The sequence below is a fragment of the Zalophus californianus genome, chromosome 1 (genome assembly GCF_009762305.2).
Source record: "Zalophus californianus isolate mZalCal1 chromosome 1, mZalCal1.pri.v2, whole genome shotgun sequence".
NCBI lineage: Eukaryota > Metazoa > Chordata > Mammalia > Carnivora > Otariidae > Zalophus > Zalophus californianus.
This window is the reverse complement of record NC_045595.1, coordinates 215,995,315-216,067,403: the sequence shown is the minus strand read 5'-3', so window position 1 is coordinate 216,067,403 and position 72,089 is coordinate 215,995,315. Positions and strand designations below refer to the sequence as shown.

The 72,089-nt window shown below is 43.9% G+C and overlaps 2 protein-coding genes across 2 annotated transcripts; one reads left to right on the top strand and one right to left on the bottom strand.

Moving 5' to 3' along the window:
• Positions 1-11,993: 11,993 nt before the first annotated feature.
• On the top strand, positions 11,994-71,162 carry LOC113917679 (aryl hydrocarbon receptor-like). The gene is made up of 14 exons (XM_027585587.2): positions 11,994-12,116; positions 12,405-12,616; positions 23,981-24,168; positions 28,483-28,551; positions 28,882-29,003; positions 55,032-55,121; positions 59,707-59,833; positions 63,117-63,259; positions 63,872-64,074; positions 64,919-65,028; positions 65,178-65,319; positions 68,089-69,074; positions 69,651-69,838; positions 70,859-71,162. Exons 1-13 carry the CDS (start codon positions 11,994-11,996, stop codon positions 69,830-69,832), a joined length of 2,697 nt encoding a protein of 898 aa, XP_027441388.1. The 3' UTR covers positions 69,833-69,838; positions 70,859-71,162.
• Positions 51,272-52,107, bottom strand: LOC113916181 (V-type proton ATPase subunit e 1). The gene has a single exon (XM_027582107.1). It carries the CDS (start codon positions 52,045-52,047, stop codon positions 51,802-51,804), a length of 246 nt encoding a protein of 81 aa, XP_027437908.1. The 5' UTR covers positions 52,048-52,107; the 3' UTR covers positions 51,272-51,801.
• Positions 71,163-72,089: the final 927 nt, after the last annotated feature.

Sequence of the window (72,089 nt, the reverse complement as noted above, 5' to 3'; positions counted from 1 at the left end):
GCTTCTGGATGGGGGGAGGGCCAGATAGACCAAGTACAAGCTTCTGAGCTCTTCCCTGTCCAGGAACACTCATGTTTTCTCTCTATGGACAAACTACAGAGACAGATGTGAAATGTCACTGCCCAGGGAAATCCATTTGAGTCTTGGGGTGTAGGGGTTTTACAGAGAAAGTCTGGTCACATAGGCACATCTGGCTCCAACTAGCCATGGTAAATGAAACTCAGGACCCCAACAATGAAATCAAGTGCACCTCATCAATCTTGATGTTTATGCAAAGTAATTCTGACAAGTTGATGTGGCATGGCCCACTGCTCCAGATGTACACAATAAAATCATCAACAGTTAGCATAAAGAACTCTCCCAGGGTCACATCCGCCAGAATTGAGCCAGTCATGATTTCAGGCTCCTGCAGATCGTGCAAAGACTGAGCAACCAGACCTGCTGTGTTGGCTGTTTCTTCACAATCCATGCGCTGACCCGGGTCAAGGCCTTTCCACAGCAGAGTGTAATAATGACTTGGTCATTCTGATTTGTTTTCTTTTTTTGCCCACTTTTCTCTTTTCTTCTTTCTTTTTTGTAATCTTTTTCTCTCTGGAAACTCATAGAAATGTGTCCTAATCTGGGGTGTCATTAAATGCCACCATAGTCAAGATATTTTGTTCTGTTCTTATTTGCTGTTTATCCATCTACCGAGTTTTTTTTTTTTTTTTTACAATTGTATTTTTATATCCACTATATCTACTTGGTTCTTCTTTATAAGTTTTGTGTTGCTTTATGTTGCTATGAGCCCCTTATCCCTTGACAGATACTATTATACATACTTAGAACCTGAACTGCCTGGGACTTTATTTGCCTTCTCTACGCAGTTCTGCTCTCCAGATGCTCAGGTACTTTCCTCCCCAGCTGCTGGGGGCTGGCAGCCTTCTCTGCTCTCGCTCATGACTGTTCGCAGATGTCTTCATCAGCTCAGGCTGACATAACAGAGTACCAGACCAGCTGGCTCAAAAAGGCAGGAATTTATTTTCTCACAGTCCCAGGGGATGGAAGTCTGAGATGCGGGGTGGGGTGGGGGGGCAGCACTGTGGGGTTTCGGTGATAGCTCTCTCCCTGGCTTGCAAATGGCCACAGCTTGCACTGTGTCCTGGCATGGATGAGGGGAGGGAGGGAGGGGAGGGGGCTCTCTGGTGTCTCTTCTTACCATAGCACTAACCCCATCTCACAACCCCCAACCCTCCTCTAGGTGCTTTCATTGAGTGGAAAGTCCATGCAGTACTGAAAATGGCTTGAGAGGCCAGGAAAAGGAGACTGGCCTGGACTTTTACTGCAACTGGGGTGAGCCAGGGGGAGAGTTCCTGCTGCGGGGCTTTCTTGGTTTGAATCTCCCACCTGCCAAAGGAGGGAGCACCTCACTTTCTCACCAGCTCACACATACATGGGACAGAAGGAAAGAGGGAGATAAGGCTGGGATGCTGTCAGCAGTGCAACCTCAAAAACTGAGTCAAGACTCTTAATTACAAAATCTTCCATCAACCTGGCAAGTTTCAGCCATATTCATGTAAATAATGCTCCCTCCACTACCCACCCTGAGGAGGTCACTCCCCTCAGAGCTGGCCGTGTGACCTGCTCTCAGGGACTCAGCCCTCAGTGCCCTTCCTTCAAGTCCTGCCCTTCTCACCATGTCCAGGCACGTCTTCCCCCCTCCCACAGCAGGGTCTGGAGCACCCGGATGTCAGTGAGAGGTGCTGGTTACAAGCAAGAGAAACTCACTCTGACCACCAAAGCAAATGGGGATTTATTGAGGGGTGAGGGAAAGACAGACACCTGGGAAGACAGAGTCCAGGCTGCTTCGGGAATTGGGGGTGCCACCTTCATGTCCTCTTGCTGCTACCTTTGGTCCCTGGGTGTGTCTGCTCAAGATCTGAGTTCCAGGAAGAAAGAAACTGATTGGTCCAGCATAGGTAGTATGCCTGCTCCTTAATCCAATGACCCCGGGGGCTGGGGTCCTCATACAGGCCCACCCCGGCCTACGAATGAGAAAAGGGTGGGGAAATTCTTACAACCAACGTTGCAGGTATTATCCTCCGGAAGGGTGTGTGAGGGAAGTGAGGTTCAGAGCAGCCAAGTAAAATGCCCAAGGTCACACAAGGAAGTGGTGATGTATTATTCCTTTTATAGATTGCTGTATCAATTTGCTGATATTTTGTTGAGGATTTTTCTGTCTATGTTCGTGAGGGATCCTGGTTTGCAATTTTCTTTTCTTGTAATATCCTTGTCGAGTTTGGCATCAGTGTTATCCCGGGCTCATAAAATGACATGGTAAGTATTCCTTCTTCTATTTTCTAAAAGATTTTGTGTAATATTGACTTTAATTATTCCTTAGGTTTTTGATAGAATTTTCCAAATGAAGCCAGTTAGGCCTGGAGTTTTCTGAGTGGGAAAGTTATAAATTCAATTTATTTCTTGTAATTTTGAAATAATCACAAACTTAGAGAAAATTTAGACATACATTTGTGAGAAAGTTGCATCACTCCTGAAGATTCTGGCATGTATTTCCCACAAACAAGGACTTTTTCCCACACAACTGCTGCACATCCGTGAAAATCAGGGAGTTGTCATGGATGTAGAGTTGACACCTAATCTTCTGGCTGTCCTTGAGTCTCATCTATCATCCCAGTAACACCCTGCAGAGTGACAAGGACCCTCTGGATCCCTGCTGCACGGCGTGTCTCGTCTCCGGTTCCTGGGGACTTTCCAAGACCACAGGCCAGCTGTTTATGGAACATGGAAGGTCCCTCATCTGGATCCTCCAATATGTCCTCCTGAGTAGATTAAGATCATGTGTCTTTGGCAAACATCCTGAGTTGATGCTGTTCCCGTGTCCTAGCAGGAGACACACAGGTTCTCCTTGTACCACTGACGATCACCCAATGAAGCTGGGGTCTCCCGGGGTCTCCACCATGATGATACTCTTCCTCCTTTGAAATTACTAAGCATTTTGTGGGGAGAGGTACTTTCCAACTATATAAATATCCCCTTCCTCATAGAATTTTCAATGTAATCACTTAGGTACTTCTATCTGTATGCTTTTACGACTTCCTATTTTATTCAGTGAGTTACAGTCTGTTATCTCACTGTTTATCTTGACATTCAAACTATCTTAGACTTGACCAATAGGAGGCCCTCCACGCTGGCTCCTGTGTCTTTATGACTTGCCTCCAGTCTGTGAGCCCCTCCTTGCTTTTTTGGCACAAGATGTTCCAGGCCTCACCTTGTAATTTCCCTAACATGGCCCTGGAATCAGCCACTTCTCCAGGGAGCTCTGGTTCCTTCGGTAGAAGCCAAGATCTGGGCTCATTGTTATTGGGTGTTATAGATAGGTACTTTCTATCTACTATCTATCATCTATCTATCTATCATCATCATCTATTATTTATTATATACCTTATTATACCTTATGTATCAATATACCTTGGTACTGCTTTCTAGCTTCATACTGTTGTGGGCAGAGAATACAGCGTGTGAGGCTCACTTTTCTGCAGAATCATGTCCCAGAATTCCAGTTTCTGTCTCCCCAGGTGCTGGAGCTCACTGCTTATCATCTGCTTCTGATCAGCTGCATTCTGCCCAACTTCTCAGCCCAAGGAAACAGTGGGCACTTTGAGGGGAAGCAGCAGGAAGTCACACTCACTGAAGCCTTGGGATTCAGGCCCCTCAATTATTTGTTTCTTAGTTTAAAGCATTTTTATTTAAACTCTTAACAAGCCAAGGATAACAGAGGAACAAATGAGGGAATTTATAGTTTGATAGTTGATGCTGGTTCATTCAGAGGAAAGTCGGCCACTTACGGGCACAGGTTTAGAAAATTTTCCCAGGCCTTGAGATTCAAACATTTGCCCTTTTTGTGTGGAGAGGAGCCAGATAGCTAACATACTGTTAAGTCCTGTCTTTGTTTCCTTCAGATGCCTCCTTCTATCTCTATTCCTTGGCTCCACTACAGGCAGGTCCTGCATCCCTTATGCCTGGGTCACTTTCTTTTTTTTTTTTAAGATTAATTTATTTATTTGGTAGAGAGCATGCACATGCATGCACGAATGAGGGGAGGGGCACAGGCAGAGAATCCTCAAGCAGACTCCCTGCTGAGCACAGAGCCAGACTCAGGCCTTGATCCTGAGTGATCCTGTGAGATCATGACCTGAGCCAAAATCACCAGTTGGACACTGAACCGACCGTTGGACGCTAAACTGATGCTGAAAGCACCCCGCCTGGGTCACTTTCTAACCAAAAACTCCAGGCTGGGTAGCTGTACCACGCACTTAAGGTCAAAATAATACAAACTTACATCAATATACACAGAGAAAGGCAAGAAGAGGAACACTCCCAACTCAATATCTGAGGCTCACATAACCTTGATACAAGAGCTTGACAAAAGCATTAGCACCAAAAACCTTAAGATAACCTAAGAATAAACCTAACCAAAGAGGTAAAAGAGCCGTACTCTAGAAACTACAGAACACTTATGAAAGAAATTGAGGAAGACACAAAGAGATGGAAAAACATTCCATGCTCATGTATTGGAAGAATAAATATTGTTAAAATGTCTATGCTGCCCAAAGCAATCTACACATTCAATGCAACCCCTATCAAAATACCATCAACATTTTTCACAGAGCTAGAACAAACAATCCTAAAATTTGTATGGAACCAGAAAAGACCCCGAACAGACAAGGGAATGTTGAAAAAGAAAACCAAAACTGGGGGCATCACAATGCCTGACTTCAAGCTATATTACAAAGCTGTGATCATCAAGAAAGCATGGTATTGGCACAAAAACAGAGACATAGCTCAATGGAACAGAATAGAGAGCCCAGAAATGGACCCTCAACTCTATGGTCAACTACTCTTTGACAAAGCAGGAAAGAATATTCAATGGAAAAAAGACAGTCTCTTCAATAAAATGGTGCTGGGAAAACTGGACAGCCACATGCAGAAGAATGAAACTAGACCAGTCTCTTACCCCATACACAAAGATAAACTCAAAATGGATGAAAGACCTCAATGTGAGACAGGAATCCTAGAGGAGAAGACAGGCAGCAACCTCTTCGACTTTGGACATAGCAACTCCTTGCAACACATCTCTAAAGACAAGGGAAACAAAAGCAAAAATGAACTATTGGGACTTCATCGAGATGAAAAGCTTCTTCACAGCAAAGGAAACAATCAACAAAACTAAAAGGCAACCCACAGAATGGGAGAAGATACTTGCAAATGACGTTACAGATAAAGGGCTGGTATCCAAGATCTATAATGAACTTCTCAAACTCAACACCCAAAAAACAAATAATCCAGTCAAGAAATGAACAGACACTTCTCCAAAGAAGACATACAAATGGCTAACAGACACATGAAAAAATGCTCAATATCACTCGGCATCAAGGATATGCAAATCAAAACCACAGTAAGATACCATCTTACACCAGTTAGAATGGCTAAAATTAACAAGACAGGGAACAACAAATGTTAGTGAGGATGTGGAGAAATGGGAATCCTCCTACACTGTTAGTGGGAATGAAAGCTGGTACATCCACTCTGGAAAACAGTATGGAGGTTCCTCAAGACGTTAAACATAGAGCTACCCGACAACCCAGCAATTGCACTACTAGGTATTTACCCCAAAGATACAAATGTAGTAAAAAGAAGGGGCACATGCACCCCAGTGTTCGTAGCAACAATGTCCACAATAGCCAAACTGTGGAAGGAGCCCAGATGTCCTTCAACAGATGAATGGATAAAGAAGATGTGGTTCATATATACAATGGAATATTACTCAGCCACCAGAAAAGATGAATATCTACCATTTACATAGACATGGATGGAACTAAAGGGTATTATGCTAGGTGAAATAAGTCAATCAGAGAAGAAAAACAATTATCTCATGGTTTCACTCATAAGGAATAGCATGGAGGACAACAGGGGAAGGGAGGGAAAACTACAGGGGAAGAAAGAGAGGGAAACAAACCATATGAGACTCCTGACTCTGGAAAACAGACAGTTGCAGAAGGAGGTTGGGTGGGGAAAAGGGTAACCTGGTGATGGGCATTAAGGAGGGCATGTGATGTGATGAGCACTGGGTGTTATACGCAACGAATGAATCACTGAACATTATATTAAAAACTAATGATGTACTATTTGTTGGCTAATTGAATTTAAATAAAAAATAAAATGCAGATGATAAAAAATAAAAAGGAAATGAAAGTCAAGTCTATAATTGCTAAACAAAATATTAGAAAACAAAACAAAAAATGTAAAGTGCTATCAAAATATCAAACAATATTAAAGGGTAGTACAATGTGATCAAACAGACTCATTCTAGAAAAGCAAGATTCATTTAGCATTCAAAAATCTACTTAAGTAATTAACCATACCTACAGAACATATCATCATTTCAGTGGAGGCAGAAATATCATTGTATAAACTTAAAAATCCATTCATGATAAAAAGGAAAAACTTTTGACAAACTATGAATAGAAAGAAATTTACTTAATCTGTTAATATGTCTTCAAAACACTTACACCAAACATGATGCTTAATGTTAAAATCTTAAAATCTTTCTCCTTGAGATTGGGAGCAAGATACAAAAGGCTGCTCACACCATCCCCATTCAACGTTGTGCTGGAGATGCCACCCAGGCAATAAGGCAAGAAAGAGAAAGGTAACAGGACTGGAAAGGGGTAGATAAAGCTGTTGTTAGTTATTGATTACATCATATGAACACTAAAAAATATCCAAAGAAGTCTATGAGCAACTACTATGATTAATAATCAAAGTTACTAAACACAATTTTGTGTACAAAATCAACTGTATTTCTAAACAATAGCAACAAACAATTGGAAGATGAATTATTAAATGATGCCATTTATAATTGCTTCAAAAATACCAAACACTTAGGAAAAAACCTAATGAAATACATACCAAAAAAAAAAAAAAATCTAAGTGTTTGGGGTGCCTGGGTGGCTCAGTCAGTTAAGCTCCCAACTCTTGACTTCAGCTCAGGTCATGATCTCAGGGTGGTGAGATCAAGCTCTAGGTGGGGCTCTCTGCTCAGTGAGGAGTCTGCTTAAGATTTTTCTCTCTCCCTCTCCCTCTGCCTATCTATCTAGATAGATAGATAAATGTAAAATATTATTGAGAGACTTAAAGAAGACCCAAATAAAGAGAGATATGCCTCATCCATGAATTAGAAGACTCTATTATAAAATGTGAATTCTTCCCCCAAATTATCTGTAGAATCTAAGCAATCCCATTCAAAATTACAGCAGGTTTTGTGGAAGTCAACAAGTTCATTAAAAAATTTACATAAAAAAAATTTACATGGACATGCAAGACTAAAATAGCAAATACAATCTCAAAGAAGAAGAAGGAAGATTTACTTTGCCAGATATTAAGACTTACTAATAAAAAGCTATATTAACTCGGACAGTATGAGCATAAGAATAAACAAATAGATCAACGAAACAGAATAGTGTTCAGTGAGTACAACCACTTTAGAAAATGATTTCGCAGAATCAGGTAAAACTGATCATATGCAGAGTCTACCACCCTTAAGTCCTCCCTTTCCTAGGCATGTAACTATGGCAGGTGGAAAGATTGTACCCCAAAGATGGCTACCTAATCCGAGAATCTGTGCATATGTTGTGCTACATGCAAAAGAGAATTAAGGTTACCTTATCAGTTGACCTTGAAATAAGGAAATTATCTGGATTTATTCAAGTGGCCCCAATCTAATGAGATGAGTCCATGGAGAAGGCAGGCAGAAAAGTCTGTGAGGAGGACTGGGCTCACATTGCTGGCACTGAAGATGGAGGAAGGAGCCACAAACCAAGGCATATGATTGGCCTCTAGAAGCTGGGAATGGGGGTGCCTGGGTGGTGCAGTCAGTTAAGTGTCTGACTCTTGGTTTTGGCTCAGGTCATGAACTCAGGGTCATGAGATTAAGCCCCAAGTCCAGCTCCACACTCAGCACAGAGTCTGCTTTGGATTCTCTTTCCCTCTCCCTCTGCCCTTCCTGCCCATGCTTGCTTTCTCTCTCTCAAATAAATAGATAAATCTTAAAAGAAGAAGAAGAAGCTGAGAATGACCCCCAACTCATAACCAGCAAGAAAATGGAGACCTTGGCCCTACAACTTGTTGAATCCTGCCAACAAGCTGAATGAACAGGAAACAACTTCTCCCCTGGAGCCTCCAGAAAGAAATGCAGCCCTGCTAACACCTTCAGTTTAGCCTGATGACACCTGTATTAAACTTCTGACTCCTTACAGAACTCAAAGAGAATAAATTTGTGTTGTTTTAAGCCACCAAGTGATTTGTTACAACAGTGATTGAAAATTAATTCAGCAGAGCAAACAAAAAACAAGACATGTTCAACTACAGTCCATCCCTTGGCTCCTGAGTGTGCATGCATGTGTGCATGCATGTATATGCACACACACACCCTTTCCCTAACTGATAATTCAAAAAATGACTGCACTTACCATAATGCAACAATCCTTCTTTCAATCATAAAAGTACTCCACCTCTTCCCTTGGAAGATGGCTCAGGACTGGATCCAAATAGATCATACTGCAACAAGCCGAAGACCTGGAGGTGCTGTCCACACATCATGGAAGATGAAAATGTTGAGTTTCATGATCTTGCAACCTCTAGGTGCCACGGATTTAACAGTTACCCAGATACCTAACCTAATCAAGGAGGAAAATAAAACAATCAGAATAAAAACTCTTTCAGAAAAGGCAACATACATCCAGTCATCAGTGTTCTGAATAACACATCATGCCCCTCTGGGTAGGGAGGAAGTGAGGTCCTGATCAATGGACAGCTTCGCTGGCTGGGCTCCACCTGCATGGAAGATTTGATTTCTGTTCCCTCTGTTCTCTGTGGCCTTGCCTGAGAGGGGTGCTGGGAAGGGTTATAGCCTGGGGACAACATTCTGAGGGTGGAGGTAACCATCCTAGAGGGGACTAAACAGTAAGAGGCTCCTGAGACAGGTCACCCTCCGCTGATACCATCTCAAACACCGTTTTGATGCCAACTGATTTATTTGCTGAGTCCTGCCATGACAATTGCCCCTGTCTCTATGACTTTAGTCAGTGGCTTCTGGCCCAGCCTCTTCTCTGCCTCCAAGCAGTGGGAACAAAGAACTGAGGTATCCAGGCAGCCCCAACCTTTCCCAGAAGCCTGCTCAGGCCCCAGGCCACCACCACACCCAGATTTATGGCAGATGCAGAGGTGCCGAGAGGCAGGTCAGAACCTTCATCAGCAGCAGGCATAGCAAGAGGGGCTCAGGGTCCAGGATCCCCCTGACCCTCCAGGCTATCACATCCCAGCTTCCAGAATACTACAGTTTGATGGCCCCTCCCTAACTCTGCCATAGGGCAAATAATTCAGCTTTTGCAATTCAAGAGACAATTGCTGAATTTTAAGTGGCCCTGGTCCCTGGCCACAGGCAGAGTGCATCTCTTAAATCTCAGGATACTTTTCCAGCTGACAGCCTTCTGCCCTCAAATCAACAGGTCTGAAACCGAATGTATCAGTCTTATACTGCCTCACTGATGGCCTCAATAAAGAGCCAACACACCCTAAAAACATTGGCTCCTCCACCAAGAGTGCTAGGCCCCAAGACCCAGCGCCCTTGCTTAATAATGAACATAGCATGTCCAATCATAAAATGAAACACACATCCTGGTTCTTTTAGGAAGCCTATCTACACCCCTTATCTAATTAATTATTACTAAGTTTTCCTTGTTATAAAGTCCAAAGAAAGGGGCCCAGTTTGATATACACAATATCTACCTCACCTGTTTTTTAAAAATAGGCAGAGAAAAACACTGGAGGACACCACAGACAGGGAAGTTAGGCAACACCATTTGAACTCAGGTGGTTCTAGGAATAAAGATGCCGCTAAATCAGAAGCATAAGTTTTACAAGTCTTTTTTGAGGAAAGATTGATTGTAAAGGACTTAGAGACCCCTTTTCGGCACTCCTCGCATTAGAGAGAAAGAGGCTGTCATGTACCAATTCCCGGACCTGCTGAGGGATCGGCAGGCAGAGGGATCGGCAGGCAGAGGGATCGGCAGGTGGAGGCCATGAAACACATTCCCAGATTTTGCAGGAATTGGCCTTTCTCTCACCTGGAAGAAAGGGAAGGAGACAGAGAGAGCGAGAGAGAGAAACCGGGGAAGAAGAGCCAGTGTCTGTGGCATCACCGTGACTTTCTGACTTGTTTGGGGGTCTCCAGCTATGGCTGTGGAGGGGCTGCACCGGCACTGCTGGTCCTGGGGGGGCGGGGCATGAGAGCCCTTTCCTGCCAACTTCATCTCCTCAGCCCACTGGCTAAACACCTCCCACTGCAGTTCAGAGTTGGCCGAGGTGGCTTTGGGAAACCTGAGCGCTATTTTGAAGTCTGCAACAGCCTGGCTGCAAGGTGCTCTCAAGACTGGGACTCAGTGTTTCTGCCTCTGGTGCGAGCCAAGCTACTCATGCTGTTTGACAAAGTCCAAGTATGAGGGACAATCCTGAAAAATCAGGAGACTCCACAGCTGGCTCCTGCTACTTCCTTTCATTTTATTTGCGGCAATCTTTATAATCAATTCTGGGGTTTCATGATAAAATGATTTATAAATTTAGTTATGCCTATGCAAGCAATCATAATGAAACTGATTCCAAAAAGGGCCACGAAGGGCCAAGAAGTAAAAAACCCAATGTCCTCCGATCTGTAAGGGAGCTGTTGGATCCAGGCCCAGTAAAAATTCCTATTGAGTTTCCTCAGGCACCTCTGAAACATTAGGATTCTAGGAAAGAGAAATCTCATGACATTCCACAGCACAGGAACCTCCCTATGTTGTATACAAAATAGGAGGCCACCTTTGGTATGCCCCTCGAGGCAAGCCCCTGGTGTAGGATAACTTCCTTGCCCCTACCCCTCCCATTCCCTATACTGGAGTTGATAATGAGGACATAAACAAATGGTATAAGATTAAAGGAAAAAAGGGTGCAGGCATCATCTGACAGCCTCTGGGAAAGGAGTGATCCTCCGTGGTGTCTATGGAGCAAGGACAGGAGACATATAGAAATGGAATAAGTACTTTGATAAGATAGGGTGCACCCATTGTAAGCTGCCTTTGGAGAAAGAATAAACTTTAGATAACGTTTAAGCAGGAGTAAAAGAATGAAAAACAAGAAAACACTAATGAATAAAGAGAGTCCCTCCAAGGCTATCGGGAGGGAGATGCTTGCAACCTGATCCTGTGTCTGTGTCTCCCCACTCGCCTTTGCTGTCCTTTCCTTCAAGGACCCTTCCCCCGCTGGAGCTGGACTCGGGCATGCCTCCAGTACTCTAATCAACTTGATAAAAAGCAAAGTAGGAGTCTGATGCTGCTATGAAAATACTGAGATGCCTATTATGCTTTCTGAAGACTCTAGAGTCACTAATGTATTTTATTACTTTTTAAAAGTGTCCTTTATTATTTTCCATTTTATGGTCAGTTAAAGAAAATAAAAGCACTTCTTGTTCTCATCCCTATGCCAAAGTGAGTAGTTGAAGGTCCTAAAACAGGGGCCCTGGGATGACCTAAACATCAAGGAAGCTCAGCCCTGGGAGCTTCCCGGGAGAACATCTCACCTGTCACCCCTGAGCGCAGGAAGCCGGGAGGCATTTCCATTACTTGCATAATACCTGGCCCACAAAAACATCGGAAGCATCTCACACAGACAGACACACACACACACACACACACACACACACACACACGCACACACGCAGCCAATAGGATGAAGTATAAAGGCTTCAGGGCACAGACATACTCACCCACAGAGGCCTTGGCTTCAGGGGTCTAATGTCAGCCAGTGGCCACCGATGATCTGGAATAGACCATTCGGGCAGGCTCCTCTGGTCGCAGCATGGGGTCCCGGCGGCCCGGCGGGCGGGTCCCTCTGTCTGCATGGACCGCAGGTTGCAAGGGGCTCTTCGGTCCCCGAGTTTGCGCCCCTGCAACGTGTCTCTCCTTGGAGACCTCCCTTTCCAGAGAGCGCGTTCCCGGGCGCTGACGCCGCGCGTCGAGGGAGTCCGTTTGGGGTCCGGCTTTATTTCGCAAAGGACCCGCGGAGGGGAAGCGCGGCTCGTGGGGACGAGGACTTCTCCCGACTCCTCCCGGGGGCTCGTTCGCGGACACGAGCGCTTTCCACTTGGGCTGTGTCGCGCTGACTCGCCACCTGCGTGTATCGCACACACCTGCAGATGAGGAAACGGGCGTTTGTCTGCACACAGAACCCCCGGAGGAAAATTGGCTAATCGTGCGCCGCGGGCCTCGTGCTGTGAGGCGGACGCCCCTCGCCCCCACCCCCGCCCCTAGCGCTCGGGTTCTGGAGAAACCGGTCGGGACCGACCTGTCCGGGTGTGGCGAGCCGAACCGGCAGGCAGCCCCCCGGGCGGGGGCGCCCCTTCCCAGGCACTGGGCGGCTACGCCCTGGGCCCGCGCCCCTTTGTGCGGCCGCGGACGGGCACCATGCTGTCCACCGCGGGCAGGTATGCGGTGAAGAAGAGGAAAAAGCCGGTGCGAAGGAGGTACTGGGGTGCAGGGGCGCGGGCTGCGCGGGGCCGCGGGTGTGGGGTGGGAGTCCCGTGTCCGCGGCACCCAAGCCCTTCCCGCCGCCGGAGCTCCGCGGAATCCAACGCCGAGGGTACCGGCCTGGGGAGGATGGAATGCAATGCCAAGATTCCCCGGTCCCACCCCGGAAATCTCTCTGGGGGCCTTGCTCAGGCCTGGGGGAGCGGGATGCTAATGGCAATGGCTGTCTGAGAAGGGCGCGCGGGGGTCTCCCGGGTCCACAGTCCCGGGATCAGGGAGCACACGCGGGCCGGGGTAGGGGTCTCGAGTCACAGAGGGGTGCTGGAAGGGAAAGACCTTGCGTGGTCCCTCACCCCCATTTACAGACGGGATGCCGAGGCCCCGCGGGGTTAAGGACCCGCAGGCCGCCCCTGACCCTTCTGATCCCGGGCAGGGCCCCTTCCACGTTCCTAAGACCTGGCGCAAGAGATCTGTGTGTCCCCTCGGGCTCAGCCGACGTTCCTGAGGACAACAAATCAGAAGTCCTGTAGAGAGGACGCTCCTTGGGCAGAGTCCTTGGGCCAGATATCTAAGGGTCTTTGCGTGGCCGGGAGCGGCTGGGGAGGGGCCCGGGGGCTGCAGGACACCTGGCAGCAAGGGCGGCGGAGACGCTCCCATCCCCCCACGCCCCACCCCCCCCGCAGACCCAGGTTGGCGTCAACCGGTCTTCAGAGCGCTTCCCCAGGGACGCGGAGACCCGGGAGCCTGGCGGCACAACCCCCAGGGGCGCAGGGTTCCCGGCGCATGGGGGCGGGTTTGTGAGAAATTTCCAAAACCTCTCGAAAAATCAATTATAATTCCATGTCATTTAAAAATACATAAAATACCATGATGGAAGCCATCATGAATGCGCAAAAGGGCAAATAGCCCATGATACCATTTATATGAAATGTCCAGAATAGGTAACCCAGAAAGTAGGTCCGTAGTGGCAAGGGAGAGAGAGAGGGGGGGAGTGACTGCTAATGGGTTAGGGGTTTCCCTTGGGGTGATGAAAAAGTTCTGGAACCAGATAGTGATGATGCTTATACAACATCCTGAGTGTACTTAATGCCACTGAATGGTACACTTTAAAAATGGTTAAAATGGTAAAATTTATTGTGTGTGTATTTTACCACAATAATACATAAAAACCATGACACTTCTCAGTAGGGATACATAGGTATCCCAGAACTAAGCTCATCAGAAGTTATTTTTACAGGGCAGTGAAACCAGTCATCATTGGTTAATTGAAAAAGATGTTTAAAATGGGGTGGGGGTCTCTAAGAGTCTTACATATACTATACATTTTATTTTAAGTGAGAACACCAACATATACCAATTTGCCAGTCTTGTTCTGCTGATTCAAATCCAAGTGTCGGTGGCATCACTCTGCTCTACAAACCTTAAGGCTCTGTTTCAAAGCAGTTTATGAAGATTTGACAAATGAATCCACCCAAAGTCCTTTGAAGTTAGTTACATCCTGCAGCGCCCTAATTTTTACAAATGTAAAATGAAATTGTCCACATTTCTACATAGTACAGTGACGGGGACACAGAGACTGACATCGTTAGCAAACTACACAAAGCTGGCACAAGGTTCTACACCATGGCATCTATGTGTTTTCACTGATCCTCAGGCAACCTAGGAGGTAGAGATTTCTGTTACCATCCCCTCTTAGGGCTGAGACACCCAGGCTGGGTGGGTGGTGAGGCGGCTACCCACCTTACCTGCCGCCTCACTTAGACCGGGCCCCTCCCTGTGGCTTGTTGAAAGAGGCTGGGATCCTGCTAGAGAAGACCAGGGCAGACCTTGTGGGACAGGGTCACCTTGTGAGCAGGCTCCAAGAAGCCTTGGGAGGGGGGTGCTGAGTTATTGAGCCCCCTCCTCACTCACCTGGCTGGCTGGTCCCCCCCAGTTTGGGCCATTACGAATAAAGTGCTATAAATAGTCCTTTGCAGACATGTTTTCATTTCATTCCAGTAAGTACCTAGGAATGGAATTGCTAGGTCATGTTTAACATTTTAAGAAACTGAAAGTTTTCCAGTGACTGAGGGTTCCAGTTACTCCAAATCCCCTCCAACACTTGTTGTCACTCTTGAATTTTAACCATTTTAATATATGTGTACAAGTAATTTATTTTAATTTGCATTTTCTGATGATTTATGGTTCCTGTGATCTCATATGCTTTTTGGCCATTATTATATTTTCTTTAGTGAAGTATCTATTCAAATTATTTACCCATTCTAATTGGTTAGTAAAAGTCCTTCATGTGTTCTGGATACAATTCCATTTTCAGCTACATGTACTGCAGATATTTTTTCCCATTCTGTGACTTGCCTTTTCGGTTTCTTAATTTTGTTGAAGTCCAGTTTATCAATCTTTTTTGTTATGGCTAGTGCTTCTGTGACCCATCTAAGAAGTCTTGGCATACTGCAGGATCATAAAGATTTTCCCCTTTTAATGCCTCTGTAGGGTCTATATAACTATCTCCCTTCTTTCCTTGCTGTTGGTAATTTGCATTTTCTTTTTGAGGGGAATGGATTACTCTGGCTAGATGACTATCAATTTCATTGATATTTTCAGTTTTGGGTTTCATTTATTTCCTCCATTTTCTGTTTCATTGTTCTGCTTTCACTTGATTATTTCCCTCCTTCTACATGCTTTGGGCTTAGCTTACTCCTGTGTTTCTATCTTCTTAAGGAGGAAACTCAGATCACTTACTGTAAAATTTTCTCCTTTACTTACATAAGGTTATAATCTTCCCTCTACACAATCCTTTCTGTACCCCACAAATTTTGGCATTTTGTCCTTCATTACCATTTAGATATTTTATTTCCCTTGTGATTTCTTCTTTGGTCCATGAATTATTTTAAAATGTGTTAATTTTCACATATTTGAGGATTTTTCAGATATCTTTTTTTTTTGTTGTTACTGATTCCTAAATATCATTGTGGTCTGAGAATGTACTCTGTATGATTTCAATCTATTTAAATGTATTGAGTTATTTTATGGCCCAGCATATGGTCTCCCTTGGTGAATTTCTACATCTGCATGAAAAGAATCGTTATTCTGCAATTGTTGGGTATAGTGTTTTATAAATGTCAATCATTTATAAAACCCAAGTTAGAGGATAGGGTTCATGTCTTGTACATACTTAAAAATTTTCTAACAATCTGTCCTATTAGTTACTGAGAGAACAGTGCAGAGGTCCCCAACTCTAGTTCTGGATTTGTCTATTTCTCCTTGCAATTATGTCAGTTCTTGCTTCAACATATTTTGAAACTCTGTTATTAAATGCATATGATAGTTAATATTTTTTAACATCTTTGATATTATGAAAATATCTCTCTATATCTTTGAGTCTTCTCTGTCTGATAATATAACCACTCAGCCCCTCCAGCTTTCTTATGTCTAATGTGTACATAGTGTGTCTTTTTCAACCCTTTTACTTTAAACTATCTGTGTCTTTACCTTTAAATTGTGTTTCTTCCAGACACCATATATTCAGGTTTTGTTTTTTGGGCCAGTCTGATAGGCTCTGCTTGTTTACGTTTTTGTAATTATCAGTATGGTTGAGTTTAAGTCTGCCATCTTGCTGTTTTCTTTTTGTTCCATCTGTTGTTATTTTTCCTCTTTTCCTTCCTTCCATTGGATTTAATTCTTTTTTAGTATTTCATGTATCTCCTTTTGTGGCTTATTAGCTATACTTGTTTTATTTTTTCAGTGGTTGCCATAAGGCTTACAATGCACATCTTAACTTATTACTATCTACTTTCAAATATTAAACTATTTCATGGAAAACTTAACCACCTCACAACAATATAATTCACCTGCCCTTCCCATCCTTTGTGCTGTTGTTTTCACAAATTTTACTTCTATCTATGTTGCGAACCCCATGAGGTAACACTGCTATTTTTATTTATGCAATTATCATTTAAATAAATTAAAATCATTAAGTTTTTAGTGTCTATTGTTCATTCATTCATGGAGATCCATATTTCTATCTAGTATCATTTTTCTTCCGCTCGAAGAAACTTCTTTAATATTTTTGTAGCTCAGATCTTCGGGAGCCACATTCTTTGAGTTTTCGTTTGTTTGAAAATGTCTTTACTTTGCCCTCATTTTTATGTTTGTGTGTATGTGTTAATTTTTTTTTAATGTATTATTTGTTTCAGGGGTACAGGTCTATGATTCAACAGTCTTACATAATTCACAGCGCTCACCATAGCACATACCCTCCCCAATGTCCCATCACGCAGCCACCCCATCCCTCCCACCACCCTCCACTGCACCAACCCTCAGTTTCTTTCCTGAGACTAAGAGTCTCTCATGGTTTGTCTCCTGCCGGAGTCCAGCTCCAGCGGGGGAAGGGTCCTTGAAGGAAAGGACTGCCTCGGGGAGTGAGGAGACATGGACACAGGATCAGGTTGCAAGCATCTCCCTCCCCGTAGCCTCGGAGGGACCTTCTTTATTCATTAGGGTGTTTCCTTGTTTTTCCATTCTTCCATGTGATCTTTTTTACATTTTATCGCAATCATTTCGGATTTAGAAAACAGTGTGACCTATGAAGGTTATCTACTTTCTCCAAAGGCAGCTTACAATGGGTGCACCCTATCTTATCAAAGTACTTATTCCATTTCTATATGTCTCCTGTCCTTGCTCCATAGACACCACGGAGGATCACTCCTTTCCCAGAGGCTGTCAGATGATGCCTGCACCCTTTTTTCCTTTAATCTTATACCATTTGTTTATGTCCTCATTATCAACTCCAGTATAGGGAATGGGAGGGGTAGGGGCAAGGAAGTTATCCTACACCAGGGGCTTGCCTCGAGGGGCATACCAAAGGTGGCCTCCTATTTTGTATACAACATAGGGAGGTTCCTGTGCTGTGGAAAGTCATGAGATTTCTCTTTGCTAGAATCCTAATGTTTCAGAGGTGCCTGAGGAATCTCATCAATAGGAATTTTTACTGGGCCTGGATCCAACAGCTCCCTTACAGATCGGAGGACATTGGGTTTTTTACTTCTTGGCCCTTCGTGGGCCTTTTTGGAATCAGTTTCATTATGATTGCTTGCATAGGCATAACTAAATTTATAAATCATTTTATCATGAAACCCCAGAATTGATTATAAAGATTGCCGCAAATAAAACGAAAGGAAGTAGCAAAAGCCAGCTGTGGAGTCTCCTGATTTTTCAGGATTGTCCCTCATACTTGGACTTTGTCAAACAGCATGAGTAGCTTGGCTCGCGCCAGTTTCCCTCTCTGGTTTCATCTTTTTCACTTTTCCCTCCCTTCCCCTATGATCCTCCGTCTTGTTTCTCAAATTCCATGTATCAGTGAGATTATATGATAATTATATTTCTCTGATTGACCTATTTTGCTTAGCATAATAGCCTCTAGTTCCATCCACGTCATTGCAAATGGCAAGATTTCATTTTTTGATGGCTGCATAATATTCCATTGTGTATATATACCACATCTTCTTTATCCATTCATCTTTTGATGGACACCTAGGCTCTTTATATAGTTTGGCTATTGTGGACATTGCTGCTATAAACATTGGGGTGCATGTGCCCCTTCGGATCACTACATTTGTATCTTTGGGTAAATACCCAGTAGTGCAATTGCTGGGTTGTAGGGTAGCTCTATTTTCAATTTTTTGAGGAATCTTCATACTGTTTTCCAGAGTGGCTGCACCAGCTTGCATTCCCACCAACAGTGTAGGAGGGTTCCCTTTTCTCCACAGCCTCTCCAACATCTGTCATTTCGTGCCTTGTTAATTTTAGCCATTCCGACTGGTGTGAGATGGTATCTCATTGAGCTTTTGATTTGGATTTCCCTGATGCCGAAATCTGATGTGTCATTTGCAAATATCTTTTCCCATTCTGTCAGTTGTCTTTTGATTTTGTTGACTGTTTCCTTTGCTGGGCAAAAGCTTGTTATCTTGATGAAGTCCCCATAGTTCATTTTTGCCCCTGCTTCCCTTGCCTTCGGTGATGTTTCTAGGAAGAAGTTGCTGCAGCTGAGGTCGAAGAGGTTGCTGCCTGTGTTCTCCTCAAGGATTTTGATGGATTCCTGTCTCACATTGAGGTCTTTCATCCATTTTGAGTCTATTTTTGAGTGTGATGTAAGAAAATGGTCCAGTTTCATTCTTCTGCATGTGGCTGTCCAATTTTCCCAACACCGTTTGTTGAAGAGACTTTTTTCCACTGGACATTCTTTCCTGCTTTGTCAAAGATTGACCATAGAGTTGAGGGTCCATTTCTGGGCTCTCGATTCTGTTCCATTGATCTGTGTCTGTTTTTGTGCCAGTACCATACTGTTTTGATGATTACAGCTTTGTAATAGAGCTGGAAGTCCGGAATTGTGATGCCGCCAGCTTTGCTTTTCTTTTTCAACATTCCCCTAGAGATTCGGTTTATCAATCTTTTTATTCTTTCAAAGAACCAGCTCCTGGTTTCGTTGATCTGTTCTACTCTTCTTTTGGTTTCTATTTCATTGATTTCTGCTTTGCTCTTGATTATTTCTCTTCTCTTGCTGGGGTTAGGCTTTATTTGCTGTTCTTTCTCCAGCTCCTTTAGGTGTAGGGTTATGTTCTGTATTTGAGACCTCTCTCGTTTCTTGAGAAAGGCTTGTATCACTATATACTTCCCTCTTAGCTGCATCCCAAAGAGTTTGAACTGTAGTGTTTTCATTTTCATTTGTTTCCATGAATTTTTTAATTCTTCTTTAATTTCCTGGTTGACCCATTCATTCTTTAGTAGGATGCTCTTTAGCCTCCATGTATTTGAGTTCTGACTTTCTTCTTGTGATTGAGTTCTAGTTTCAAAGCATTGTGGTCTGAAAATACGCAGGGAATGATCCCAATCTTTTGGTACCAGTTGAGACCTGATTTGTGACCCAGGATGTGATCTATTCTGGAGAATGGTCCATGGGCACTAGAGAAGAATGTGTATTCTGTTGCTTTGGGATAGAATGTTCTGAATATATCTGTGAAGTCCATTTGGTGCAGTGTGTCATTTAAAGCCTTTATTTCCCTGTTGATCTGTCCATTTCAGTGAGGGGGGTGTTAAAGTCCCCTACTATTATTGTATTTTTGTCGATGTGTTTCTTTGATTTTGTTATTAATTGGCTTATGTAATTGGCTGCTCCCATGTTGGCATAGAATTTAAAATTGTTAGATCTTCTTATTGGATAGACCCTTTAAGTATGATGTAGTGTCCTTCCTCATCTCTTATTATAGTCTTTGGTTTAAAATCTCATTTGTCTGATATAAGGATTCCCAACCCAGCTTTCTTTTGGTGTCCATTACCATGGTAAATTGTTTTCCACCCTCTCACTTTAAACCTGGAGATGTCTTTGGGTGTAAAATGAGTCTCTTGCAGACAGCATATCGATGGGTCTTGTTTTTTTTATCCCATCTGATAGCCTGTGTCTTTTGATTGGGGCATTTAGCCCATTTACATCAGGATAACTATTGAAAGATATGAATTTAGTGCCACTGTATTGCCTGTGAGGTGACTGTTACTGTATATTGTCTCTGTTCCTTTCTGGTCTATGCTGCTTTTAGGCTCTCTCTTTGCTTAGAGGACCCCTTTCAATATTTCTTGTAGGGCTGGTTTGGTGTTCACAAATTCTTTTAGTTTTTTTTTTTGTCCTGGAAGTTTTTTTATCTCTCCTTCTGTTTTCAATGACAGCCTAGCTGGATATAGTAGTCTTGGCTGCATATTTGCTCATTTAGTGCTCTGAATATATCATGCCAGTCCTTTCTGGCCTGCCAGGTCTCTGTGGATAGGTCTGCGGCCAATCTAACGTTTCTACCATTGTAGGTTACAGACCTCTTGTCCTGAGCTGCTTCCGGGATTTTCTCTTTGTCTCTGAGACTTGTGAGTTTTACTATTAGATGTTGGGGTGTTGACCTATTTTTATTGATTTTGAGAGGGGTTCTCTGTGCCTCCTGGATTTTGATGCCTGTTTCCTTCCCCACATTAGGGAAGTTCTCTGTTATAATTTGCTCCAATATACCTTCTGCCCTTCTTTCTTCTTCCACTTGGATCCCAATTATTCTAATGTTGTTTCACTTTATGGTATCACTTATCTCTCGAATTCTCTCCTCGTGATCCAGTAGCTGTTTATCTTTTTCTCAGCTTCTTTATTCTCCATCATTTGTTCTTCTATATCACTAATTCACTCTTCTGCCTCATTCATCCTAGCAGTTAGAGCCTCCATTTTTTATTGCACCTCATTAATAGCCTTTTTGATTTCGACTTGGTTAGATTTTAGTTCTTTTATTTCTCCAGAAAGGGATTCTCTAGTATCTTCTATGCTTTTTTCAAGCCCAGCTACTATCTTTATAATCATAATTCTGAACTCTAGTTCCGACATCTTACTAATGTCTGTATTGATTAGGTCCCTGGAAGTCAGTACTGCCTCTTGTTCTTTTTTTTGAGGTGAGTTTTTCTGTCTTGTCATTTTGTCCAGAGGAGAATAGAAGAATGAGAGAAAAAAATGCTAAAAAAATTCTAAAAGGGTAACAATGATCCCAGAAAAATATACACTGAACAAATCAGAAGACACCCAAAACCAGGGGGGAAGGAAGGGGGGGGGGGGAAGAGTATGGTCAGGCTGGTGAAAATAACAGAGCCACACACTAGATTTTGTGTGTATTTTGGTCTGTTAGAAGAAATTGCCTCCCAAAATTTTAAAGAAAGAAAAAATATATATATGTATATATACAAAAATAAGGGTAAATATGATCAAGGGATGGAATATGACTGTAAAGATGAAAATTTTAAAAAGATTTTAAAAAAGGAATTGATGGGGTGCCTGGGTGGCTCAGGCATTAAGCATCTGCCTTCGGCTCAGTCATGATCCCGGGGTCCTGGCATCAAGCCCCGCATCGGGCTCCCTGCTCTACAGGAAGCCTGCTTCTCCCTCTCCTACTCCCCCTGCTTGTGTTCCCTCTCTCGCTGTGTCTCTGTCAAATAAATAAATAAAATCTTAAAAAAATAAATAAATAAATAAGGAATTGATAAGAAGTTGGTTGAAAAGAGAATGTGATCAGGCGGGAGACTAGGACAATATCATACACTAGATTTAGGGTATATTTTGGTCTCTTAGAAGAAACTGTATCCCAAAATTTTAAAGAAAGAAAAACTTACATATATATACAAAAAATAAGGTTAACTACAATGAAGAGATAGAATATGACTGTAAAAATGAAAAATTAAAAAAGATTTTTAAAAAGAAATTGATAAGATTTAGGTTAAAAAAAAGAAAAATTCAACTAAAAATAGAAAAAAAATAAAATTTAAAAAATTAACTTTGAAAGACTAAAGCATCATGGTAAAAAAAAGCCATGAATTCTATGTGCTGTATTCCCCTAGCGCTGGGGTTTTGCCATTCTCATTAATCAGTACACTGGGTCTTGACTGGATGTTCTTGCTGATCTGGGGGAGGGGCCTGTTGCCGTGGTTCCCAAATGTCTTTGCTGGAGGCGGAATTGCCCCGCACTTGCCAGTCCGGGCTAAGTAATCTGCTTGGGTTTGCTCAGTAGCTTCTGTTCCCTGAAAGCTTTCCGTACACTTTTGGAGGATGAGAGTGAAAATGGAGGTCTCCCAATCGCTGGTCCTGAAGGAGCTGAGAACTCGGGCCCCACTCCTCAGTGAGCGCTCAGAGAAAAGCAGTCAATACTCCCGTCTCCCTGGCCTCAGGCCGCACTCCGTGCTCACCGAGCCTGTGACTGAGCATTTCTATCTCTGACACATGACCCCGTTTGGAGTCTTCAATCCTAGCAGATTCTTGGAGTGCGCTCCCGCGCCGCTCCTCCCGGGGGAGGAAGGGGAGTCTCGCCGCATCTGCCACTTGTTGGGTCCCTGGTAGAAGAGCAGTGGTCCGACTGTGCCACAGATCACGGTTTATGGCAACCCCGAGCTGAGAGCCCACTCCTCGGCTCTGTCTTTGCAGCTGGCTTCCCCACTATACCTGGGAGCTCTGCCGCATTCAGGCACACCTGGTCTTTCTGTGACCCCGAGGGTCCTGAGACCACACTGTCCCAGTGAGGGATCCACCCCCTGCTTAGCCAGTGGAGCAGACTTCTAAAGAAGTTCCAATTTTGGGGGCACCTGGGTGGCTCAGTTGGTTAAGCGACTGCCTTCGGCTCAGGTCATGATCCTGGAGTTTCAGGATCGAGTCCCACATCGGGCTCCCTGCTCAGCAGGGAGTCTGCTTCTCCCTCTGACCCTCCCCCCTCTCATGTGCTCGCTCTCTCTCTTTCTCTCTCTCAAATAAATAAATAAAATCTTTAAAAGAAAAAAGTCCAATTTTGTGCTCCCCCGCTCTATCACTTGCTGGTAGTGGCTGACGGAGGCTCCCTCCGCCCCCGTCTGTCTTCCCGTATATCGCCTCAGATTCACTTCTCTGCAAGTTCCACCTTCCAGAAAGTGGTCGCTTTTCTGTTCAGAGAGTTGCTGCTATTCCTTTCCTTGATCTCCTGTTGAGTTTGTAGGTGTTCTGAATGGTTTCATAACCAGCGAGCTGAATTCCTAGGACCAGAGGAAATTTAGGTCTCCTATTCTTCCACCATCTTGCTCCGCCTCCTTTGCCCTCATGTTTGAAGAATCTCTTCTCCAGATATGGAATTCTGGATTAACAGCTTCTTTCTTTTGATACCTTAAAGATGTCGTGCCATTGTGCTTTGGCTTGCATTTTTTCTGATGAGAAGTTGGCATTCATTCTTTTTATTCACCTGTATGAAATGGGTCTTTTCTCTGGCTGTCTCCATCTTTGGTTTTTAGCAATGTAATTATGATGTACCTTGGTCTGGGGTGTGTGTGGGTGTGCGTGTGCAGAGAAAGAAGGAGAGCATATATACAGAAGTATGTTAATGTATGTTTGTGTGTGTGGGGGGGGGTTCAATTCTTAATGAACTATAATTTCCTAAATGGAATTTCAGCCTTTTTGGTGTTAATTGTGGTATGGAGATTTCTTAATTTAAAAAGTACGTATGGATGCAAATATGTCAGGCTACCAGAGAGTGGGAGGGGATGGCCAGCCTCCAGGCCCTGGTGCTTTCAGGACCACCAGATCTAACATGTGCACAGTATGAAGTGGCCTCATCTCTACCCAGGGCCCACTGGCCAGGAGGGTAATGAGGGCAGAACCCCAGTGCGGCTTCATGGTTGGGCAGAACGTGAAACTGTACAACAAGCGTTTCTGTCTCCAAACACCAGGAATTGAGGCCGAATAGTGTCTGGCACGGCATTGGGGACCCACGGGAGTTACAAGTGAAGTGAAAGTGAAGAGGAAGGTAGAGAATAATTGCTTCTCTCTCTCCGTCAAGTCCTAAACCACAGCCTCCAGAGGGAGCCAAGTCCAGCCCTTCTAAACGGCACCGGGACCGCCTGAATCAAGAGCTGAGCAAACTGACCAACTTGCTGCCCTTCCCCGAGGATGTGCGGGCCCGCCTTGACAAACTCTCCATCCTCAGGCTGAGTGTGGGCTATCTAAAGGTGAAGAGCTACTTCGCAGGTAAGTGGCAGCTATGGTTCCAAAACAAGCTATGAGAGGCGGCTGTGCATACATGCACTTGGAGTTTACCTGCTGTCCAGGCAAAAGCTGCATTACAGTATGTGGGTCTTGGGCAGAGGAAGAAGGCACTATGCTCAGTACAGGTGCAGGAGGGGAACCAGAACACGGGTGCATCAGTTCATACCCAACGTGATGTACAAACCCTGGGCCCTGCACCATCTCTCAGGCTCTCCATGGAAGGAGATGGGCACGGGTCCCAGCCTGGCTATGTTTCACATGAGGCTCATAGATTAGCATGTGCAGAAGTCCCTAGCTGATGACCTGACTTCTTTCCTTCCATTGCTTTGTCATTTCTTGTGATAAACCAAGTGTCCCTCCACCTTGCAGAGCTTTGGCTCAGAACAAAGCACTCATTTTTCTAAAACTAAGACATGAACTGGGATATTTCTTATCATCTTCTGGAGCCCTTATTCTTCTAAACTTCTTTACCATGTGATAGGCACAGTCTGCTCTTCTGTGTCCTTCCTGCTAATGATTCACTGTGTCATTGCTGAAAGATGGTTCTAACCCATTCCTGCAAGTGGAACTTGTACTCAGTAACTTGGGCGATGCACCTGAGCACAGGTGAGCTTTTGGCCTCCTGTTTCCCCTGGAGGAGGAGGCCGTATCCCCCATAACTGATAAGCTGCAGTGCAGTGAGACGGACAGAGGAACGCTTTGGGCCTGAACAACATGTTACAAATTGTCATAGCAGCTCAGAAAAGAAACTCAAAAATCGGATGGGTCCAGTCAACCTTGAAAATACCCTGGGAATTAGGAAATTGCCCAAAACGCAGTGATAACTGCAAAGAAGCCATAGCTTTGTAGTCAGGTACAACAGTGCTGTGGCCTGTCCACACGGTGGTCAAGCACATCTGAGGTGGTGGCCAGGAGCTGGGTCAGAGGGTTGGGGAGGACTGTTGAACATGTACAACATTTTCTTTTGGGGGTATTGACAGTATTTTGGACCCAGAGAGAGGTGGCAGTCATACCACATTGTGAATGTGCTCAATGCCACTGAACTGCTCAGTTTAAAATGGTTCATTTTAGGCTACATGAATCCCATGGGGGCTGGAATCCTTCGGAGGAAGGAGGCAGGGGCCCTTTGCAGCCCTCTCAGCACTCGAAGGCCCTGAATGGCTCCTTTGCTTGCTTCTGCCATCTGCCTCCAGGTGGCCTGCCCAGGGCTGGGCCAGGGCCTTTTCTCCTCCAGAGAAAAAACCGCTGGCCTGGTTCGGGCCAATGAGCACGGGGGCTTGTCCTCACCCACTCAGCTGTGCTGCAGGCCACTGACGGTGGTGGAGACCTCAGACCCTCTGCCCGAGGTCTGATTTCTCCCCAGCGTGGCCCAAAGGAAAGAGGCACACGTGTGCCTTCGTGCGTTGTGACCTGCTTTCACATGGAAACACTTGACCCTCAGCCGCCCAAGCTCCGAGCTGTGGGTTTCTGTCCTGTCGCTCCCGTTACTTCCGTACACTCCTCCTCTGGGTCTCTGCTCCGAACGGATGAATGACTTCCAACGCTGTTTCTTGTATAGACAGGAGTAGGGAGAGTCTGGGTGACGGACACAGCCACCTCAAGAGCCAGCCTGGGGAAAACGGTCCCCACTCCTGCTGGACCCTCAAGAAGGCAGAAGGCTGGGCCACAGCACCCACCCCGAAGGCTTTGTTCAAGACGCGCTGCTGTGTCCATAGGATCGTAGCCTCCCCAAACCACGGAATCCAAGGGCCCAGCTTCCTCCTGACATGGCCTGGGACGGGGGCTGGGGCCTTCCTTCCCCACTGTGGATGGACTTTAAAGCCTGCTTCTTAAGGCTCGGTCGGGTCTTCCTCCCCTGCCCCCAACTCTGGAGCTCTCGTGGCCCTGCCCTCCCATTTTGTCCCCTGCCCCGCTCTCCTCCCCCTCTGAGCTAACCCTTGGCCCCTTCATGACACCTTCGGCAGCTCCGGCCATCTAGCTTCGAAGTGTGTGACTCTGTGACCCTCTTTATTTTCCTTCCAAGGTGCCTGAAAGAGCAGGTGCCAGTTTGTCTTTATCATTTAGTGTCCAGTCAATGGAGGAGGGAGACCAAAGCCTGAGGACTTGGCACCTATTTAACCCCCATCTGCCTTTCAGAGGCTGCACCAGGCAAGGCAGGGAGTCCAACAGGCAGACAACAAGGCAAAGGGCTGCATGGGTGGGCGCAACCGCTTGTCCCAAGGCCAGCAGCTGATGGCTACCCTGGGTTACATTCTGTCCTCTGTGTTGGTCGGGGGTCAGGTGGGCTCCATGCAGGCACATTGGGTGGCAGGCGCCCAGTGTGGTGTGAAACACAGTCAGGCAGCTGCCTCTACTCCTAGGAGCCCACAGCACCCGCCCCAGGTGAACTGAGGGGGAGACAGTTGCCTGCACACATCCCCAGGGGAGAGGGCAGCTGAAGACCAGCTTCCACCCTTTCTCCAGAAATCTCCATGTTCTAAACAAGGACATATTTTTTTAAATGACTGGCTAAAGTTAAAATTAAAGATTTAAGTAGAAATCCACACTTTTTTTTGGAAAATGTTTCTTAACCTCAACTAGAGGTTAAGAACCAACAAGACCCATAATGGTTTTTTTAAGCTCAAGGCAATGAGATGAACGTGTCCAGTCTGTCCCTGTAACTCTTACCACCTGTCTTAGTCAGGGACAAGTCTGCAGCCCCTTTATGGAGTGACTGCCTGTCCAAACCCAGTAGGGACATGTCCCAGAGAGTTCACCTGCCCCAACCCTGAGGGTGCTTGCTCTTCCAGAGAATGTTCACCAGGCAGAAGGCCGGGTGGCCACCAAGGCCTGGACCTCAGTGTTCTGCAGTTAGAAAAGCACTAGTCTCACCAGGGAGCTGCAGTGATGCCAAGAGAGGCTCTGTAGAGACCAGGGGGCTGCAGAGGAGCCATCTGCTCTGATGGGGTGGGGGTGAGATTTTCCTCCACCCACTAACCACACCCCCCCATTACACTGCCCATTATCACTCCTCCTACCACCACCTTCCCCAAAGTATCTGGGAGCTGGACATGCAAACAGAGGCTCCTGGGAAAAGGGTGTGTGTGAACAAAGCCTCCTGCATGTTCCTGTTGCACCCCCGTCCCAGCGCAAGGGGAGCTCTACCACCTGGACCTTTGCCTCTTCTGAGATACTGTTAAGAAATCACTGGGCCAAAAGAGGTATAGTTGACCTCAAAGTCTAAAGTTGGTCCAAATGGGCTTTGGATCAATATGCTTAACTCTGAGCACATCCTTCAGCACATTCTGATTTTGTTTCTTCTGACCATGTGCTTTCAGTCCCAACCCTTCTTGGCTACCTTCATGCCATTTCCCTATGCATCCACTGGAAGGTTGGTAAACGGCGTAGATATGTCCAACTGCTTCTGGGGAGCATTTCTCTGCCCCCGCCCACTTCCACAGTCAACAGGACAGGTGCCATGTTTCAAAAGTTTCATAACTAAACTGTTAGCCCATATTCATCCACTGTATGCTCCTCAAATCTGGCTACCCTGCTTCCCTTTCCTTTCTTTCTTTCTCTGTGACTCAACATTATATAATTTTCATATTATGTAATTTATTCTCCATAAGAAAGAACTGCTGTCTATTGAGCATCCTCTGTGAGCCAGGCTTTTTGCCCAGGTATCTCATCTGAGTCTGTGAGGCATTGTCATTTATCCCCCATGCAGATAGCAAAGTGAGGCTCAGAGAAGTGAAGGGTTCCAAAGGTGGCATGGCAGTAGGAGAGAGCCAGGGATGAACCTGCTCCCACAGCACTGGGCAGAGCCTCTTTTGCCGTGTGAAATGAGGTAGTTTGAAGCCACAAACTTGAGCTAGAGGAGACTGGGTGGCCCATCACTTGGGTCTTAGGCTGGGGCCCACTGCAGAGTAAGCAGATGAGAGATTCTGCTGGAGACATGGGGGAGAAGCACATGGCCACATGTCCCAAAGAGACCACTGGCTGAATGAGAACCCACTGCTCACACTCCTCTGGGAACTCGGGGGATGTCCTGGCTGGGGCTGCTCTACCTGGTGGACAAGCACGTTCGCCCTCAACGTGCAGGGAGGTGCAAACCTGAGAAGATGTGGAGCGTATCTGTGGGTGGTGCAGAACTAGAGGTGTGTGGGCATTCTGGATCCCTGCTAGCCTGGGCCTGGCCCAAATGCCTTGCTCTGCAGAGAAGAATGTCTTGTTTGTAGGATAACTCAGTGTGGGGCTGCTCTTGGGTTGAATTCCTTCCTCACACCAGCCCCTTTCCCATACCTTTATCCTCCACAGACAACCAGCCACATCCCCAGAACCAGCCTACCCAGGGCCACTCTGGTGGTCCTGAGCCACAGCACAGAGGTAAGATTGCCCTGGTTTCCACAGAGTTCTGCAATAACAAAAAAGGGTGTTTGTTTTAGGCTTACTAAGAAGTAAAATGACTCCCAGACCTCTATGTACAAATGGTTCTCCTCTGATTTCAAGCAGACTTGGCTTCTCACAGCTACTCTGTCATTGATGTTAGCTTGAACAAGCATGAGCAGCTCCAGTAGCCCCTGGGTTTCTTTCCAGGAATTGAGACCAGATCACTTAATGGGAAATTTTGTGGCCGTAAAATGGTTTCCGTAAACAAGAGCTATGCCAAAGAGGATCGTTAAACATTTGTTTTCAATAATGCTTTCTCCTCCTCAGCCACCCTAAGGGACAGCATTGAAGACTGCCCAGCTGACCCACCCGTGAATCCAGGAGGAAGTGAGCATACCTCTCCACAGGTCAATCTACAACTGTTTCCTGAAGGGGACTTGCTTCTTCAGGTACTGTATGATGTTTTCCATCTCTATTCCCTGTCAGTGGTTATGATTATAACAGAATCAGACCTCAGAGTTTTCCAGAAAACATTTTGTTTCAACTCTTGTTGAATTTATCTTTAATTATCATGTCAAGTTTCTGGTTGAGTAGAGTATCCTATATCTATTTTCCCCATTTTTTTGGACAATTCTGTAACCATAGTGCCATGGGGGTGAGAGTCACACATGGGAAGAGTCAGAAACCCTGAATGTCAGTCCCTGATGGCCACCTGCTAGTCAAGTAGCAGCCACCTCTCCCCACAAGAGTGAGGTTGATTTCCCCTAGCTGCCTCAGGGTTGTGAGACTCAAGGGGAAGGGTGTATATGCAAATCATACTATAAGCCATCAAACCCAAGAAGTGAAACAAATGTACAAAGGAAAAATATATTTTCTGTATATGGAAATATTAGCAATATTAGCATACCATATTTCATTGTTACTACTTTTGAGCATTTAAAAACTTTCTTTCTCTGGAATTTTCTATTTAAATATAATATATTGCTGGTACCTTAGCAAGGAATCCAGGTTCTGGGTTCCACCGACAGTCCAGGAAGAACATGCATAACCACTGGGTGATTGGCCATAGAAGCTGGTGGATCTCTTCTTCAGGAAAGAGGGGATGGCATGAAAGATTGTTGCATCTTTTATTTGTATAGTAAGCGTTCATTTACCTGTTGAGATAAATCATTAGACTTTTCTCAGAGTAACTTAAAAGTTAGTCTGTTGTCTCCCCCCACCCTCAAGCTGAAAGAACTACATTTTTAATGCTTCAGATCTTTTTTTAGACTTCAAGAGAGCCGCTACAAATATTAGCGTATGTTAAATCTAGATACATGACTGTTGGTTAGTTTGATCTCTTTACTTTTTAGTGAGTTTGAACTGTTTTGTACTTTTATCCTTAAGATAGAAATTTTAACACAAAGCATCTCTTATAATTTCAAATGTTTGTTTAGCTAAAAATGATCAAAATTCTGAATTAGTCAGTGTTCTCCAGAGAAATAAACCCAGTAGGTTGTGTGTGTGTGTGTGTGTGTGTGTGTGTGTGTGTGTGTGTGTGTGTAGAGAGAGAGAGATTTTAAGGAATTGGCTCATGTGATTGTGGGGCCTGACAAATATGAAACCTGTAGGGCAGGCTAGAAGCCTGTATACTCAGGAAAAAATTGATGTTGCAGTCTTGAGTCCAAAGACTGAACGCAAAATTATTTCTCCCTGGGGGATCCTCAGGGTTTTTTTTCTCTTAAGTCCTTCAACTGATTGGATGTAGCCCACCCATGTTATGGAAAGTAATCTGCTTTACTCAAAGTCCACTGATTTAGATGTTATTCACCTTTAAAAATAAATGGCTTTGGGGTGCCTGGGTGGCTGAGTTGGTGAAGCCTCCAACTCGGTTTCAGCTCATCATGATCTCGTGGTCATGAGATCAAGCCCTGCTTCAAGCTCCATGCTGAGTGTAGAGTCTGCTTCAGAGTCTCTCTCCCTCTCTCTCCGCCTCTGCTCCTCCCCCTGCTCACTCATGCTCTCTCTCTCTAAAATAAATAAAGAAAATTGTTTTTAAAAAATATTTAAAAATAAATGCCTTCAGAGAAACATCTAGACTAGTATTTGAACAAATCTCTCACCACAGCCTAGCCAAATTGACACGTAAAGCTAACTCTCACAACTTTATGTTTAGTTGCATTTTAAATGGATATCTGTAAAAATTAATTTTAGTTGCTAAGGAAAAAAATAAACTTCTTTCAATTGATAAAGAACTATTAACCTTAAAAATAAACCTGTCAGTTATTTTACCAACAAAAGCAAGTCTGTTTGGAAATAGCAGAGAATTAAAATTTGAGACAAGCACACTAGGGCAAAACCATAGGCAAGTCCAGAGAACAAACAATAAGAATGCTCTCTTATAGAGGAAAGGGGGAGTTGGGAGGGCTCTTATCAACAAAAAGTCCATTGGAGTAAACTGGGAGCAGTGTAATGGCTTCTCATTGGTTGAGCTGTGACTGTCTCATTGGCTGGGCTTTGATGGCCTCTCATTGGCTGGGCTGTGACAGCCTCTCATTGGCTGGGCTATTGCTAGGGGGATGAGAAGAGCTTCTTTTTCCTGCTGAAATAGTAAAGTAGCTAAAGTGGTATAGACTTGTCTCTTCCTGTTGGAGTCTGCAGTTGATGATGAGTAGCAGGGTGTGAGAGCTCCGACCTCTGGCCCCCCTACTCCATTTTATTTTTTTTTAAGGGAATACTAATTATTTTTTATTTTTTATTTTTTAAATTTTATTATGTTATATTATTCACCATACAATACATCATTAGTTTTTGATGTGGTGATCCACAATCCATTGTTTTCATATAACATCCAGTGCTCCATGCAGTATGTGCCCTCCTTAATACCCATCACCGGGCTAACCAATTCCCCCTCCCCACTCCCCTCTAAAACCCTGTTTGTTTCTCAGAGTCCATAGCCTCTCATGGTTCATCTCTCCCTCCGATTCCCCCCCTCTTCATTTTTCCTTTCCTTCTCCTAATGTCCTCCATGCTATTCCTTATGTTGTACAAATAAGTGAAACCATATGATAATTGACTTTCTCTGCTTCACTTATTTCACTTAGCACAATCTCCTCCAGTCCCACCCCTGTTGATGTAAAAGTTGAGTATTCATCCTTTCTGATGGCTGAGTAATATTCCATTGTATATATGGACCACATCTTCTTTATCCATTCATCTGTTGAAGGGCATCTCGGCTCTTTCCACAGTTTGGCTATTGCGGACATTGCTGCTATGAACCCTGGGGTGCATATGGCCCTTCTTTTCACTACATCTGTGTCTTTGGGGTGAATACCCAGGAGTGCAATTGCTGGGCCATAGGGTAGCTCTAGTTTTAATTTTTTGAGGCACCTCCACAATGTTTTCCCAAGTGGCTGTACCAACTTGCATTCCCACCAAAAGTGTAAGAGGGTTCCCCTTTCTCCACAACCTCTCCAACATTGGTTGTTTCTTTCCCTGTCCAATTTTGCCATTCTAATTGGTGTAAGGTGGTATCTCAGTGTGGTTTTGATTTGAATTTCCCTGATGTCTAATGATGATGAACATTTTTTCATGTGTCTGTTAGCCATTTATATGTCTTCTTCAGAGAAGTGTCTTTTCATGTCTTCTGTCCATTTTTTGACTTGATTATTTGTTTTTTGGGTGTTGAGTTTGAGAAGTTCTTTACAGATCTTGGATACCAGCCCTTTATCTGTAGTGTCATTTGCAAATATCTTCTCCCATTCTGTGGGTTGCCTCGTTTTGTTGACTGTTTCCTTTGCTGTGCAGAAGCTTTTTATTTTGATGAAGTCCCAAAAGTTCATTTTTGCTTTTGTTTCACTAGCCTTTGGAGATGTATCTTGAAAAATGTTGCTGTGGCCGATGTCAAAGAGTTTACTGCCTATGTTCTCTAGGATTTTGATGGATTCCTGTCTCACATAGAGGTCTTTCATCCATTTTGGGTTTATCTTTGTGTATGGTGTTAGAGAATGGTCGAGTTTCATTCTTCTGTATGTGACTGTCCAATTTTCCCAGCACCATTTATTGAAGAGACTGTCTTTTTTCCATTGCATATTTTTTCCTGCTTTGTCGAAGATGATTTGACCATAGAGTTGAGGGTGCATATCTCGGTTTTCTATTCTGTTCCATTGATCTATGTTTTGTGCCAGTACCATGCTGTCTGGGTAATCACAGCTTTGTAATATAGCTTGAAATCGGGCAACGTGATGCCCCCCGCTTTGTTTTTCTTTTTCAACATTTCCTTGGCGATTCGGGGTCTTTTCTGGTTCCATACAAATTTTAGGATTGTTTGCTCCAGCACTTTTAAAAATGTCATTGGAATTTTGATTGGGATAGCATTGAAGGTATAGATTGATCTGGGTAGCATAGACATTTTAACAATGTTTATTCTTCTGATCCATGAGCATGGAATGTTTTTCCATCTTTTTGTGTCTTCTTCAATTTCTTTCATGAGTGTTCTGTAGTTCCTAGAGTATAGATTCTTTACCTCTTTGGTTAGATTTATTCCGAGGTATCTTAATGGTTTTTGGTGCTATTGTAAATGGAATTGTTTCTCTAATTTCTCTTTCTACAGTTGCATTGTTAGTGTACAAGAAAGCAACTGATTTCTGCACATTGATTTTGTATCCTGCCACATTACTGAATTGCTGTATGAGTTCTAGTAATTTGGGGGTGGAGTCTTTTGGGTTTTCCACATAAAGTATCATGTCATCTGTGAAAAGAGAAAGTTTGACTTCTTCTTTGCCAATTTGAATACGTTTTATTTCTTTTTGTTGTCTGATTGCTGTTACTAGGACTTCTAGTACTATGTTGAACAATAGTGGCAAGAGTGGGCATCCTTGACGTGTTCCTGATCTTAAGGGAAAGGCTCTCAGCTTTTCCCCATTGAGGATGATATTCGCTGTGGACCTTTCATAGATGGATTTTATGAACTTGAGGAATGTTCCCTCTATCCCTGTACTCTGAAGAGTTTTAATCAGGAAAGGATGTTGTATTTTGTCAAATGCTTTTTCTGCATCAATTGAGAGGACCATATGATTCTTCTCTCCCATCTTTTTTTTTTTAAAGATTTTATTTATTTATTTATTTGAGAGAGCGAGAATGAGAGAGAGAGAGAGAGCACATGAGCAGGGGGAGGGTCAGAGGGAGAAGCAGACTCCCCGCCGAGCAGGGAGCCCGATGCGGGACTCGATCCCGGGACTCCAGGTTCATGACCTGAGCTGAAGGCAGTCGCTTAACCAACTGAGCCACCCAGGCGCCCTCTCCCATCTTCTTAATGTGTTCTGTCACATTGATTGATTTGCAAATGTTGAACCACCCTTGCATTCCGGGGATAAATCCCACTTGGTCGTGGTGGATGATCCTTTTAATGTATTGTTGGATCCTATTAGCTAGGATTTTGTTGAGGATTTTGGAATCCATATTCATCAGGGACATCGGTCTGAAATTCTCCTTTTTGATGGGGTCTTTGCCTGGTTTGGGGATTAAGGTAATGCTTGCCTCATAGAATGAGTTTGGAAGTTTTCCTTCTGTTTCTATTTTTTGAAACAGCTTCAGTAGAATAGGTATTATTTCTTCTTTGAATGTTTGGTAGCATTCCCCAGGGGATCCATCAGGCCCTGGACTCTTGTTTTTTAGGAGGTTTTTGATCACTGCTTCAATCTCATTACTGGTTATTGGCCTATTCAGGTTGTCAGTTTCTTCCTGTTTCAGTCTTGGCAGCTTATAGGTTTCCAGGAAGGCCTCCATTTCATCCAGATTGCTCAGTTTATTGGCATATAGTTGTTGATAATACTTTCTAATAATTGTTTCTATTTCCTTGGTGTTACTCGTGATCTCTCCCCTTTCATTCATAATGTTATTAATTTGGATCCTTTCTCTTTTCTTTTGGATAAGTCTGGCCAGTAGTTTATTGATCTTATTAATTCTTTCAAAGAACCAACTTCTAGTTTCATTGATCTGATCTACTAGGTTTCTGGTTTCTAATTCATTGATCTCTGCTCTAATCTTAATTATTTCTCTTCTAATGCATGGCTTAGGCATCGTTTGTTGCTTTTTCTCTAGTTCTTTTAGGTGTAGAGTTAGTTGGTGAATTCGGGATTTTTCCGTTTTTTTGAGTGAGGCTTGGATGGCTATGTATTTCCCCCTTAGGACTGCCTTTGCAGTATCCCATAGGTTTTGGACTGATGTGTTTTCATTCTCATTGATTTCCACGAATTGTTTAAGTTCTTTGATTTCCTGGTTGACCCAAACATTCTTGAGCAAAGTGGTCTTTAGCTTCCAAGTGTTTGAATTTCTGCCAAAATTTTTCTTGTGATTGAGTTCCAGTTTAAAGCATTGTGGTCTGAGAATATGCAGGAAATAATTTCAGTCTTTTGGTATCAGTTGAGACCTGATTTGTGACCCAGTATGTGGTCTACTCTGGAGAAAGTTCCATGTGCGCTCGAGAAGAATGAGCATTCTGTTGTTTTAGGGTGGAATGTTCTGTAAATATCTATGAAGTCCATCTGGTCCAGTGTATCATTCAAAGCTCTTGTTTCCTTGTTGATTTTCGGCTTAGATGATCTGTCCATTGCTGAGAGTGGAGTATTGAGGCATCCTACAATTAATGTATTGTTATCAATATGACTCTTTATTTTGGTTAACAGCTGGCTTATGTAGATGGCTGCTCCCATGTTGGGGGCGTAGATATTTACAATTGTTAGATCTTCTTGTTGGATAGACCCTTTAAGAATGATATAGTGTCGGGGCGCCTGGGTGACTCAGTTGGTTAAGCGACTGCCTTCGGCTCAGGTCATGATCCTGGAGTCCCGGGATCGAGTTCCGCATTGGGCTCCCTGCTCAGCGGGGAGTCTGCTTCTCCCTCTGACCCTCTTCCCTCTCATGCTCTCTCTATCTCATTCTCTCTCTCAAATAAATAAATAAAATCTTAAAAAAAAAAAAAGAATGATATAGTGTCCTTCTGTGTCTCTAACTACAGACTTTAGTTTAAAATCGAATTTGTCTGATATAAGAATTGCTACCCCAGCTTTCTTTTGAGGTCCGCTGGCAAGGAAGATGGATCTCCATCCCTTCACTTTCAGTCTGGATGTATCTTTAGGTTCAAAATGAGTCTCTTGTAGACAGCATATGGATGGGTCCTGTATTTTTATCCAATCTTCAACCCTGTGCCGTTTTATGGGAGCATTTAGGCCATATACACTGAGAGTGATTATTGAAAGATATGAATTAATTGTCATCATGTTGCCTGTGAAGATGTTGTTTTTATAGATTGTCCCTGTAAGTTTCTGTTGTATATCACTCTTGGGGTCTTTCTCCTTTTATAGAACCCCCTTAATATTTCTTGCAGGGCCAGCTTAGTGGTCACATATTCTTTCAGTTTCTGCCGGTCTCAGAAGCTCTGCATCTCTCCATCCATTCTAAATGACAGCCTTGCTGGATAAAGTATTCTTGGCTGCATGTTCTTCTCGTTTGGTACCCTGAATATGTCTTGCCAGCAATTTCTGGCTTGCCAGGTCTCTGTGGATAGGTCTGATGTTATTCTGATGTTCCTCCCTCTGTACATTGGGAATCTCTTCCCCCTAACTGCCCTTAAGATGATTTCCTTGGTTCTAAGATTTGCGAGTTTTACTATTACATGCCGGGGCGTTGGCCTGTTTTCCTTGATCTTGGGAGGGGTCCTCTCTGCCTCTAGGACACGAATGTTTGTTTCATTCCCCAGATTAGGGAAGTTCTCAGCTATGATTTGCTCAAATATATCTTCTAGTCCTCTCTCTCTCCACTCCCTCCAGGATTCCAATAATTCTGACATTGGAACGCTTCGTGGTGTCACTTATTTCTCTGATTCTATTTTCATGGGTTCTTGAGTTGTTTTTCCCTGGCCTCTTCTTTTCCCTTTTTATCTATTAAATTGTCTTCCAGGTCACTGATTTGTTCTTCTGCCTCACTTACCCTAGCTGTTAGATTATCTAGATTAGATTGGATATCATTGATAGCATTTTTAAGTTTTGCCAATTCAGCTTTCATTTCTGCCCTTAGAGATTCTATGTTGCCATTAATTGATTTCTCCATTCTAGCTATTATCTTCACAATTGCTAACCTGAATTCCATCTCCCACATCTTGGTTATATCTGCATCCATTTGTAAATCTGCGGCATAAGTCATAATTTCTGAGTCTTTCCTATTTTGGGGGTTCCTCCTCCTAGTCATTCTGTTGATGGGTTGTTGAGGGAATGTATAGAGTCCAAATTATTGACCAGAACCCAAGCAAGATGCACCTGTTTTCTAGGGACCTTAGGGTTGCTGGCCTCTTGTTCTTCCAGCCTGTCTTCTGGCAGAGGGGCCTGCCGTGCTGTTACTCAGGCAACCCTGTTTGGGCGGAGTTGCCCTGCCCCCCTGTGGCAGGGGATGGGCTCAGTGAGAACCAGTTTTGGGGGCTTTTGTTCTCTGGTGGCTTTCCAGGTCTCTTCTGAGAGTTGGAGCAGAAGAGACCATTTCCAGCCCTCTGCCTCAGAGCAGAGATCGCAGTCTGTTCTTCAGTGAGCTCTCCAGGCCACACTATCTCCGTTTCTGTCTGTGCTGCTATAAACTGCAGTGTCTTGGGTTGTGCGCCCCTCTGCAGTGCCCCAGTCCTGCCTCAAGGTCGGGGCACGTCTCCGCCCTTTGTGCTTCTAAAACTGCCAACCACTCCCAGTTCGCACTCGAAACCTGCCGCTCCGGGTTTCTGTCCCGGGGCTGCCCTAAAGTCCTTTCCCTGCCGCTACCAGTCTGCAAGTCTGTGCCCTCTCCCTAGCACAGGAGGCTATTGCCCACCAGTGGTGTAGGGTCCCCATGGCCAGGCTCCCTCCTGCTGCTGTTTATCCTCCGATATCTGCCAGCAGAATCACGGCTCCCTGCTCCGTACCTCGAAACCAACTATCTGAGATATTCTGTTTGTAGAGATCCAGATCTTCTTACATCTCAGGCTGATTTCGTGGGTGCTCAGAGTGGTCTGGTAGATATCCAGCTCAATTTCAGGGACCACTTGGAATAGGGTCCCCTACTCCTCTGCCATCTTTTCTCCCCCTCACCCCCTACTCCATTTTAAATGAGGTTTCCTTTGAGTTTCACACTTCTCACTTTTGGTCAAGATCTTTCTTCAAAAGAACCTCTGACCAAGAATCAGGTTTTCCATATTTGGTGGTTTTGTCCCTCAGTGCCAGGAAAGACCTTTCCTGGTCATCTCATCCTAAGTCAGAGGGAAAGTGCACAACAGTTGGAAACCACCTAAGACCACATTTGAGTAACAAGGAAGGTCAGAAGGGAAACCTCCCAGGCACCTCCCATCTATAATCCATATTTATCAAGATTGTAAGCACTAAAGATCATCTCCTCATTGGGTACATCATTTTTACAAAAGTTTGACAGGCAACAAAATGCAAAACTTAAAATAATTATACATACAGAATAAGTAATTTACAATTCCAAATTGTATGATGGTACAAAACCAGGACGCTAGGTTTGAAAGTATAAAACTGAAATATTTATTGGCATTTATTCCAACTTAGGGGAGAAAAGTTCTCCATACAGAGGCAAATCTGGAGTCATGCATGCCTCCCAGAAGTCCCCACTTAAAGTGGCCATGAGAGCAGAATAGTGAATACTAGAAGAGTACACTGAAGAATTAACCAAATGTATTTGGGAAGATCCAGTGCAGGTATAAATATGAAGCAATAGCTAATGAACTTTTTGCAAAACAGCAAAACTTCAAAGATGTATTAAAACAGTATTGTTATCTCAAAAGAACCATTTGGAGCCAAATGTGTTACTGATAATATAACCTGTAAGGTTGCAAATTCTAAGGCCATTCATTTGGATAAGAAGCCAAAATCAGTTAATAGTTTGGATGAAAGAAAGATTTTTGTAAATTCTGAACTTTCTAATCCTTCAAAAAACTCATAGAATCATGATGAGGCTGTTTCCCAAAGGCCATAATCAAAAGAAGTTTTTCCCTTTCACAAGGGTTTCGGAAATGCAGACAAGGATACACAGACCTGGTCTGGACATAGTAGGAAAGCTGTCTTCCCAGGTGTTTTCTGCTTTAATTCCAGGAAATCTTTACTTTCAGGACACCTGGTGGTGTGCAGGTCCAGTCAGGGTTTGGTGCTTTCTTCAGATGTGTCTCATGAATCCAAGAGTCTATCCCTTGGGTTTTGGTGGCACAAGCATTGGTTTGCAGTCCTGATAAGAGTCTTTCCAGTGAAATTAAAGAGATTCTTTCTGGAGGTGTCATTTCCAAAAGACAGTTAGGCTTTTATAATATTGAAGCATATCTCTTTTTATCAGCTGTGGGTTAGAGGAGGCAGGGACAAGTGCATTGGGTGCCCTGTGACTATCTCAAAGGATGGGAGTCTACACGTTTCAGAGGAGATGGACCTGAGATTTAGGGCTAACAGCAATGCCTTAGCCAGTATATTTGGAGGATCTCTACAAATTTTGCCAATTGAGTCTTAATAGTTCCCTTAGTGTGTTTTGACTATCCCTGAGAATTAAAGATGTTATGTACAATGACAGTGTTGTCAAACCGGCCAAACATCATAGAGTTGTCAAAGCACCTGGCCAGTAAAGTGGATTCCCCAGTCACTATAAAGTTCAAGAGGGACTCCCCAAGTAGGGATAATATTTTCTGACAGAATTCTAAGCCATGATAAAAGCATTGGCCTGTCTAGAAGAAACAACTTCAGTCCAGTGAGAAAAAATACAAACCATGACTAAAACATATTTATGTCCATGAGATGAGGAAGCTGTATGAAATTCATTTGTGTGGACAGGTTTCCCTGGATTATACTTTGGACAAAAGTAGACACTTTTGCAGCCTTATTAATATTTCCCAACCAATTTTGGTTCATGAATGCTATCATTCTGCCAGTAGATCAATGGTTTAATGCATGTACAGTTGTAAGTATTGGGAATTTTAGAATTTCTGGTAAAGTTAGAGAGTTATTTGGTCCAAACCAGAGTTCTCTTCTTATTCAACTGATAATTATTAGATTTTCAATATTTTTTTCCTTCTCTGGGGCTAATTGTTTGGTATCTCTTGTCAGTTTTTCCAAATTAGCATTTAAGAAAACATCCCTTTAGACCATGACAGAGGTTTGGCTCTTGGTTTTCATGAAAGCAATGTTTTTTTGTGGAAATAACAGAGAAGTGGGCTCCTTTGGCCTCCAAGGAGTCAAGTCTACAATGCCCAGGAATCTTAATAATAATCAGAGCAGCTCACAAAATTATGTCATCTAATAAATTTTGGACATAGGAGACATTTTTCAGATTAAATCCATTGGGGGCGCCTGGGTGGCTCAGTCGTTAAGCGTCTGCCTTTGGCTCAGGTCATGATCCCAGGGTCCTGGGGTTGAGCCCGGCGTCGGGCTCCCTGCTCAGCAGGGGGCCTGCTTCTCCCTCTCCCACTCCCCCTGCTTGTGTTTCTTCTCTCACTGTGTCTCTCTCTGTCAAATAAATAAAATCTTTTTTAAAAAAAAGATTAAATCCACTGGAGGTAAGGACACCTCACTTTTTTCCATATATTCCAAAGTCATGAGCTACCACAAAGGCATACCAACTATCAATATAAATGTTTGCACACCCTTGGCAAAGGTACAAACTTGAGTAAAGACATAATAACCTGTTAGGCTGTAGTAGCCAAAATGTAAAGGTGTTGCCTCAATGAATTCAAAAGGAGTTGAAATAACATACCTAGCTTGATGTTTACCATTCTTATCCTCTAAATAAGAACCACCAGTAAATCATGAAAAATCTCCATTGGTTAGAAGAGTCTGCTGTAAATTGCCACAGGTGTCAGATGATGTATCAATGCTAAGTAGCTATGAGGAGTTTCATCTGGATCCAAATGTAGTCCTTGTTCCCTGGTCAGAGGCCCTAAGTGTCAAACTTGAGTTTGAGCAAACTGCAGTTTTTCTCTGGAGATTTTATGTACCTTTAAGGCCAAAAGTTTTAACACGTGGGTGCTCTCTTCCTGTGAAGAAGTTTAAGAAGCAAATCATCTACGTATTGTAGCAAAGTAAAGCCTGCAGAAAAGTGTATCATCCAAATCAGCTTTTACGTTTTGTAAAAAGTAAGAAGGACACTGTGTGAAACCTGGTGCATTACTGTGCAGATGTTATTTCTGTTCTTCCTAAGTGAAAGTAAATAGATATTGGCATCCTTATCAACTGGAATACTAAAAATGCGCTGCATAGATCTATTACAGTGAAAAAAAACTTGCTATCAATGGGAATGGATATCAGTAGAACATGGGGGGTTAGGAACAACAGGGTGCTGAAGGAATACAGTGTTATTTATTGCTCAGAGATCCTAGACAAACCTCGATCCTTGGCTGTTGGGCTTTCTCACAGGTAAATTAGGAGTAATATAGGGACTAGTACAGCATATAATGAGACTCTGAGCCTTGTAATCTTCTATTTTGGGCCTGATAATCTGTAGGGCTTCTTTATTTATAGGGTATTGATTAATTCCAGGGAGAGGTTTTGTGGGATCTTTTTGAATCTTGATGGGAGATGCAGTGTAGATTCTACCAGTATCAGATGAAGATTTTGTCCATAAGAACAATGGTAGCTAATTGGCTGTATAAATATCAATCTGAATTCTAGATTTATTTCCCCCCTTTTGCCTCAGTTAATTTAGAAATAATATTTTTGCAAAGATGCAAACTTAGAATCCTGAAAATATTTGGCACCCTCAAGGTACCAATTAAAATAGACACCCCATTCAGTTTGTTACTTTGTTTTGCTTTGTTTGGAGCCATGGGTTTCTAATGTAATTTTAGGTAAAACAAGTTTGGGAAGATCAAAATTCCTCCATATTGGCCACTGAAGTTCCACATTACTTTTGGTTAAGTTAGTCCATGTAGTTGAGGAGAGGCCATGATTTTTAAACATAAACCTGGTTGAGGTCCCAGACGGGGGGGCTCCCTGCACTTTGATGACTGAGATCCCTTTTATTAGAGGTTTTTTTCTAAAGTCAAAAGAAAATTCCTAAACAGCACAGTTCCACTAGGAAGAGCCACTTTCCAAAGGAATCAGACCAAAAGCCAGCACAGTTCCAGCAGGCATAGTTTCAACAAGAAAAGTTCAGTTCTGAAAAAGAGTGGAACCAAAGGCCAAATGAGCACTCTCAGGAAGGACAAGGACTTAAAACAGACCCTGAATAAAGCAGAGAGAGCTCAAAACACAAAGAGAGCAGAACTCAAGATCCAGAAGAAAACTTACCCTCACACTCCAGGGTCATCAAGAAAGCAGTGAGCTCAGTTAGCTCTGTGGAGACCAGCATCTGTTTGCTCACCAGCCCAGGAGTTGTTGGGGGTCTTGTCTGGATCCCACTTCTGACACCAAGTAATATTTATCTTAAATAAAACTGTCAGCTATCTTACCAGCGAACATGAATTTATTTGGGAACAGTAGAGAATTGCAATTTGGAACAAGCAATCTATGGCAAGTCCATAGAACAAAGGAGAAGAGAGCAGAAAGTCCATTGGAGTAAACTGCGAGCTGGAAATATAGTGGCTTCTCATTGGTGGATCTTGACAGTCTCTTATTGGCTGAGGTGTGACTGTCTCTCATTGGCTGATCTGGTGCAGGGGGACAGGAAAATCTTTCTTCCTCCTCCTGGGATAGTAAAGTAGCTAAAGTAGTATCAACTTGCAAGGTATGTGTCTTCCTGTTGGGATCTGCAATTGATGATAAGTGGTAAGACATGAGAGGTCCCCCTCTGGCCCCCTAACTCCATTTTTTAAAAAGAGGTTTCCTTTTATTTTCACAGAAATATTTGACTTCATTTTGTGGGAGCACATTCAGATCTTTGGCATTCAAGACCAAATCAAATTTACGTAATTCCATTTTTCTAAAAATGCATAATTAAGAGGGTGAAATAGTAGACCAGCTAAAGCTTAACAGAGAAAATCAGGGATGGAGACAGCTTAGAAGAGCCCTGGGGTCAGAAAAAGTCTCAAAACTACCAAAACCTTGCCCTTGTAAAGGGTTCAACTGTAATTGAATTATACTCTAGATAGAGCTATCACTTAACAATTGGTGGAGGCTACCAGCCCAAAGCTTAGTGGGGAAGTCAGGGAAGGAGATAGTCAAAAACAGCACGGTAAACATCATTGTCACTATTTGGTGGTCAGGGAGACTATGCAGATACCCAAGGCTATGCCTTATAGGGAGTGAGATTAGAGGCTGCAGGGGATGAGGGAGTTAAACTTCACTGAACTAATCCATCCAGGTCATTAAGCAAACAGCAGCAGGGGTGGAGATCAGTTAGTATATTACTTAAAAGATATAGTTCTCAACAATAAATCATGAGACATGTAAAAAAACAAGAAAGTGTGACTTATGTACAGAAAGGGAATAGAAACTGACTGAGAGGTGCAGATATTGAATATAGCCAACAAAATTTCAAATCAGTTATTATAAATATGTTCAAAGAATGAAATAAGGTCATTTTCAAAATTAAAGGACAATGACAAGCTCTCATAAAATAGAAAATATCAATGAAGACAAATAAATTAGAAAAGGAACTCAATGGAAATCCTAGAGTTGAAAAGTACAATAAGTGAAATGAATAATTCACTAGAGGGACTCAACAGTATATTTAAGCTGGCAGAAGAATCCTGGCAGAATATGAAGATAAATAAACAGAGATTATGCAATCTGCAGAACACACACACACACACACACACACACACACACACACACACACACACAAGATATGAACAGAGGCTCTAAGAAATGTGGGATACCATTAACTAAACCGATATGGATATACTGGCAATACCAAATAGAAAGAGAGAAAAAGGAGCAGATTGAATATTCAACAAAATAATGGCTTAATACTTCACAAATTGGATGAAAAACATTAATGTACACATCCAAGAAGCTCAAAAACTTCTAAGTAGGATAAATTCAAAGAGATACACACGTGGACACCTCATAGTCAAAATGTTGAAATGAAGACAAAGAGAAAATCTTGAAAACAGCAAGAGAAAAATGACTCATCATACACAAGGGAACCCCCCATAAGATTAACAGTTGACTTCTCATTAGAAACAATGAAGTCCAGAAGACAGTGCAGTGACATATTTAAAGTGCTGGGGGAAAAACCACACCTGTCAGCCAAGAATCTTATAACCAACAAAACTATTTCAAACTGAAGGTGAAATAAATATTCCCAGATAAACAAAACTCAGAAAATTTGTTACTAGCAGACCCACCTTACAAGAAATACTAAAGGAAGTTTTTCAGTCTGAAAGCAAGTGATACCAGACAGCAATCTGATCCACATGAGAAACAAGAGCACTGATAAGGGAATTATCAGCAATTATAAAAGACAAAATAATGTTTTTTCTCCTTTATTCTATAAACTGATTTTAAAAAGCAGTAACCCTAAAACCCACCAATTGCACTACTGGGTATTTACCCAAAGGATACAAAAATACTGATTTAATGGGGCACATGCACCCCAATGCAGCATTATCAACAATAGCCAAATTATGAAACCAGCTCAAATGTCCACCAAATAATGAATAGATAAGGAGGATGTGGTATATGTATACAATGGAATATTACTCAGCCTTCAAAAAGAATGAAATCTTGCCATTTGCCATGACGTGGATGGAGCTAGGAGAGTATTACACTAAGTGAAATAAGTGAGTCAGAGAAAGACAAATACCATATGATTTCACTCATATATGGAATTTAAGAAACAAAACAGATGAACATAAGAGAAGGAGAAAAAAGAGAGGAACCATAAGAGACTCTTAATGATAGAGAACAAACTGAGGGTTGATGGAGGGGAGGTGGGCAGAGGATGGGCTAAATGGGTGATGGGTATTAAAGAGGGTACTTGTGATGAGCACTGGGTAGTATATGTAAGTGATGAAACATTAAATTCTACTCCTGAAACTATTACCTTATATGTTAACCAACTAGAATTTAAATTAAAACTTGAAACTAAATTAATTAATTAATTTGCTTGGAAAAAAAACATGTATATAAATTGTGTTGAGCCTATAACATACAAAAATGAAACAGTTGACAAAAACAACACAGAAGGCAAGTGGGAGAAAACCTGTGTTGGAGTAAGGAAATGACATCAGTAGTGAATTCAAATCCATAAGAAGAAGTAAAAAGAAACAGAAATGGTAAACAAGTTTAATAAGTAAATTCTCTATAAATATATATGTACTCTCTTTTCTTCTCTCAGTTGATTTAAAATGCATTAAATTATATAAAGTAATAAAATATAACATTGTATTGTTGGGCTTGTATCATACATAGTTGTAAAAATGTATTAAAATATAGCAAAAGGGAGAAAAGTAATAGAGAGATATAGGAGTAAATTTCTATATCTCATTGGAATTAAGTTAGCATAGATATGAAATGTATTCTGATAACTCATTATGTATATGCAAGGCATGGAGCAACCGTTTTTTAACAAACTCAAAATATATAGTCAAAATCATTAAAGTAAATGAAATGCTATACTGGAAAAAATGTATAGTGAAGAGGAACAAAAAAGATATGAGACAAAACAAAAAGCCGAACAGCAAATGTAAATCCAACAATATCAATAATAACATTAAATGTGAATGATTAAACAATCCAATCAAAATTCAGAAGTTGTCAGGCTGTATTTTTTTTTTTAAATCCCAACCATATATCTACAGGAGATACACTTTAGATTCAGAGATGCAAACAGATAGAAAACAAAGATGGAAAAAGATATGCTATACAAACAGCCATAACAGAGCTAGAGGACTATACTAATATGAGACAAAATAGTCTTTAACACAAGAAAAAATATTGGAAATAGGTATTTTGTAATGATGAAAGGGCCAATCCATTCAAAAGATGTAACAATTATTAATATATATGCACCTAACAACTGAGCCCCAAAATACATGAAGCAAAAACTGGTAGAATCAAAGGGAGCAATAATTCAAAAACAGCAGTTACCAACCATTTTTTAAAGATTTTATTTATGTATTTGACAGAGAGACACAGCGAGAGAGGGAACACAGCAGGGGGGTGAGGGAGGGAGAAGCAGGCTTCCCATGGAGCAGGGAGCCCGATGCGGGGCTCAATCCCAGGACTCTGGGATCATGACCTGAGCTGAAGGCAGATGCTTAAGGACAGCCACCTAGGCACCCCAGCAGTTACAACTTTAATACCCAACTTGAAACAATGAACACAAACAACTAGATTGAAGACTGACAAGGCTATAGAAGAATTGAACCATACTATAAATGAACTAGATGTAACAAACATTATAGAACACTCCACCAAACAATAGCACAATACACATTCTACTCAAACATGGAATATTTTTCAGATTAGACCATATTCCAGGCCATTAAACGTGTCTCAATAAATTTAAAATAATTTAAATCTTACAAAATATGTTCTCCAACTTGGCACAGAAATAGACACATAGATCAATGAAACAGAACTGAGACCCCAGAAAGAAACCCACAATTACATGGTCAATTAACCTATGAAAAAGGAGGCAAGAATATACAATGGGGAAAAGACAGTGTTTTCAATAAATGATGCTAGGAACACTGGACAGCTACATGTAAAAGAATGAAACTGGACCATTTCTAACACTAAACACAAAAACTCAAAACAGATTAAAGGCCTAAAGGTGAGACCTGAAACCATAAAAATCCTTGAAGAGAACACAGGCGGTAATTTCTCTGACATTGGCCATAGCAATATTTTTCTAGATATGTCTCCTAAGGCAAGGGATACAAAAGCAAAAATACATTATTTGTACTACATCAAAATAAAAAGCTTTTGCACAGCAAAGGAAACCATCAACAAAACAAAAAGACCACTTACCAAATGGGAGAAGATATTTGCAAATGATATATCTGATATTTAAGAATGTACACAATTCAACACCAAAAACCAAACAATCCTACTTAAAAATGGGCAGAGAATCTGGAACGACATTTCTCCAAAGAAGACATACAGATGGCCAACAGACACATGAAAAGATGCTCAACATCGCTAATCATCAGGGGAATGCAAATAAAAACCATAATGAGATATCACCTTACACCTGCCAGAATGGGTAGAATAAAAAAAAAGAAGACAAGAAATAACAAGTGTTGGCAAGAACATGGAGAAAAAAGGAATCCTTATGCACTGTTGGTGGGAATGTAAATTGGTGCAGCCACTGTGGAAAATAGTAAGGAGATTCCTCAAAACATTAAAAATAGAAATACCATATGATCCAAAGAAAACAAAAACACTAACTCAAAAAGATAAATACACTCCTACATTGCAGCATTATTTACAATAGCCAAGATATGGAAGCAGCTTATGTGTCCATCAACAGACAAATGGGTAAGGAAATCATGGTAAATATTATGCAGCCATAAAAAAAGGATGAGATTGTGCCATCTGAATCAACATGGATGCACCTAGAGGGTATTATGCTAAGTGAAATAAGTCAGACTGAGAAAGACAAATACCATATGTTTCCACCCATAAGTGGAATCTAAAAATAAACAAAAACAAATGGATACTGGGTGTTATACACAACTAATGAATCATTGAACACTACATCAAAAACTAATGATGTACTATATGTTGGCGAACGGAACATGAAGAAAGAAAGAAAGGAAGGAGGGAAGGAAGGAAGGAGAAAGAAAGATGGGAGGGAGGGAGGAAGGAAGGAAGGAGAAGAAAGGAAGAAAGAAGGAAGGAAGGAGAAGAAAGGAAGAAGGGAAGAAAGAATGAAAAAGAAAGGAGAAGAGAAAAGAAAAAAGAAAACTATATGCAATTTTGCCTGATTTTCATGTAGCCTAGTATTCAGTTCTTAACTGGTCTTCTCTGATTCCATTATGGTAATGACAATAGTGGAAGTGTTTTCCCACCAATTTCTTCTGCATAGATAAAAGCATTCAAACCAAAAATCTAACAGTTTGTGTTTCTCTACTGAAAGAAATGTCTCTGGTGAGTAGGGAAGATGATTTACGTGAATGTACCTGACCTTATAAAAAATAAAGTTGAATTTATATTGCTATCAAAAAATGGATAGGGGCGCCTGGGTGGCTCAGTCGTTAAGCGTCTGCCTTCGGCTCAGGTCATGATCCCAGGGTCCTGGGATCGAGCCCTGCATCGGGCTCCCTGCTCTGCGGGAAGCCTGCTTCTCCCTCTCCCACTCGCCCTGCTTGTGTTCCCTCTCTTGCTGTGTCTCTGTCTGTCAAATAAATAAATAAAATCTTAAAAAATGGATAAATGAACAAAAAGCAGAATCAGACCTATAAATACAGACAACAAACTGATGGTTGCCAGAGTGGAGGGGGTTGGAGAGTTGGGCAAAATGGGTAAAGGGGAGAGAGAGATACAGGCTTCCAGTTGTGGAATGAGTAATTGACAGGAATGAAAGGCACAGCATAAGGAAAAAATATATATATAATGAAATAAAATTTCATATGATCAATAGATCTTTTTAATTTCTCTCTGTCGAAGACATTAGGAAAAAAAGATTCTCCAACTACAATAGAATTAAATTAGAAATCCTAACAGAAAGGGAACGCCTGGGTGGCTCAGTCGTTAAGCGTCTGCCTTCAGCTCAGGTCATGATCCCAGGGTCCAGGGATCGAGCCCCGCATCGGGCTCCCTGCTCCGCGGGAAGCCTGCTTCTCCCTCTCCCACTCCCCCCTGCTTGTGTTCCCTCTCTCGCTGTGTCTCTCTCTGTCAAATAAATAAATAAAATCTTAAAAAATGGATAAATGAACAAAAAGCAGAATCAGACCTATAAATACAGACAACAAACTGATGGTTGCCAGAGTGGAGGGGGTTGGAGAGTTGGGCAAAATGGGTAAAGGGGAGAGAGAGATACAGGCTTCCAGTTGTGGAATGAGTAATTGACAGGAATGAAAGGCACAGCATAAGGAAAAAATATATATATAATGAAATAAAATTTCATATGATCAATAGATCTTTTTAATTTCTCTCTGTCGAAGACATTAGGAAAAAAAGATTCTCCAACTACAATAGAATTAAATTAGAAATCCTAACAGAAAGGGAACGCCTGGGTGGCTCAGTCGTTAAGCGTCTGCCTTCAGCTCAGGTCATGATCCCAGGGTCCAGGGATCGAGCCCCGCATCGGGCTCCCTGCTCCGCGGGAAGCCTGCTTCTCCCTCTCCCACTCCCCCCTGCTTGTGTTCCCTCTCTTGCTGTGTCTCTCTCTGTCAAATAAATAAAATCTTAAAAAAAAAAGAAATCCTAACAGAAGGAAAACTGGAATATCTAAAATATTTAGGAAGTAGGCAACACTTTCCTAAATAACCAATGGGTCAAAGAAGAAATCACAAGAAAAATTAGAAAATACTTTCAGATGAATGAAAACAAAACCAACATACCAAAACTTATCAAATGCCATTAAAGCATTTCTTTGAGGAACAGTTACAGCTACAAATGCTTATGTTGAAAAAAAAAAGATCTCAAGTCAATAACCTCATCTTCGGAAATTGTAAAAAGAAGAGCAAACTAAACCCAAAGCACATAGAGGAAGGAAGTAATAAAGACTAGAATGAAAATGAATTAAATAGAGAATAGAAAAACAATACAGAAAAGCTAAGGAACAGTTATTTGAAAAGATCAACAAAATTAACAAACCTTTAGTTAGATTGGGGGGGAGGAGAAAATTACTGAATTTAGAAATTAGAAGTGAAACTACTGAAATTAGAAATACAAGAGGAGTTATTTTGATAGGGATTGCATTGAATGGGTAGATTGTTTGGGGGTAGTATAGACATTTGAACAATATTTGTTCTTCCAGTCTATGAGCATGGAATGTTTTTCCATTTTTTTGCGTCCTCCTCAACTTCTTTCATAAGTGTTCTATAGTTCTCAGAGTACAGCTCTTTTACCTCTTCAGTTAGGTTTATTCCTAGGTATCTTATGGGTTTTGGTGCAATTGTAAATGGGATCAATTCCTTGATTTCTCTCTGCTGCTTCATTATTGGTGTATAGAAATGCAACAGACTTCTGTGCATTGATTTTATATGCTGTGACTTTGCTGAATTCCTGCATTTTTCACAGAGCTAGAACAAACAATTCTAAAATCTGTATGGAACCAGAAAACACCCCAAATAGCCAAAGTAATGTTGAAAAAAAAAAAGAAAAAACAAAGCAGGGGGCATCACAATTCCAGACTTACAGCCATATTACAAAGCTGTAATCATCAAGACAGTATGGTACTGGCACAAAAACAGACACATAGATCAATGGAATAGAATAGAGAGCCCAGAAATGGACCCACAGCTGTATGGTCAACTCATCTTCAACAAAGCAGGAAAGAATATCCAATAGGAAAAAGGTAGTCTCTTCAACAAATGGTGTTGGAAAAACTGGACAGCAATATGCAGAAGAATGAAACTAGACCACTTTCTAACACCATACACAAAAATAAATTCAAAATGGATGAAAGACCTAAATGTGAGGCAGGAAACCATCAAAATCCTAGAGGAGAAAATAGGCAGCAACTTCTTTGACATCAACCAACTTCTTACTAGATATGTCTCCTGAGGCAAGGGAAACAAAAGCAAAAATAAACTATTGGGACTTCATCAAAATAAAAAGCTTCTGCACAGCAAAGGAAACAATCAACAAAACTAAAAGGCAACCTTCAGAATGGGAGAAGATATTTCCAAATGACATATCTGATAAAGGGTTAGTATATAAAATCCATAAAGAACTTATCAAACTCAACACCCAAAAGATAAATAATCCAGTTAAAAAATGGACAGAAGATATGAATAGACATTTTTCAAAGAAGATATACAGATGGCTAACAGACACATGAAAAGATGCTCAATATTACTCATCATCAGGAAAATGCAAATCAAAACCACAATGAGATACCACCTCACACCTGTCAGAATGGCTAAAATCAACAACACAAGAAATAACAGGTGTTGGCAAGGATTCAGAGAAAGGGAAAACCTCAATGCCCTGTTGGTGGGAATGCAAACTGGTGCAGCCAATGTGGATATCAATATGGAGGTTCCTCAAAAAGTTAAAAATAGAGCTACCCTACTGCCCAGCAACTGCACTACTAGGTATTTACCTAAAGAATACAAAAACACTAATTGAAAGGGATACATGCACCCTGATGTTTGTAGCAGCATTATTTACAATAGCCAAACTATGGAGACAGCCCAAATGTCCATCTGATGGATGGCCAAAGAAGATGTGGTATGTACACCATGGAATATTACTCAGCTCTAAAAAAGAATGAAACCTTGTTATTTGCAAGGACATGGGTAGAGCTAGAAAGTATTATGCTAAGTGAAATAAGTCAGAGGGACTCTCCTGCCCCCTCTGGGCTGGGGAGCTATGACGAGTCACAGGCATCCTCTGGCTCAATTCACCACTTCTTAGTAATCGCTTCACAACAATCACTTCTTAGATCTTACCCAGGAAGAGAGACTGAAAATCTTTCATTATCCTTTTTTTTTGGCCTGTGTTTTCTCCAGTTTTATTAAGATTAATTGACTATTGCAATTGCATATATTTAAGGCATACAACTTGATGTTTCTTTTTTTAATTTTTTCCATTTATTTATTTAAATTTATTAATTAACATATAGTGTATTATTAGTTTCAAAGGTAGAGTTAGGTGATTCATCAGTCTTTTTTTTTTTTTCCACAGAGAAAAATAATTTATTCCAGTAGATGGCAGAAATAAGAAAGTCATCCTGAAAATATACTTTGGTGCAATTCTGTTGGGTCCGACAGCCCCTCTGAACACGCTCTCCTACTGATTGCCCCACTGGATTCTGTCTTGTGACAGTTAAAACACTTTGCTGATTCCCATGTTGTGACCAGGCAGGAGTCATCTTCAAATTCACAGGTTCCAAGGAGAGAGCAATGTATTTCTCAGAAGAATAGCACCTTCTATCTCAGAAGAGTGCATAAACACTTTACAGAGTCAGCACAGTTTAGGTTAAGTAGGCACATAATTCGTCAAAACATAAAAAAGGTGACAGGAAAAAAACTGCATTGTAGAATAAGATATTCAAACATGGTGTGAATATTTAAGGCAGCTGACGGCCAAAAGAGGTGAGTCAAAGAAGGTGGTCTGGGTTTGGAGTTGATTTTGCATCTAGAGGAATTCTCTTCATGACCTCAATGATGGCGCACTGGAGAGCAGGTCTTCCTCCTTAAGGCCAATGATACTTGAGGTACCAGATGGTTTCATTTTTCAACTGTGGTCCAAAGAGAGGGTTGAGTTGGGCCAGAATTGCAATCAGCCAAAAGAGATAGCAGCAAACTGAACAGGTTACCAGCATGGTGATGATAACTCCCCGGTTGGGACCCTTAGGAATGAACCAGGGCACGCAGAAGCCGACGAAGCCCCAGAACACGCTCATTACGATGAGAGGCACCGTGAGGCCGTTATACGCCATGGTTGCCGCCGGAGCTACCAGCCCCTGCCCAGCCGCCTCACTTTGGTCCCACCCGGAAGTGTCAACCTGATTCATCAGTCTTATGTAACACCCAGTGCTCATTACATCCTGTGCCCTCTTTAATGCCCATCACTCAGTTACCCCATCCCCCCACCCTCTCCCCTCCAGCAACCTTATTTCTTATTATGATTAAGAGTCTCTTATGGTTTGTCTCCCTCTCTGATTTCATCTTGTTTTATATGTATACATTGGTAAATAAGGTAGAACAAGCTAATTAACATATTTATCACTTAAAGTAGTTATCTTCTTTTTAGTAATGAGAACATTTAAGATAACCCTCTTAGCAAATTTCAAGTATACAATATAGCACTGTAACTACAGTCACAGTTTTATACATGAGATCCCCAGAAATTACTCCTTTTTTATAAATGAAACTTTGTACCCCTTGATCAGCATATCCCCATGCCTTGGCAACCACGATTCTGCTCTCTGCTTCTATGAGTTTGACTATTTTAGAATTTACATATAAATGAGATCATATAGCATTTGTCTTTTTCTGCATCTGGCTTATTTCACTTAGCTCTCATTTTCCACCACAGGAGGGTTTATGGGACTTTTATAGTCTGCCATTTTGCTGATGTCACTCCTGAAGTCTCATTTGTACTCTCAGTAACCTTAATCTCTTCGATCATATTTATTATAACATTTTCCTAAAGACATAATTGATATATAACATTGTGCAAGTTTAAGGTATAAAACATGTTGTTTGATACATTTATATATTGCAACATGATACCATTATAACATTAGCTTAACAGCTCCATGTCCCATAATTACTTTTTCTTTTCTGCGCTAACATTTAAGGTCTAGTGTCTTAGCAACTTTGAAGTATATAACACAATATTAACTATAATCACAATGCAGTGCATAATCCCCAGAACTTTTTCATCTTCTAGGTGCAAATTTGTACCCTTTAACATCTTACCAATTCCGCCACCTTCTAGCTCCATCATTAAACTTTGTTTCTCTGAATTCAGCTTTTGCAGATTCCAAATACAGGTCATTTCTTCTAGGTTTTTCAGTTTTTTGGAACACAGATGTTTGCAGTAGTCTCTTATGATACTACATATTTATTTGTTATCAATTTTAATGTCTCTTTCATTTCTGAGTTTATTTGGGTCTTTTTTAAAAGATTTTATTTATTTTGGGTTTTTTTTTGTTTTGGGGCTTTTTTCCCTCCATTTTTATTCTTTTTCTTATGTTCAATTAGCCAACATATAGTACATCATTAGTTTTCGACGTGGTGTTCAACGATTCATTAGTTGCGTATAACACCCAGTGCTCATCACAACACGTGCCCTCCTTAATACCCGTCACCGGGCTACCCCCTCCCCCCACCGCCCTCCCCTCTGTAACCCTCAGGTCGGTTCCCGGAGTCCAGAGTCTCTCATGGTCCGTCTCCCTCTCTGATTCCCTCCTTCAGTTTTCCCTCCCTTCTCCTGATGTCCTCCCTGCTGTTCCTTACGTTCCACATATGAGTGAAACCATACGATGATTGTCTTTCTCTGCTTGACTTAGTTCACTTGGCGTAATCCCCTCCCGTCGCATCCATGTGGGTGTAAAAGTTGGGTATTCATCCTTTCTGATGGCTGAGTAATCTTCCATTGTATATACGGACCACATCTTTCATTATCCCTATTACAGTTATCCTAGGAGACTGAATATACAAGGAGACAATGGCCAGACCATATATAAAAATAGGATTCTGACTCACAGCCTGCAGCAGCCTTTCCAGGAATCCAAACCCTTGTTTACAATAAACATTTATCCCAAAAGTCAGCCTGTTTTAAGTCAGACTTATAGAAAACCCGACTACTATCTCTAGTAACATTCAGGAAGCAGGACAATGACTTCTGTAACAATCAACCCAGAATGGCCAGGACATGATGAATAACTGATAGCTTCCCTAATTTTTCTCCCTGCTTCCAACTTATAACCAAAGAGAGAAAGCCAGATATGCTCCCCTAACCAGTCATGTGGGAGACCCTGCCTTTAGTTAGCCACCTCCAGCCTCACCATGCCAACAGCTTCCAGTCAGGTCACACCCGAAGCCATCCCTCTTCTCCACTATGAAGCTTTCCCTCCTCCTCTGTCTGCCTTTGAGTCTCTGCTAAACTCAAGTGACCACGGCTGACTCCCTTGCTCTAGCAAGCTTTGAATAAATAGCCTCTGCTTTTCTCATTTGTTTGGTGTTCCTTTATTTCCACAATCCTGAATGCATGCATGAGGTTTCTGGAGCAGAGGAGATTAACTATTATTTACTTACAAGCAAACAATAACCATGTGGTTCCCCTGGAAGCTTAAAATTAAAATGCATCTCAGTCATGACCAAAACCATGTCCTTAGATTGGATGCCTCCTCGGGATCCCCAGGGGAAATGGTTAAAAATTCACACTCAGAGTTTCTAATAGGGCGGGTCCCGGAAGGGATGGGAGGATAAATGAGCACTTTTTTTTGGCCACCTGCCCAGGTGAGACCAACATGCAGCCTCAGCCAGTGGAGAACATGGAGCTGCTCTTTCATTTCCTATGGATGAGAAACCTTGAATGGATGTTTCTAACCAAAGGGTGAGACCCACAACAGAGATGCAGAGGGAGAAACAGAATATGTGCGTGTGTATTTGTTTAACTATTCAGTTGGCAGTGTTCTCAGTAGAGTGAAGCTGGAATTGGCTCTACTTTGCTGCCTCAGACACACATAAACACACTTGTCTTCTCTCCAGGAGCTGGTATGAGTGAGTGATATTTGTAACAGGATATCCCAGGCTCTGCTTTAGAAGAGACAGTTCAGGATATGAGTGGCACTGCTCACCACAAGGAAACTCACGGAAACCCCTCACAGACCTGGATCCTGGCCCTTAGGAGGTCCACAAGACTGAGGAATAAGGAATAAACCCGAACTAACTCTTCTCTGCCTCTCCCCAGGCTCTCAATGGCTTCCTCATGGCTGTTACAGAGGATGGCTATGTTTTCTACGTCTCTCCCACAGTCCAGGACTACCTGGGGTTTCATCAAGTGAGTGGTTTTACTTTTCATTTGAAGAGTTTGGGTGAATCTAGTTGGGAGAGGAGGGAGACGGGGCCATGTGATGCTTGTCTCCATGGGACTATAATGGAATTTCAAAGAACTGGGTCTCCATCTCAGTCTCTCACATGCACATCGTAAGTATTCAACTGAGCCTTCCCAGAGTACTGACTTCCTCATCTGGTGGAGGGCATGGTAGCCTAGATCCTCTGAGGAGTAGATGCCCAGGCAGGATGAGATGAGCAAGAGATTCCTCAGGAGAAAATCCTGGGAGGACCTGGGAGGGAACAGGGGTTGGGGCAGCAGGTCTGACCCTTGGGCAGGAGATAGAAGGAATGGAGGTGGGTGGAAGTGTCTTCAACTGCAGTACAGGGTCATTGGGGCATCCTCAATCCAAAGTCACCCAGCAGAATGGGGCATCCTCAATCCAAAGTCACCCAGCAGAAAAGCCCCTCTGCTCCCAGGAATAGGCCTGCCTTGGTGTCCTTGCCAGGCTCAGTCACTGGCTGGGAGCAATCTGTAGGAAGAGTGGCCCCAGCACAAACAAGTGTGCATCCAAGAGGGGCAACCTCACATGCACCTCAGTCAGAAACCTGAGAGGCACATACTCACTTCTTGTGCTGCGCAAATCTACTCCTCCACAGGAGGAATTCCCATGAGCCTTTCTCCCTGGGGGGACCTCAGAAGAGAGAGGTGAGTGGGACAAACTGTAGATGGTCTCAGGGTAGCACCTGGCCCTCCTCTGCTCTCCATTCTGAATTCTGCTCACCCTCAGCCATCACCTCAGCACATCTCAATGGCTTAGCTGCGTAATTGATGCAAACCTTCACTCCTGAGGGGTCTGAGTCCGGGGACCCAGTGCCATCATGGTCCTCACGTCAGGGTGAAGGCCCACTGGGGCCAGATAATACATGAAGTACCAGCTCTAGTCTGGTTCACAGCAAACTTACCAAGTCCAGGACCCACCCAGTGGTCATTTGCCCATTTCCTGAGCATGTAATTGGAATCAATCTAGTTGACAACTGGAGTAACCCCCAGACTAGGTTCTTGGCCCATAGAGTGAGAGATATCATAGTAGAAAAGTCCAAGAGGAAACCCTTGAAACTACCCCCTCCAACTCCAGTCAAGATAGTAAATCACAGGCAATATCATATCCCAGGGAGGTCGTGGAAAGTAGTGCTGTTCAGTAGAAGGCATGGTCAATCTCTTGAGTATCTTGAGTAAATACCTTGCCATGGCATTGTAGGGCCCTTCTACCTAGGGACCATGCCACCTCTTCAGTCAGTGGATTTCAGATCTGAAATTTGTCTCAGGTCCAGAAACTGAGCAAAGGATTGTCATTTTTCATCCAGGTAACAGCCCTCAGTCTCCTGACTTTGCATTGTTGCCTTTAATTGTAGATGTTAAGCAGTGTCATTGTTGGCTGCCCATCTCTTTTGCCCCTTGAGATGCCATGCTCTATTAACCAACCCCACAACTCCCTATGGTCCAAGCCCCCTTGATTATTTCTTCTGCCTTGCTGGCCATCACTGTAATTGAAGCCATCTGGCCTCTCCTACCTCAGGGCTCCATCATCCCAATGGACATTCATGAGCCCAGCCCAGTGTCTTCCTCTCCTTCCATCAACCCCGACCTACAAAGGACAATCACCTACCACCAGATTTCTTAGTGGTGTTGATGTCCCTCCAATATTGCACTCCTTGTGGCCTTGGTGTATAGTTTGTCCCTGGGCCCTCCCATGGTATGCAATCTCTGCTGGGTCTTCTTGACTAATGAATTGCATTCATTCCAATACACCCGTTTCCCTCAGCCTTTTTGTTCCTTCCTCCGCCATCTGCCAGAACAACTCAGGTATTACCACCTCACTGACCACTGGCTTCTCCCAGCATCTAAATCTAAGAGCCACCCCCGCAGTTGGTTTGTCCCATTTCCTGAGGTTCCTGCCAGGGTATAAAATTGTGTGTCCTGAAAATTCTGATATGACCCTAGGGAAGGAGAATTGGCCAACCATACGGCTTTAAGGAAATTGGACAAGGCCAAAGGGGAGCCCTCAAGGCCAAGCTGCCCATCAGAGAAGTCCCGTCTCCCAGGAACAGGCCTGCCTTAGAGTTGCTGCCCCAGTGGATTTCAGTGGGCAGCAGCTGGGACACCTCTGAGTTATACTCCCTGTAGCTGGAGACCTGAGGGACATTTTCATGGCCTGCTGCTAAGGGAAGACAGCCCGTGCTCCACACAACTGCTGTGCAGACTGAAAACAGCAGGGCCTGTGCAAGTGCAGTGTGCACCAAAAGCGCCATGTGGTGGAAGGGGCTCACACAATGCCATGGCAACAGAAGGTTTTCTGAAATCAGGGCAATAGGAAGACTCAAAATCCCCCATCTCCACCTGCCACACGTTCCCATGCCCACCCTGCACCTGTGCAGTGCAGATCATACCCAACACCAGCTCTGGACTTTACCCCTCACTTGTGATGAGAACACACTTGCTGAATTTTACAGTCTTTTCCCCTTTATTTTGTTTAAATATTTTATTTATTTATTTATTTATTTATTTATTTATTTATTCATTCGGGAGAAAGAGACAGAGATAGCGAGAGAGAGCACAAGCAGGGAGGGGAGGAAGAAGCACTTCCCACTGAGCAGGGAGCCCGATGAGGGGCTCTAACCCAGGACCCCGAGATCATGACCTGAGCTGAAGGCAGACACTCAACCGACTGAGCCACCCAGGCACCCCTTCACCTTTCCTTTAGGAAAAAAAAATGTCAGTACCATTGTGCTGTATCTGGTTTTTAGATGAGAATCTGAGAAGGAGTTTTATTTGTCAAAGGCAGACCGGAGGCCTGAGCACTCGCCATACCCGCACCGTCAGCATCGAGCTACCTGCTTCCTTGCTGTTGCTGAGGACAAACATGATGTAGGGGAGGGTTCAAAGACAGGAACCTCTAGAAAGAGGAGCTTCCAAAAGAAATAAAAAATAAACTTGGCTAAAGCCCTTCATCTCAGAGAAATGCTGTGGGTTTTTCTGTGTGGCGTGGTTAGGAGAGGAGGTGCTGCCCGGCTGCGATGCCTTTCCCATTCAGAACCTCCAGGGGCAGTGAGCAGAGCTGCAGACAGAATGACGGCAACGCGGGTGAACAGGAGAGAGGTCAGGGTCACAGCCTGGGGCCTCTGCCTGTGTACACAGCTCTCCCATACCACTACTGCATGCAGCTGTTTTTATAGAGCGACCAGGTAGAGGCAGAGAGCACCGGCATACTGGGTGCTGAGCTCCGCTAGAGCCCTGTTGCATTCCTCCACAGGGTCTGTTCTGTGTTGCCCTGGTGGTCCCCCAGAAGCCTGCCTCCCTTGGCCTCAGCTCCCATGCTGCCATCCCTGTGATTTCTCCTCAGGTCTTCATGCCACTGGCCCTTCACCTCCTTCCAGCCTGGAGGCCCACTCAACATCGTGGTCCTTTCATAGATTAGACCAGACCCTTATAAATATTTAGCACCTGCCATGTACTGAGATGGAGATGCTCCTGGAAAGTTCATTTTCCCTGAATTTTGTGCAGAAAATGATTATATACAACAGGTTCCTAAAAATCACGCTGTGTGTGGGTTGGGGGATGCAGGGGAAGAGTGGGTAAACTTATTTGGAGTAGAATTTAGGCCATCAGAACTTTTTAATGCCAACAGAAAACTTTCATCTGCACTTAATTCCTCTCAGGAAATCAAGAAGAATGCCAAACTTTACCCAAATAAAACATAATTTAATAAATGGTTAACTATAGGCAAGGGTAGAGAGACTCATTACACTTTTTAAGTTAAACCTGTTTGACTTACAAGGAACACACTAAGATTTCTCAAGGCCAACTGGTCTGAAAACTATTTAACATTCTCTTTAGGTATAAAATATTTGCAAAATCTGTATGAAGACAGGATACCTTAATTATTGTTCATGTTCAAGTCACTACATTGCCAAACCCCTTTCTTTTGAGTCTACATTAGCATTTATATTCACTCATCTCCTTCAACAAATGAGAGAACAAACTTGGATCTCCCTGGAAATGAGATCTTTGCTCTAATTCAGTCTAATTATGTTATCCAGGAGAGCTGATGACTGACTTCACGGGAAACTCAACATTCTCCTTCCACAAAGCTTTCAGCCAACTCTCCAGGGCTACTTCAGTGGCTTCCTATGTGTCTCCCCACCTCGGACATCTCCCTGATGATGATTTGTGACTTGTATGCTAGGCAGTCTCTCTTTTTTTCCCTTGGCCCCAAGAACTGCCACCCTTTTCAAGACACAATACAGGCATGGCCTCCAACACCATGGAGTGCACATCTCATGGGCATTTTCTGGGTCTGGGGGCGGCAGCCGCCTGAGAAGTTGGCTGTGCAAAACCAGAAGAGGGAAACAGGAAAGTATGCACCAGCCTCCAGGATGGGGAGGGACAAGGACAGGTGGGTCCAGGGTGCCTGGAAGGGTCAGAGGTGCTAGAGATGACTCAGGGACATTTGAGGTGAACAGGGCACACACAGCCTCAGAGCGGCAAGAAGCATCCCCAGGAGTGCGATGTTGTCACTTGGTCTTTGCAGTCAGATATCATCTATCAGAGTGTGTTCGAACTGATCCACAAGGAGGACAGAGCCATGTTCCGGAGCCAGTTTCTCTGGCCTGCAGATGCAGCACCTGTCAGCAGAGAGGGTGAGCAGGACATCCACCGTAAGTCACCAAGGCTTGTTGGGGGGTGCGGAGAGCTAAACGCAGAATCAACCCTGTACATGTGTTTCAACCCTTATAGTCCATGAGGAAGAAATCAGACCAGGAAGCCAGGCTTTCTCAGCTCCAATGTATATTTTGTTAAGCACTGATGGAGCACTCACTAAGTCCCAGGTGTATGAGGGGAAGAGAAGAGGAAGGGCTGCATCGGGAATCAGGTAGTGTGTGTTGGCATAGGACTCTGCATCCTTCAGAACCATCTCATATCTGTGAGCTCATGTGGTCCTCCTAGGAACTAGAAAATACACATAAGGCATGAGCATCTGTTGATTTTACTACCAGTAGGATACAGGGAGGGATTTTTGCAGAACTTGTTCACTGCTGTATTCCCAGTGCCTAGAACAGTACCTGAGACAAAGTAAACATATAAATGTTGAGATGAGGAAAGTGATGTTTGCCCAGATGGATCCAACTGGTGAGTGATAAGACTCACGCTGGAGGAAATACCCTCCCTGCCTGCCCAGGTAAGAGCATCCCCTAAGGGCAGACAGGTGCATCCCCTGAGCGATGATCAAGCTGGTAGGCGACTCATATTTGTGTATCTGGTGAGTATACGAGGTATGAGGCCATTATGACCATAGCGTGTTACTCTGCCAACTGGTGGGATACCATAGGCAAAAGGCAATATTGTCATTTACAAGTAAATGCTATTTTGAAAGGACCCCTTTCCAAGTATTTAGAGTACATTTAAGGCACCCACACAGGCTGCAAAGAAAGGCTCTTCCCTGTTTTGTTGTGAAGGATGGTTAGAAAAAAATAAAATACTCAAAAAACAGAGGCTTCAATTAGAAAAAAATGAGTCCATATGCCAATGTGCACACTAATAATGACATGCTTTTGTGATGGATAACTTAAAATACTGAGCACGAAGAAATTTACAAGACTGACTACAAGATATGGTTGTGTAACTTCATAAGACACAGCTTCATTCAGTTCAGCTTTGGCTGCTGTGATTTTAGTCCATCTCTTTCCAAAGCCTGCTCCCACTCCAGACATTCTACCCAAGACTCTGTCTTGACCTGCCATAAGTCCAGCAGGGTAGTTACTTACCGCAAAACAGGTCTTCACTTTTTTTCTTTCCTATTATCAGCTCACCGAAGGGAGGAACCCTCTCCTCAGCATTGAGCTTTGCACCCCTGTGCCTCCACCCCTGTCCCTGTTGACCAGCTAGGGTCAAAAGAGAAAGGAAAAGAAATTTGAGGTCCAGACTTTCATACAGCTCCTGACACTGCCAAGTCTGAATTATGTCCTTAACAATGGATACTCTGGAATTTTGCATATAATTTCATACTTTTAAATACCTTTTACACTGTTATAGCCCTGCAGTAGCAGAAACCATACAGCAGTATACCCACGTTTATAAATGACATTTCTTCAGAATAAAAGTAAAACTTTAATGCCATGCTATAAAAATGCCAGAAAAATGTCTGAAGACCACCCAACTAAACCAAATTCAAGTTGATGTGTGTTTTATACATGTGTGTATATGTTCTAACATTTATTGAGGGTATACCGTGTGCCAGGCACTGTGCTAGGGGTTTTATTAAATGATATTACAGGGGCGCCTGGGTGGCTCAGTCGTTAAGCGTCTGCCTTCGGCTCACGTCATGATCCCGGGGTCCTGGGATCGAGCCCCACATCGGGCTCCCTGCTCCGTGGGAAGCCTGCCTCTCCCTCTCCCACTTCCCCTGCCTGTGTTCCTGCTCTCGCTGTGTCTCTCTGTCAAATAAATAAATAAAATCTGAAAAAATAAATAAATAAGATTACAATAGTAAAACTTATCAGATCATAAGCCTTCCTTTGTTCCTCCCTCTAGCCTGCTTTTTTATTCTTCTGCAGCACTTAAGTCTTAGACCAATCAATTTTCATGTGACACAGGGAAAACCATCCATGTAACTATAATCTGACTTGTCAGGTTGAGAATTACAGCAAAAGAGAACAAATTTGGTTTTTGCATCTTTGACTTTCTAATGAAGCTTCATTGGTACTTCTATTTTTAACCCAAGAGTTTGGGATTTTTCTCATTATCCTTTGCAAAGACTTCCCTACAAACCCCTAGGACAGGAAAGAGAGCAAACTGAACCAGCACTCCAAAACAGGTTGAAAGCAGCATTGTTTTTCATGGATAAATGGGGCAGGAGAGTGCAGGGGGAAGAAACAGCATGGATGCAAAGTCCCCGAAGCAGAAGTGCACTTAGCATAGATAAGCAATGGCCAGGAGGCCACTGAGAAGGGCACAGGGAAAGGGAAACTAACTGGCCAGTGCCTGGGCAGGAAAGGGTGCGGGATAAGGGAGGAAGTCACTGAAGAGTTCTAAACACAAAATGGACATGGTCTGATCTATATTTAAGTCACTCTGGGGGCGCCTGGGTGGCTCAGTTGTTGGGCGTCTGCCTTTGGTTCAGTTCATGATCACAGGGTCCTGGGATCAAGCCCCGCATCGGGCTCCCTGCTCAGCGGGAAGCCTGCTTCTCCCTCTGCCTGCCGCTCCCCCTGCTTGTGTTCCCTCTCTCACTGTGTCTCTCTCTCTGTCAAATAAAGTAAAAATAAAACCTTTAATAAATAAATAAAGAAGTCACTCTGGCTACTGAGTGGAGGACAGACCATAGGAGCAAGGGTGGAAGCAGGGACACCAGTTAGAAGGCTATGGCAAATTTAAAGGGGGAAAAATGATGAGAGTAACAGCCAATTTATATAGAGGTTACAATGCGCCAGGCACTATTCCAACTGCTTTACATATATAAATATATTTGTCCTTACAACCTTATTAAGTCAGATCAGGTAACTGGGACCTATGGAGATGTTACATAACTTGTCCAGGGTCCATGCTCTTCTCAACTAGATGTTCCACCCAGCTGATGAGAGACCGACCAGCATAGCAGAGTGAAGTGATGAGAAGAAGTTGGCTCCAAGGAATATTTCAACAGTAGAACCAATAGGGTTCCTGGATATATATGTTATGTGCAGCATCTCACTTTTAATTTGATTCTCATGGCACTCTAAGGCATGGAGGCAGGCAGGACTGCTAGCATCATCTGATGAATGAGAAAGCCAGCTGGAGTGGTGGATCAAGGTCATCCTACTGGGCAAGGCCAAGGTTCACTGGGCCACAGGGCTTGTGACCCCACATTCTCTCCACCCACCAGCTTCTTTGGGAACTATAGATATTTCAGTTCTGTGATGATGAGTGTTCTGGTAGAGCTTCCTCATTTGTCTGTCTTCCCAGCTCTGCCAGGAGAGAAGTTTCTCTCACTTAGTGGCACCTCCACCGACAGCCTGCAGCATCAGCCCTTGGATGACCCCTCCTATCTGGAAAGAAGTTTTGTTTGTCGGTTCCGCTGCCTGCTGGACAATTCTTCCGGGTTTCTGGTAATCACGCTGTCCTTACAGGCTCAGGAACTTCCTATACCAGTGCTCTGCCCAGATGGGACACTGCCCAAGGGTTGAGCCAGGCTTCCTCACCATCCCAGGATGGTGAATCTGGCCTTCAGCTCACTGCCATTTCAGAATACCAGGTTGTCTTTTGAACCTTCCTCTGCCTGGTTAAGATATGGGATTTGTTTACTTGGGATTTAGTTACACCTGTTACCTATAGTGCATCCTAAGTGGAGATCCCTGGTGAACCCGGGATATTAACATCCACCTTCTTCACCATCCCCCAAGTAAGCTAAAAGTGCCTACCAATTCCTGGATACCCTCTCACAGCTCAATTAACTCTGCAGCCCTTTGAAAAAGGCTGTGTGGGTCAGGGACTGAAGGGAGGACTGAGAAGCCATGAAAAATAATCAGGGCCTAATGGGCAGAGCAGAATGAGGAAGCTCCAAACCTGCACACACCTATACTGAGTCCTACCTGTTCAGCTACAAGGAGGGTAGGGGACCCTATGAGTTCCATAAGAGGAAAGTCATATCGACTATTTTAGCTACTTAACATCCTCTTCTCTTTTCCCTTCTCATTATGTTTGGGGTCTCCTTTTTCTAGGAGTTGAATTTCCATGGCCATCTTAAGTTCCTCCCTGGACAGAACAATAGGTCAGAAGATGGTATCCTCATGTCTCCTCAGCGCACCCTGTTTGCCATTGCAGCACCTTGCCAGCCACTCACCATCCTGGAGCTCCAAGACAAAACATTTCTTTTCCAAACAAAACACAAATTGGATTTCACACCTATAGCCTGTGATTCCAGGTACACCCCTCTGACCAGAAATCTTGACTCCTAGAGAACCAAGGGTGCTCCCAGAGCAATTATGGTCCAAATCCTGAGTCTAGAACCAAAGGCAAGGCAAGAACAATTGGCCGATCCTGTCCAAACAGGTTCTGTAATGAGAGTGAGTAGAAAAGATGCCACTTATAAGGGCAAGGGAGCAAACCTTCCACGTAGGAGTATGGGGGTATGATGCAGAAAGCAAATCCCAGGTAATACTTGTCTCCCTCTCAGAGACTTCCAGTAACAAATCATAGTGAACCCCCAAGAAGTCCCACTATGAAAAACCTAACTAACTAGGTTTGACCCAATTGTTCCCAAATTTTGACCAGTGAACCTTTCTGGGGGGAATCAGTTAACATGCTACGATGCCAGTGCCCCTTAGAACACATTCTAGAAAGCACTGGCTTAAGAGCAGGTGCTTCGGTGTATTGTTAGTGCTGGAACTTGCAAGTTTTATTTCTTCCGCAAAGATGCTGGGGAGTCACAGAGCCCTTTGATGAAGGCAGTGGAATTCGCCCTCAACAAGGTTAATGTGGGTACTGACCCCCGTTCCACAGCACAGGTTTAAAGCAGAATTTTGGGACAGGGGTGCGGTAGAAGTGGCTGACAGGGCACCACGCTCCCGCCAGCGCGGAGGCCTCTTCGAGGTCGGCTCCAGCCCCGAGGCTAGCAGAGGCGCCCCTTCCGGACCCGGACGGCCCAGAGAAGACCGCTGCCGGCGCCTGGGCGCAAAGCCGAGCGGCCTGCAAAGGCTCCCCGTGAGGCGCTGGGAAGGGCGGGCAGCAGGGCTGTAAGCCGAGGGGGTGCCGCTTCTCCTCCGCAGAGGCAAGCTGGTCCTGGGTTACACCGACAGCGAACTCTGCAGGACGGGCTCCGGCTACCAGTTCGTCCACGCGGCCGACATGACGCACTGCGCCGAGAACCACGTGCGGCGTGAGTTCGGGAGGCGCCCTCGGGGCCCGGCCCTGCCCCGCGGCCGCCTCCCGCCTCCTCCCGCAGCGCCGGCTGCAGAGGGCTGGGGGGGCGGGGCCCGAGGCTCCGACGCGCGCGCAGTCCGTCTGTCTGTCTGTCTGTCTCGGCAGTGATGAGGACGGGCGAGAGCGGCCTCACGGTGTTCCGGCTGCTCACCAAGGAGGCCGGCTGGCTGTGGGTGCAGTCCAACGCCCGCCTGCTGTTCCGCGGCGGCCAGCCCGACTACATCGTCGCCCGACAGCGGGCCCTGACGTAAGTAGGGCCCGGGCGGGAAGGGAGGGCCCTGTCGTAAAGGAGGGCCCGACGTCTGCGGTGCCCGACGGCAGAGCGCACTGACAGAAATGAGGTTCTTGCGCCCTCCCCGCGGTGAGGACCCTGTCGTAAAAGCGAGGTCCCGACGTACGTGCGATCCTGAAACAAGACGTAAATAAAAGCCCCTAAGGGAGGCCCCCACACAAATGCGGGCCGGAAGGGCGGGACCGAAAGGAGGGTCCCACGCAAATGCGGGCCGGAAGGGCGGGACCGAAAGGAGGGTCCCACGCAAATGCGGGCCGGAAGGGCGGGACCGAAGGGAGGGTCCCACGCAAATACGGGCCGGAAGGGCGGGACCGAAGGGAGGGTCCCACGCAAATCTGGGCCGGAAGGGCGGGACCGAAGAGAGGGTCCCACGCAAATGTGGGCCGGAAGGGCGGGTCCCACGCAAATGAGGGCCGGAAGGGAGGGCCCAAGGAAGGGTCCAACGCTAATGTGATTGCGGATCAGTCAAGATCGTTGTCAATATATCGCTGTATTTCCTTCAGGTATGTTTTGACTCATATTTAAGTTTTATACTTGAAATTATATTCTATATATAGTTTTATATATATATAAGTAAATGGAATCCCAGGAAAAGAACCGAGAGAGTGGGCAATATATCTATACCTATATCTATCTTATCTATTTATGTGCGTGTGTGTATACATGTTTGAAGAAATAATGACCAGAAACGTCTCCAGTTTGGGAAAAATTATAATTACAGATTCAAGAACCTCAGCAAATTCCAAGCAGGATAAATACAAAGAAAACCACACCAAGGCATATCCTGGTCAGATTGTTGAACACCAAAGCTAAAGAGAAAACTTTAAAAGCAGTCTAAGATAAAAAGCACATTACATACAAGAAACAATTCAGATTATTGTGGACTTCTCAACAGAAAAAATGGTGATCAGAAAACATTGGAACAATATCTTTGACAGTGCTTTTAAAAAATTGTCAACTCTGAATTCTGTGAACAGTGAACATATCCTTCAAAAATAATAGCAAACGAAGACATTTTCATTAAAGGAAAAAAAATCCAACAATTTATTGCCAGTAGATCTGCACTATAAGAAATGCTAGAAGAGGGCGCCTGGGTGGCTGAGTTGGTTAAGCGACTGCCTTCGGCTCAGGTCATGATCCTGGAATCCTGGGATCGAGTCCCACATCGGGCTCCCTGCTCAGCAGGGAGTCTGCTTCTCCCTCTGACCCTCTTCCCTCTCGTGCTCTCTATCTCCCATTCTCTCTCTCAAATAAATAAATAAAATCTTTAAAAAAAAAAGAAATGCTAAAAGAAATATGTCAGGTGGAAGGGAAATGAAATCCACTAAGAGTTTGAACCTCGAAAAGGGAGTGGACAGGATGAGAAATGGTAACCATGTGGATAAATATAAAATACTATTTTTCCTTTTTGAAAAATACATGTGACTGCTTAAGCCAAAAATATAACATAGCATGGGATTTATAACATATATAGATGTAATATATATGACACCTCTAGGATAAAGGATAGGTGTTAGGAGTACATGGACCATTGCAAGAGGCATATGTTTTATGTAAAGTGGCACAGTACTAATTCTAAGTAGACATTGAAATCTTGAGGGTATATTTCATAATTTCAAAAGCAACCATTAAAAATATAATGCAAAAGATAGAACCAAAAATACAGTATAGAAGTGAAAATGAATTTCTTAAAAAATTAATGTATCTAGGCAGGAAAGGGGTGAATAGAGGGGAAGAAGGGGGGACAAACAAATATAAAAGACCCAAATCCAGACATTGCAATAATGCCACTAAATGTTAATGGATAAAACACGCCAGTTAAAACACACAGATTGTCGAAATGGTTTTTTAAAAAAGCACTCAACCATATGCCTTCTACAAGAGATATATTTTTAGTATATGTGCTGTTGAAGCAAGCACAAGAAATATATTTTTAAATAGTGACACAAATAAGTTGAAAGGAATAAGACATAAAATAAGATATGTGGTACAAGCAGTAAGTACAAGAAAGCCAGAGTGGTGGTATTCATATCATACAAAGCAGACTTAAGGACAAAGACTATGACCAGAGATCTTAAGGTGAGATACCAGCTTCTCTAAAGGTCCCTCCAGTGATGGAGTTTCCTATGCCCACAGCATCCTGGTCAGCTCCTGTCAAAGACACTCCATGTTAGTTCAGTTTTCCTTTGTGGACCTACAAACCAAATGTGAGATTCCAAGTGGAGTCAGGCCAGCAAGTGAAGGTTTTTCACCTTGCTGAGCGTGGTGTTGACATGGCTGTTGGGGCGGCCCTATAGCAGCCATATACCATGTGTCTTTTGGAAGGGAAGAAGGGAGAGGAGGAAGGAGGGGGAAATTATTTTTCACAGTGAAATACTGTTGCATGTATCATATTTGCATAATGATTCTTTTCGACATAAACTTGAAGTTTAGGGAATTGCTACATGTGTTTTTGGAAAACTCATCCCACAAATAAGCAGTTTCCTCTGAGACTGCTTCAGAATTCAAGACAGAAAGTATTGGCCAAGATTTTATACTCCAAAGAATGCAAAAGAGAAGCAAGTTCAATATTATGTCTTCTCCCTTGGATGACCAGAACAGATGAAGTCCAGCGCCTTGCTCACTTGTTCAGTTACTTGGCCATTACTGTCCCCTGACCAGGAGACTCCCTTTCTCACTCATATACCCATTCTCAGATGTGGTCTTGTGTTTTCTTAACCACAGGAATGCAGAGGGGGAGGAGCACCTGCGCAAGAGGGCCCTGCAGCTGCCATTCATCTTCACCACAGGGGAAGCCATCCTGTATGACAGCAGCCCCCTGAGCCCTGTGACTGCCCCCCCAGCCAGGAAGCGGATCAGGGCAAGGAAGGGCACCCCCACTGGTCAGGGCCCTGTGCACCCAGGCTCTCTTCTGGGAGCCATGATGCAGCAAGATGAATCCATATACTTGTCCTGCATTGCCCCAACCCCACAAGGCTCACTCTTGGAGAGGTGGAGGTCCAATGACAGTCATGAGTGCAAGGAAGAGCAAGAGGAGGAGGAAGACCACTCCCTCCTGGCTCTCACTGAGACCCTGCTGGAGAAGGACACAGAAGAACAGCCTGATCTCTGCTCCACTCTCCAGCACCTGGGGGTCACCGACCTCAGCCAGCGTCTGTGGGAAGAGAGCCTTCTCAGGGCTGACTCAGGCCCTGCAGGATCTCAGAATTGCCACCCACTACCACCCAGCCAGGGAGGGGGCGCCCACAGGGGAAAGGAAGTGCTTTTTCATGACAGTGGGAATGTGGCACTGCCCCCACCATCCAGCACAACTGCGCCACAGACCCTGAAGCCACAGCCTTCACTGGGCTCGGGCCAGCTCAGCATGGAAGTGACTCCACCTCAGCACATGGGCACAGTGCCCGGCTACCTTCACACACACACCCAGCATTTTCTCATCTCTGGCCCCACACTCCAGAGTTCTCCACAGTGGCAGCTTCAGCACAGCCAGGATATGCCTTTGAATTTCAGGATATGCCAGAAACCAACAATATTTGACCTCAGCCCCCTCCCTGAGGCCTCCAGCCCCAGCCAACCTGGCCAGGTGTTTCAGCCAAACCACACCTCTTCACTCCCTTTAGGAGAAAATGTCCCTGGACACCTGGCTGACCCAGGTGCTCGTGTTCTGGATTTTTGCAAAGAACCGGTGACCTGGACGGCCTCACACAGTGGTCAGTGTCAAGAGCCCTTGATCACCTCAGACCCCACCTCCTGTGGCACCTATCCTTTGGAAAGCATTTGGGATTCCCCCATCCAGGGCCAGCCAGCACTAGTCCCTGTGGAGGTGGAGTCAGGGCAGGTAGCAAGGCAGGCCCAGCCTGACCCCTTCCACCACCTTTGGTCGACCATGGCCAACCTGTGCCCTCCATGGGCAGGGCCAGCCAGTGACATTCCTCCTAACTTGTGCTGGGGTTTGCCCCCATCTGTGCAGGGAGAAGCAGGTAACCCAAAGGACACAGCTGGGAGTCAAGAGCACCCACCCCACTCCCTGGTGGTGAGCCAGTTCTCGGGCAGCTCTACCTGCCCTTCCCAGGAGCTCCTGCATAGACCCTTGGCTATGCAGGACTCTTACAGCATGGACCCCTGCCCAGCTGCCAAGCAACAGCAGTGGGTACAAATGGGGCTACAGACCCAGGAAGCTTGTGGGCCAGTGAGAGAAGGGTTGCCAACTGCCCAGCCCTTGGGTGGCTGCCCAAGAGATGCCATCCCCCAGGCCCTGAAGCTGAGCCCCTTCCTATGCTCCCTAGGCATAGGCAGCAGCCAAGGCAAGAGCCCAGCTGAAGCCACAATGCACAGCAAGGACAGATGGGTCATCGCAGCCCCAGGGGCTGTGGGGAGACCCCAGGTGCAGTCCAGCCTGACCCTGCCTCACTGCCCTCCTGACTCTGCCTGGCCACCTGCATCTATGCAGGGCAGCCGTGACATCTAGCTCCAGGTAAGTGTTGGCAAGCAGGACCACGGGGATTTGTGGGTAGCAGGGAGGGGCACTCTACCTCACTGGTCAAGTGCAGAGCTGCTAGCAAATCTGGATGTGAGGGGGCATCTGCCCAGCTGGCTAGTTTCGGAGGGGGATCCCACCAGCCCAGCTGGTCCGAAGCACAGCATTACTGTGAAGCTGCAGTGCAGGGATACATGGAGGGATTCTGCAAATGTAGCAGGTCCCTGTCAGTGTTGGTCGACTGAGGCTAGTAATGGTGGCAGGAGCGGCTTTACCCCTGGGAGTAGTGTGGTTGTAACCTGGTGGGCCCTCCAGCTGGGCATCACTGAGCCACCTGGACACCTGCTTTGTAATGTAATTTAGCCCAGCTTTGGACCCCCAGAGTTGGATTGGTTGTATTCTGAATTTGACACGCTGTTCTGCTGTGCTCCCCCCAGTACCATTTCCAACACCAATAAGCAGGTTAGTGCTCAAGCATTGCTCACTGCCTGGTGCTGGCAGGGAATGAGGACACACATACAGATCCTGCAAATAATTGTAATTCACACCCTCAAATGCAGCTTCGCATAAAAGTCACACCAGCAGTGTCGTGACCCCTCCCACTTCACACAGAGGAGCAGATGTGCCTTTCCGGTGACATAGGGCTGCCCTCAGGGCTCAGCTCAAATCTGGTTTTCCTGAACCCCAGGCAGCCCGATATAGCTTCACTGGGAGCCCCCCTTCACTTCTCTGGATTTTCTGCCCCTTCTCATGTCACACTGCCACCTCTCATTTCTGGCATCCTCGGGCTCCCTCAGCTTACACCCCCTTTCCAATTTTTTATTTTCCAACTGTTGTAAGTTAGAAAATCAGAAGACCGAATCTGTTAGACTTCTATCTGAAACCAAAGTAATTCCTAATTAAAGCCTCAAACTTACATCTTTTATAAACAAGTATCGATTTTAGAGTCCTTGGGTTAACCCTTGTCTTCTGTAATTTTGTTCTAACTGCTCTAAATGTTTCCCATTTTCCCATCAGCAGTGTGACCAAAACAAAGTGCACAGCACCATAGCACTTGGGATTCCAGGCCCAAAAGGAAGCACGTTTTCCTCCAAATTCTGACTTAGAAAGACTGTATTGTGCTTTTTGCCCCTGTCTGTGGACATGATCTGGAATCTTAACTACTGACATTTTCCCTGGAATTGAAGTATCTTAAATTTTTCATATTGCTGGGTGAATATTTAACTTTTTTCTATGTGTATAAATACACACTTATCTGAAAGCTTATTCTCTGGATCCCAAAGGGGTGTGTGTGTGTGTGTGTGTGTGTGTGTGTGTGTGTGTGTGTGTGTGTGTGTTTTACTTCATTTCATTCTGTGTACTTTATACTCAAGACACATATGGAATTCTCATCTTTGTTTAAAAAGTAACTTTTGAATCACAAAAACATTAATAGGAAAGGGGCACTATGGACATGTTCCCACATTTGCCTTCACGATGACACTTCCAAGCTCAGAGCTGAAGCCAGCATCAGACAACCTGTTTGCAATCAGGGCCATCCAGACACATGGTTCTTACAGCATGGTGACATGCTGACAGCCACACATGGGGAAGAGATATGTGCCCTTTGGCCTGGACCCCTGGAGAGGGCTTGACTTTCACCCAGTATCTTGGACACAGGAGAAGTGGGTCCTCTGTGGAGCCCATGTGCAGGAGGAATGGTGTTCTGCCCTAGAGGATGGCATGGGAACGTGGTAGTTGGAAGATCCATACAGTGGTACACGTTTGAAGCACAGGGTGCATGCCCCTCAGTCTCCCAACAGAGCAAAAGGAAAAAGGTTGGCGGCGACTGCTTCTCCTTCCATAAAGGACTCAGAATGGTTGAGGGTTATAGTAGCACTTCCACTGACTTCTGTGGCTTCCACCACAGGACTCATTGTTCAGGAGCTAAATGGACCAGATGTCATCAAGTATGACCACCATTGGACCTGCTCACTAGTGTCACCCAGAACCAGGCACATAGTAGGTGTTTAATGAATGTGCATTGTATGTATGCATGAATGAAAGCACAGGCGAAGAAACCACAGCACAGAAACACAGAGGCCCAGGAACCAGCCCATTCAGAACCCAACAGAAGGACTCTTCTGATGCCACCAGGTCCACCAGCAGTTACCAGAAACCGTGTGACCTGCACAGGGCAAGCCACCATGTTCATTTTCCACAGCATCAGATCGGGTGATGGTTGATGTTGTTTCATGTATGGAATGTC

Excerpts from the sequence above, each read along its gene's own strand:
- LOC113916181 (XM_027582107.1), bottom strand. The coding sequence starts at position 52,047 with ATGGCGTATAACGGCCTCACGGTGCCTCTCATCGTAATGAGCGTGTTC.
- LOC113917679 (XM_027585587.2), top strand. The coding sequence starts at position 11,994 with ATGGACCGCAGGTTGCAAGGGGCTCTTCGGTCCCCGAGTTTGCGCCCC. Across the intron at positions 24,169-28,482 it reads GGTGAAGAGCTACTTCGCAG|ACAACCAGCCACATCCCCAG; the intron begins GTAAGTGGCAGC and ends TATCCTCCACAG. Across the intron at positions 29,004-55,031 it reads AAGGGGACTTGCTTCTTCAG|GCTCTCAATGGCTTCCTCAT; the intron begins GTACTGTATGAT and ends GCCTCTCCCCAG.